We start from the raw sequence: 60,948 nt of genomic DNA, 5'->3' as shown, positions 1-60,948 counted from the left end.
GCTTTTATTTCATTTTAAATTATAACTTAGACATTTGTCATACTCGAAACTAAATCGGATGTTTCGGTGCTTCTTTTGGACCCTCTTTAGCGTATGAATATAATGGAATAATTATAACATCGTAAAAGTGTCAGGTGTATATAAATTATAAAAGAAAATCGTCATACAATATATGAAACGAATACATTGTCGATAATATTGTCGCTTAAAATTACATTGGAAATGAAAATTTAATGCCCAGTTATAATTTAAAATAAAGTATGCGCCTTGAAATCGGCGCTGGCTTTAAATTGCTATTTCCATTTTAGCAACATTAAAAATCATATAAAATATATAAATATCGTATACACGTATCATATATAATTATTGTCATTATCACATTCCCGTTTATATTAATAATAGATTACATATTGTATAATACATCACGGCAGACGATACATCGACAGATGGTCACAAATTAAGTAAGCTACATATCACACACATTAGCTGCCCGATTGTTATCTCAATTTCTGTCGTTGTGCAATCGATGTACAATAGTCGAGCAGTAACATTGCGCCTCCATCATTCGCCAACGTTGTATTGTTAAGCGTGACCAATTACTTCAATTTTCTAGAATTCTATTATTAAGCGCAACAATAATATTATCGTTCCGATATTAGCATATTGAAATTTCGAAACAAGCGTAATGCTTTACATCGCACGTGCACCATTTTTAATTCTCCGTCAGTCACATAAAGAATATATACAAAGTGCCGAGATGTTAATCAAAATGAAATGAATTCAGTTTATTTCTTGATTGTCAAGGCACAAATCAAGAAATAAATTGAATAACAATAAGTTTAATAAGAGAATTTCTCCATACACCTTCGTTTTTCACACATGTTATCTTTAGAGATTTCTATTTGAGCGTCTATATTATGCTTATTATATGCACTTTGTATTTTTTTTTTATATTTTTTCATCAGTTTTTCTCTTTCGAATTATTGCACTTATCTTACTGCTTTTATATTTTCTTATACATGGTGTTCCAGAGTTAAATGTCAAAAGTTCGGGAGCGTGCGAGGGATCAATAAACTAAGAAAAAAGTTCTTTAGAGATTTTCTCGTTTTAAAGAAAATCGCCAAAAAAAAAAAAAAAGATTTTCACCAAAAAAACTTGAAATAACTGAAATTCTTAAGTTATCGAAAATAAATTATTAAGTTTATCGAAAAGTGCCATGAAATAAAAGAGCATTGAATTGTAGAGCATGGAATTAAGAAAAAAGAGTGAATTGCGATTCTTCTGAAATAAAATTAGATGTAAATACGATTGTAAATAAATATGCGACAACGCGAGATTATTGTATCCTGTTTATTTTACATTTACATTTCTGCTGTGTCATTAAGGAAGTGACAACATGAATAAGTAGGTAAGTAAATAAATAAGTAAATCGAAATGAAAAAAATCCTCCTTATTTTTTCACTCATTTATTATTTATTTAAGTAATAAATATTTAAATAAACAGGATACAATAATCTCACGTTGTCGCGTATTTATTTACAATCCTCTAATCTTACCTTAGGATTTGAATTCATTCTTAATTCCATGTGCTCTATAATATTTCTCATAGTACTTTTCGATAAACAATTTTAGTGTTGCTTTAAGTTTTTTTGGTGAAAAATATTTTTTTCTTTTTTTTACGATTTTCTTCAAAACGAAATAAAAATAAGCAAATCTTTAAAGGCCTTTTTTTTTAATTTTTTATTCCTCACACACTCTCGAAGTTTTGACATTTAATTTCGGGACACCATGTACATATATATTTATTAGATTTTTCTTAGAATGAGAAAAATATTGTATACACAAATCATACAATGGATATAATAATCATTCTATCATTAATGAAATTTAATGAAAAACATCTCTTTTACATTGATGATAAAAACAGGATGTTATTATAATCTCTTAATAACCAATTTGAAAAATGAGATCACAAATTGTATAACAAATTTGTCGCAGATTACAATCGTTGGAAAAAAAAAAAAAAAAAAAAACGTAGAGAACAATTTTGCGAGACGGATGTTGAGAATACCGAAAAAACGACAGTAGAGACGAAAGAGTACCGTAAATTATTCACCACATATCGCCGGATATATTCAAGAGACTTCCGTTTGTATCGGTCAAACAAACTATCAAGCATCAAGATGAAAAAGTGCTTCTGTGAAACGTACAGTCTACGAAACGTCACATCCTAAAGTCAGCGTATACATACGAAGGATTTATATATATTTGATCTGTGCCAAATTACAAGTTGAATTCAAATATCTGCCAATCTTATCCTTCTTCGTCCTAGACGAAGAGCTACGACGATTTGACATGTAATAAATTATCATTTAATGAGGGATAAAAAAATCCATGAACATTGAAAATTTTCGAGAAAGTCATTATTATGAATTATTATAACGTTATATTATATTGTAAAAGTATACATCTACAAATCTAAATTGTGTCCGATATGAAATCACGTGTGGATGTCATATAAAAATATATATTTCATATGCGGAATTAAAATGATTATTTCTCTCGTTCTTCCTTTTTTTTTTTTTTTTTTTTTTTGGGAAAAATATAGAACAATTCATATTATTATCATTATATATATATATATATATATATATATATATATATATATATATATATATATATATACAGAGTACAAAAAAAAATGTGAAATAAATTCAGACTGATTTTCAGACGCTAATACGTCGATTAAAAGTGTCAATTTTTGTCAGGATCGTTATTAATTCGCTTATTTTTTGTGAACGGAGAATCGTATCTTGAAATTATTACTCGACACGTTGATTCCGCGATGTTGTCACGAAATGAAGAAATTGTTATTCCCACCCTGCTGTCGACGCGACTGTACGGAGAGTCAATTGCACGCACGCCGCAAAATAAAAGCAGAGGACTCTTATTTAACATGGTCGACCGAGCCGGCGGCACCTCAGTCCTCCACCGACCGTAACAAAGCATTCGTATTTTTCTTCGCTGATTTCTCGACGAATCGGCGAGTCCGCCGCGGGATTTCACGGTGTTATACGCCGACGGGGTGAATGATCATGGTGTTTTCGTTCGCTACTCTTGGCCTTCTTCTCCTACCAGGTACCCCTCTTCGCTTGTATATTAAACGGTTTCTTTTATAAAAAAAAAAAACCTAATACACCTTCGAGAATACTACTTCTTCAAACTGTCATTCTCAATCGTGTCAATTATTTATTAATTTGTATATAAAAAGGATACTTGTTTGTTTCGTCGAATATTTTTTAAAATTTAAAAATAAATCAATATAATATTTTTAATTTGTATCATTTAATGATTAAATAGAATAAGCAGTGTCTCAAAGCTGTTGATCTAAGAATTATTAATTTAAATGACATTAAACACCAACATATTTTCTTCTTATTGCAGAAGAATTATTATATTTTTATGCGTCCAATTAAATTTTATGATAAATGAATCATTCCATATTTCTTAAAAAATATATATATACAATATATATATCATCTAGCGCACACATTGATGATATTCTACAAAAATTTATCATATATAAATTTTGTGATAAAAAGATATCTCGATTATATCGTAGCGTATCAACAGATTCTTTTTGTAATAATATTAATTTTGCTTTTATATAAGTCTTATCTTAAAGTAAAAAAAGATATAACATAAATAAACAAATTATCATCGTCATTATGCTACCAATGTATTTTTGTTTAGCATTTAAAGCGGATTTCGAGTGCGATAGGGTAGTAATTAATTTATATGATATAAAGAAAACAAAATTGATTAAATGGATTATCCGCTGTATTCGATAAAATCGATATACACTCTAGACGGTTGAGTGAAAACTGCAACTATTTGTGTGTGCAGTGAATACTAGGTATGTATTAAATATTTTCAATCATTGCATTAATATGCATTCAACCGTATTAATTTGCATCGAAATCGTCGCTGCAGATGATCGCAGAATACCCTACGAGAATCATGATTAAGATGCTAGATGCTGGTGATGATTCTCGATCTACTGTCAATCTTTGGATCGCTAAATTTTATATGACATAAGACAATAATTGCGAGAAATTATTCGACTATCAAGTTCTAGATGCTTTAGCACGATTAAATAACAAAGTTCAAATCGCGATGCTCATATTTGATCTAAGATCTTTTCGTAAGAATATTAATTTCGCTTTTATATAAGTCTTATCTCAAAGAAAAAAAAAGATATAACATAAATAAAGAAATAAATAAATAAATATAATAATAATCTTGATCTTATCTTAAAAAATAAAATATAATGATAATTATATGATAACGATAATCGTATGAAAGTAATCATATGATAAAGTGTGATAAATCCTTTTCACGGAAAGGAGGTACCTATGTCAAACTAAATCGTTAGATACTTAATCATTAAATACTTCCAGTATGAAGATCTTATGCAATTATAACATAACTATACATGTAATATATCCTAGAAAATAATATTGACGCTATTATATTTTTGCTACTTTAAAAGCAGGATAGACGCAAAGAAGTTTTAAAACGATGCACTTTTTTTTCGTCATCCATAATACACATCGTAAAGTCGTGACCTCCGGCTAATACCTCCGGCTAATTTGACGTCTTATATTTTCTTTTAATAAACTGGCTGATAAAAGTGATGATAAATGTCGATAAAAGTCGATAATTGTAGATATTATCGTTTTATATCGCATCGGCTTTGTGTATATATACATATGTGCGTGTTATTTCTGTCTACCGTGTTAAAATATGTATCATCTGCCAAATGATTAATGGGAAAAGTATATAAGAAAAGCATCTAGAACTTGAAATCGAATAATTTCTGGCGATTATTTTCTTATGTCTCGAAAAAAGCGAGCACGAAACCTGAAATCATACCGTGATAGTCGTTGAAGACTGTTTGAATTGTAAAAATGTAAATTTCTGACGATATACGAATGTTTTCTGATGAGATAAAACTTGATGGATTGACAAGCGGAGCGTAGAACAAAATTAGTGAAAGAATTCGTTTTATCGACAAATAAAGTCTTTCGCGTGTTACGAAAGTTTGATATACGATTACGCGATTAATTATTTAACGTTACGTGAAAACATCGTTTCGACATTTAATTTTAAAGAGAGATTCTGATAAATAAATGATTATCGAACAATGCAATGCGCATTCTCAAATGCAATGTCACAAACGTAATTGACAATTCACATGACATCGATCTACGTCATTTTATCATACAAGATTAATGAAAATATAATGTATCTACGCGAATATTCATTTTCTTCAAAATTAAATATGTTCGTCTATTGTTAGAACGCAGTTGTTCGCCTTTTTTTTTCACACAGACTAACTAATGATTAAATATGTGTCGTAGTAAACGTGATACTAATCTCATTATTTCTTTTTTTTTTTACATCATTTTTTTATTTTGACACGCAAATGACATTTTTAAGATAGATTCTTCGATCGGTTTGTCCTGGTACGCAGCGATTGTTAGACGTCTCTGAATAATAATGAGATAATAATAAATAATAAAGTCAAAATTTCACTTTATCGTTATATATCGCGAACTTTGATGCTCCTTGCACGCGTCTCACGTAATCGTACAACAATAAAAATTTTGCATAATAGAAGGACGTCGAGGATGGCTCGTCATCTCCACGAGATAATCATTTTAAATCATCCAAGGATTTCCAGCCAAGATGTCATGTTGACGGTTTCTTCGCGTAAGCGTCTCAACTAAAACGAAAGTAATATTCTCGAGTAAATCGTACAATATACTTTACATACTATAGTCACATGTGTCGGGCAGATGCGAAGAACCTTAAACAAGGCACAGAGCAAGGCGAAACGGCTTGTCCATCGAATAAGTACTGGCGGGAAGGTATCGCGCATACATTTGTCTGCGGATAATTGAGAAACATTATGGTACATAATAAATGCGCGGAAACGACCAATTGTCTTCCGCTACCGAAGAACTTCAAATACATTTTCAGCTTCCGCAAAAATCTTTCTGCACATTTGATGGCTTGTCCGTTAGAAAGTGCACCGACATGTGAACAAGAGATGTCGATGTCTTAAACTTGTTATAAATATTATATTAGTACCATTGTATTAATTTCCTTGAGCCTCAGTAAAAATTCGGTAAAGAAATATATATATTTTTTTATTAATCATTGATCAGTTTTAAGAAAATCTTTTTTGTTTTTTAATGCCAATTTTTTAGGTAAAATTACTAAAAAATTATATAAATTATATATTATAAATCAAGATAAAATATATAAAATTCTCGACTCGAAAGATAAATCCGTATGTTTATTTATTTTTTTTTTTATCCATACATCATCTCTTCTCACATTAAATCGAATCTCCGCTATATTAATATTGCTCATCATTATTTTTGCGAGCAAGAGATGTGGATTTATCTTAAACTCGTTATAAATATTGTATCAGTTCCTTGAGCTTCAGTAAAAATTCTGTAAGGAAATATATATATTTTTTTTATTAATATCAGTTTTAAGAAAATCTTTTTTGTTCATTAATGCCAATTTTAGGTAAAGCATTAAAAAATTATATAAATTAATTTATATAAATTAGATATATAAATCAAGATAAAATATATAAAATTCTCGACTCGAAAGATAAATCCGTATGTTTATTTATTTTTTTTTTTATCCATACATCATCTCTTCTCACATTAAATCGAATCTCCGCTATATTAATATTGCTCATCATTATTTTTGCGAGCAAGAGATGTGGATTTATCTTAAACTCGTTATAAATATTGTATCAGTTCCTTGAGCTTCAGTAAAAATTCAATAAGGAAATATTTTTTTTTTTTTATTATTCATATCAGTTTTAAGAAAATCTTTTTTGTTCATTAATGCCAATTTTAGGTAAAGCACTAAAAAATTATATAAATTAGATATATAAATCAAGATAAAATATATAAAATTCTCGACTCGAAATATAAATTCGTATGTTTATTTATCTTTTTTATCCGCATACCATATCTTCGCATTAAATCGCATCGAATCTCTACACTGAAAAAGAATTGTTAACTTGACAAAATCCGTTCAACTAATTACCATTTTTTAAATTGAAATATTTATATATTTAAATCAAATACGACATATTAAATCTAACATAACGTATATTTGACTTAAATATTTCAATTAAAAAAATGGTAATTAGTTGAACGGACTTAGTCAAGTAAACAGTTCTTTTTCTCAGTGCATTTTATTAATGTCGTTCATCATTATTTATTACTCTATACCGTCCTTCTCCTTTTCGTAAAATTTCTAACATGAATAATTATTTTTACTAATTAAAAATATTTCTTTTCAGGATTCTGCCTAGGCGAGGATTTCGGTTATGAAGGAAGTCATGGTGAGATTAAATAGAAATTCGTTATTCGAGAAGTGGCATGTTATACTCTGAAACGAGACCAATCTTATTCTCGCTTAGGTCCATCGCACTGGGGCGAGGAGTATCACGCGTGCATCGGGAAACATCAGTCGCCCATTAATATAGAGGAGCACAATGTCAAGAACGTCAGTTTACCGCCGTTGGAGTTGACGGGCATCGACGATCCGTGCCTAACGTTCGTGACGAACAATGGTCACACGGGTAAGGATTTCACGGCTCGTTTCTGACTGTGCACGCTTAAAAACATTTCCCACTTGTTTACCTGTGTCTACGTGTATAGCTATATATATTAGGTTTTCTGTTACATCGCGTTCACAATCAGAAACAAAAAGAAAAACGCGTTTCCTCGCGGTATAATTAAAAACGAAACGAGAAAAGGCAATTTTGCACTATATGATTATAATTATTATCTGCCATAAAAGCAGTAAATCGCGTGAATGTTGAATAAAGGAGACTGGAATAAAAAATTCGCGAGTGATACACTGGACGTTTAAATCTCGACGATTAAATATGCCATAAAGAGCTCAATCGCGTTAATACGTAATCGGTCTCTCTAGACTCTAGATGTAGAAAAATATTTTAATACGCGGTATCCATGTTATATAAAAAAAAAAAAAAAAGATAATCTAGAAGCTGGATCTCAATAATTGCCATTGCATGCTACAATATTTACCCTTCCCTTCTTCTTCAGTTATGTTGAAAATCAACGAATCCAAAACGGCCATGTTATCTGGAGGACCTTTGGGAAATAATGTCTATGTGTTTGAGCAATTACACTTCCATTGGGGAGAAAATGATTACGAGGGATCCGAAGATTTAATTAATAATCGCTCGTTTCCGATGGAAATGCATGCGGTTTTTTACAAGGAAAATTATAAGTCGATGGACGAAGCTTTTAAGCATCCCGATGGTCTAGCTATTTTAGCATATCTATACGAGGTAAGAGAGAAAGAGAGAGAAAAAGAGAAAGAGAGAGAGAGAGAACGTGTTATTAAAATTGAAAAAATTTTATCATATTTTTTTTTATTCATTTTTTCGCGTAATTGATATCTTATATGTGCAATTAATTTTATCTTTTTATATAATTGCAGTTTTTTTGATAGATAATTTGATGTGTTAAATTAATGCTTTATTTCAATAAAATTACGCCCAGGTAAGCCCTAATCTGAATCCAATGTACGAACCTATCATAGAAGTATTATCTGACATAGAAACGGTAGGCAACAAAACAGTATTGCGAGAGCTCTTGCAGTTGCAAAAGTTGTTTGTATCAGATATTACTACCATGCAAAACTATTTCACGTATAACGGTTCGTTGACAACTCCACCTTGTCTCGAGGTAGCTATATGGATTGACTTTAAGGATCGTCAACGGTTGTCGCATGAACAGGTATGCCAATTGTATTTTGCGTTGTATTAATCGTTATAATATTATTTATGAAGTTTGATGATTTGATGAGCGAAAAGGGATTTCGACATATTTAAGATATGTACACATAGATTTAGCAATCCAAAGAATTATGTTACTCGCTCAATTTCAGTTAGCTGCTTTCCGTAATATACGGACCATAGAAGGCAAGAAATTGACTCACAACTTCCGGCCGGTGCAGCCTTTGGAAGATCGAATAGTTCTTCAAAATATTCCAAGAAAACGGAACACACCAAAGAACATTCCTCGCACTTATCATCGTTTCGATGAACATTCTGGACAGTATAATCTCAAAGTGCCATTTTCCATCATCGCGCTAGGAGTTTTTTTTGCGCTCATTTTGTTTGCCATATGAAAACCTCGATGTGGAATATTCTAGTCAGTGGCATCTTTCACAATTGATATTTTAATTTTTATTAACGGTATGCTGGAAATTGATTGAAGGAAAGAAGTTAGAAATTAATTTAATATTGTAATGTTATTTGAAGGTTGAGATACTTAATTGAGTGAATATTTAAAAATAAGTTTTCATAATTTTATCACAATCACTATTTTATTAAATATTAATTTTCTCACAATGAAACACACACACACATACACACACACACACACATATGTTACGTGTAAATCAAGATAATATGTATCAATCACTAAAATTGTGTTTCATACATACGGACCAAATTAATTTTTTTTGCCCAGATGATGATGTAACAGAAATGTTAAAAAGTAAAATATTGCATTTAAGTTGATAAAATTTCACCTTGCGTCGTTCTCTATGCGAGTTCAAAGAAGTGTTTAATTTAATTTGTGACTTTCGTCTGATTTGTGTAATATAATATAGTATAACATACATATTATATAAGAGATAATGAAGAATTACAAATAAACATTATTATTGATAACAGTTACATTCTATATAAAAAAAGTGCATAATTTATTACAAAATCTATATATTACTGATAACAAAGCTTCTATTCTTTATTAGTTTCATTGACATAAATTGCTAGATTTTGTTGGCCTTGTTTGAGACGCGCCCTCACTTCTTCCGCTATCGCCTTCTGTGTTCTCCTCTCTAATATTTCTAATTTTTTAGCTATATCTCGTTTTAAATCCCAATCAGGTTTTCTTGGTGCTAAATTACTGATGTCCTAAACAAATAAAAAAAAAAAAAATCGTGTTTCTACGCACAAAAAATCACAGACAATCATAGTAATATGACATAGCCATAAAGGATTGGGCAAGAAAATATATATATAAAATATTCAAACAAATCACCCATTCATCTGTGGATTCTTTAAATAATTTGGAAACAATTTTTGCTTAACAAAAGCAATAGAGACTAAGTTTTGTCATCAGTTTTGTATAGATAAGAGATGAGAAAAAAGATAGATATAAGAATAAATCTCCGCACATAACTTACTAGTTCTTCGATGACGACTTTACTGCTCGCAGCATCCAATTGTTCACGAACCTCAGATTCTACATCTCCAGGTTTCGCATCCTCTAACATATTATTCTTCAAATTTTCATCTTGTGGCTTGTAACTGCGAAATTTTGGCCTACGATATGAGATTTTAAACAATTTTATATACAATCATTGGGATTAAGAGATTAAAGTCGTTCATTGAAAGAGATTTACTTTGGTAATATTTCGTTCGTATTTTTCCTATTTCCTTCACTTTCTTCATTCTTCCTTTTGAGTGCCTGAAGCCGTTCTTTTCTTTTCAGAGCCTCCTCTTCCAAGGAACCAATTTTCTCTTCTGACATTTTTAAAACCGCTTCGATCAAACTCCGATTAATTTAATCAGCGATTAACTTGTCAATGTAATGCTTAATATTACACATTACACAGTATTTGGTTAATATGTGTGAATGTAATTACTAATTTTTCGATACATGGAAAGAAAGGATTAAGTAAGGAACGAATTATAAAGTTAAAAACTTTGCTGTTGATTTTGTCAATCCAATTAATCGTCGATTAATAGAAGTTTTATCAAAGAGATTCCTAGCCTCGAAATTACAGTCAAAGGCTCTCAGCCCGTATGTGGAGTTTTGTCGAGACTCCAATCGTCTTTATTTTTATTATGAAGGCCAGAAAAGGTTAGGTTAACACAAATATAAAATCAGAAAGAAGCCTTAAGGCCGTATTGCATTACGGGTTGCGGGCTCGATTGCGATTGGGGTTACGGTTGACGATTATGAATTGACCAATCGGAGCAAAGCAGCTTGCCGGTTGATTGGTCAATCTGTAACTATCAATTGGATCTAGGTGACGCTATTGTACCAGCTTGAGAAAGTGTCTTATGAAAAACGGCGACTGAGCCCTCTCAGGTTACTCTCTGATCCTACGTTTCTGTCATGTATCTACATGTTTGTATTTGTTAAAAAAAAAATGTTAAGATTAATTTACATCATTCTTTTAACATTTTTCGTCAGCAGCTTGTGTGAAGAACAATTCTGTTCGGCGGACGATACTGACTTTTGTAAAAAAAACGAGATTGATCACCAGAAATCATCATATATAAAAGGTATATATTGTGTATTTATAATTTTTACAATATATCAACAAAGTTGGACAAAAATTAACTGCAATAATTCCGAAATATTTAAGACGATATAATAATATAAGATAAAATCCAGTTTGCTCTATTCCTGTTAGCAACGAATGAGGGATATCAGAAATATCTAATGGCGATTCAAAATGCAGAACGAGACTATAAAGAATGCAATAATACAAAGAACTCGTGCTTTAGAGATGTCATCGTACGGGACTTGAGTCCTTTTAAAAAGGGCATAAGTGAAGAAATGATAGCTGCTGCAAAAATCAGGTGTTTATAATATCTTGATTTATATTGATGAAATAAAGTATCGATCTCTTCTGTTTTTTATTTATACTAAACTCTATTGTAATCACAGGGGTACATTTTATCAAATAATTGGAGGAAAATTGTATAGAGAAAAGGATTGTATGTTTCCAACCAGATGTGCTGGAATAGAACATTTTCTATTAAAAGTAATTGATAATTTATCAGATATGGATTTAATAATAAATACCAGAGATTATCCCCAATCCAGTGAATATTTTGGTAATGCAATGCCTATTTTTTCGTTTAGTAAGGTGAGAGGTTTTGTTATTTATTATCTATTTTGACTCTTGTTACAAGCAAACATATTTATGCACTTATGTCTAATGTTATGAAAGTTGAGCAGCTTGCAAAATGTATTTATAGACATCGCAATATTATGATATTATGTATCCAGCATGGGCATTTTGGGAAGGTGGTCCGGCTATCTCGTTGTATCCTCGTGGTCTTGGCAGATGGGATCAACATCGTAAACTCTTGAATAAGGCAAGCTCAGAGATTCCATGGGAAAAAAAAGAAAATAAAGGATTTTTTCGTGGTTCTAGAACAAGTTCGGAACGTGACAACTTGGTTTTATTAAGCCGTAATAAATCTCATTTGGTGGATGCTCAATATACTAAAAATCAGGCATGGAAATCTAATGAGGTATAATAATATATTGTTATATATATTTATCAAATCATGTATATTAGCAGAATATTATATCATTATATAAACTTAACATTATTTTAGGATACTTTGCATGCAGCACCAGTGTCAGAAGTGTCTTTGGAGTCACATTGTACATATAAATACTTGTTTAATTTTCGAGGTGTGGCAGCTTCATTTAGACATAAACATCTGTTTTTATGCCATTCGTTAATTTTTCATGTGGGTAACGAATGGACTGAATTTTACTATTATGCCATGAAACCTTGGATTCATTATATACCTGTTTCTAAAAATGCAGATCAAGAAGAATTAGAGTAAGATATTTACTAATGCGCTAAATATTCAATAATGTGCCTATAGTCCTATCCTCACCTTTATTAAATTATCATGACTAATATATCTTATTTTGTTTCGTTATGTTTTCAGAAATTTGATTGAATTTGCAAGGAATAATGATAATTTAGCAAAAAAGATTGCATATCGTGGTAGAGATTTTATATGGAATAATTTACGAATGTCGGACATTATATATTTTTGGAAACAGCTTCTTAAAAATTATGGTAAGCTTCTAACATACAAGCCAGTATTAAAAAAAAATCTCATACAAATAAAAAAGAAATAATAGATACGCTTAGAATTATTTTGTATAACCAATAGTTTTTTTTAATAAGTCAGCGCATTATAAACAAAGAGTATAAATTCTTTAATGCTGAATACAATATCTAATTAAAAACATGTATACAATATTTAAAATAAACGTACATATTTACTAATGCTCTATTTGTATGATAATGAAAAATATAATACAATAGAGATTTTATTCAGGGTACAACACAATGAGGTGGCAAGTTTCAATGTGAATCATTAACACCCTGAAGTAGAATAATAATATAAAGAAAAACCTTGTACATGCATATAATTAAATTCATGTAGATATCGTGTAGTTGATGCCATATAAATAATAATTTAATTAATTTAAAACAAATGCAAATTGTTTTTTTCATCTCTCTTTTACAGAGATTCTTTTATTCAACAAATAAAAGGATAAAGTACAAGGTTTTTCTTGCTTCTTTACTTTATTAATATAATATACTTAAAGGCTAAGAGTAATTCTTAACAATTAAGTACTGGTCAAAATACTTACAATATTATTACTAAGACACTTTCAAATGTAAGAAAATATATAATACAAGTATATTAACATCTGTTTTAAACATCTGTTAACACTGGTTACAGTATTTGACACGTATCTCCTTCTCTTGGACTATCTTTTTTTCTCTATTAGGGAAGAGAGAGAGAGATAACATTATATGTTTCGCAAACACAAGTGCACTTTCATTTTGCAAGATCGAGAATTTAACGCTTTATACATAAGAACTTTATATATATAAATTCTCACACACACAGCACCATTAATGTCAGAGAAATCCATCTAACACAACTTGCATTAGTTATTTATAATACCAACTCTATAATACATACATACATACATATAAAACCATAAGATAAACAAGCTATTATTGGGAGAAACCATGATGGAAGCATTATATGAAAACAGGTGTATTCTTCAAACCTACACAATATTGTCTAATTGACATTGGTGATATATAAGTAAGCAGATGCTTGGTTTGAGACAACATTTCAAAAAAAGCTGCATTTGGACAGATCTGACATTTACATATCCTCTCTCTAATGTATAAATTACAAAAATATTTCTAAGGCACATAAGATAACAATTACCCTAGCATAATTGTAACATAATGTAGTTGACACGAGTACTATAGATATTCATATACGTATAAATGTGGATAGAGCACGCAAATGATTAGATATTGGATAAAATAGATTAGATGTTGAAAAAATAATATGTATACAAAATATAAATGAGATGTGTGTCTAATATACACAGCTCTATACAAAAAATATATTTTAGGATATAAATAAAAATAGAAAAATCTATAATACTCATGCAACATCTTTTAATCAACAAACATTTTCGATAGTATTGTCAGTCAGGACTCTGATCATTACTTTTCATTATTAATTGTCATGCTCTCGCAAAATATCGTATATATCCTTTATATATTTCACGTGATCTAATGGAACTGTCGAATCCCAAGAAACCCGTAAACATTCAAAGTCTTTGCAAATGGTGGATATACGAATAAATAGGCAGTGTAGAATGTCCTGTGCTATATATTACTGCGTATTAAAACATTATTCGAAGATGGAATATATATTCGCGCGTATACATATTTTGCACTGGCAATTTATAAGACGTGTGCGCAAATTAAAATACGCGCCATGCGCAGCCGCGCGAATCATTTTCAATCAATGCGCTTGCGCAGCCACGCGCGCGTGCAGTTCAACGGTTTAGCTGGCGATGACACTGCTCGTAATTTTCTACCTATCTACTTAATATCTTAATTATCGAGAGCGCAAGTTTCTAAATATCGTCGCATTAATAACGATTCCGACCGCGTCGTTAGCACGGCAGATACATTTTTTCGGAGCAGCACTCGTGTATCTTCGCTAAAAGAAAAAGAACTAGAGACCCTATAACGATTATTATAGGGTCTTTACCTTTTATGTAGCTATTACGAACCTCGCGATGATAACTGTCGCGATGCCAAACAGAAGTTGCGACATCCTCGTTGATGGAGTCAACGAATTTTCAGATGCCCCGGAGTCCGCACTACCGTGATTCGGCGACGTGACGAGTTCGTCGGTTCCTCCTGTCGAGTTCAAATTGGAATCGTAGTATGTAGTTTCGCGCGCAGTGACGTCGTGAACTGTCATTGGACGGCGCGCCGCATCGATCGTGCGCATGCGCGTATTTGAGAGCGCGAAACTGCGCGGATCAAACGCGCGGTGCGTATAGTGACGGTCGTTTTGCTCTCGTTGCCGCTGCCAGTTGCCATTGTTGTTTGGAACTATATATTTGATCTTTCTGCGGGTAAATAATCGAGATTTCGTGCCGCTTCGATCGCTCACTTTTTCCCGAATTCGGAATGTACATTGTTGTCGTCTGGAAAAGGCGATTGCTCCCGGTTAATGCGGGTAGTTGATCGTTTTCACTTAAGAGGTAAACCTCCTCAAATTTTATAAACTATCATGTTGTTATTTACTTACATCAATGCTAGTTAGTATAATTCCACCGTGTGAATTATTCTTATTTTGTACTGTCACTTGCACGCGTGGATACGAACTTATATACCGGACAATAATTGGATATATAAAAAGCAGATAAGAAAAATTCGACATCCAACATAACTGTTAGATATTTTAAATTTCAAATTTCTTACTATTGCAATATTGTAAAGATGGTCGAGTATATAAAAGTACAATTACAAAATATTTTAAAGGTATAAAATATGTCAGAGGTACGTCGATTGAGATCATTGTTCAAAGAAAGTCATTTCATTGGAAGACTTTCGATACATCAAATACGTGAGTATCAATATATGTATTGTTCAGTATATTATATATATACATTATATATCCCAGATAACAAGCACGTGTCATTTAAACGTCAAATAACGTCATTTCATGTCAAACAATTATTTTGACGACAAATGACGTGTGTATTAGTTATCTGGGATACATGCATTGATTTATATATATATATATATATACATACATATTTTAATTAATTATTTCTTATATTATTTTTTTATATTATATTTATCATGTATTTGGTCAAACAAAAATATGTATATTTAAATAAATCGAAATAAGAACGTGAACATAAATAATCAGGATTCTATATGCAAAACAAAGATATGTATCAAAGTTTTAAAAGAAAAATATTTTTTATAGCTTTTCTCAGAAATTTTTAAATAATAATAGATAATATAATAGGAAATAATTGAAATAAGAAACACATTGCCAAAAGAAAGCATACAGAGTCGATAAGAAAATTTAAATTATTAAAATTATATCGTGCATTTTCCCTCTACACACCCGTTTAATGAATTGCAGGTTAAAGAGAAAAGGGAGAGATTGTGCAACTCATGATGCATGCCGTGTTTCCAGAGCGTTAAATCTCAACAAACACGTTGGACATTCGAAAAAAATAGCGAAAAGGTATGTATTAAAAAAAGTAAATTTGTATAACGCCTGTATGTACAAAAAGAATTTGTGTAGGTAAAATATGAAAGAAAAAAAATAAAATCATTTTTTTTTTTTTTAAGAATGGATAAAAATTAGGATTGGAGGATAGGAACTTTCTGTAAGTGTCAATATATTGTTAGATTAGGAGGGACAAGTCGAAAACCTTTATGTTTTTATGCAATATTAAGTTCCAAACAACGCAACTGCCAGTGGCAATGATTACTCATGCACCACGTATTATTTCATATTTGTGTGCAAGTGTGTGCACCGTGTATTCTTGTGTATATGCATTTCAAAATAAGTTGCTGCTAAGGCGGTGTAACTTTGATTAACTATTCGCTACATGTGTCGATCAAGTTGTGAACGATGATGCAAAATAAAGGGAAAGGTTCGTGCAACACAAATGATATTTTTATAATATACAGGGTGTCCCCAATTTAAATGGCAAAACTTCAGGAGCGTGTAGGGAACCGAAAAGCTAAGGCGGAAAGAAGAAGTTTGCTTGTTTTTGCTCCATTTTGAAGAAAATCACAAAAAAAGAAACAGAATAAGTTTTCGTTTTTTTTACTTATTTATTTACATTTTATTTATCATCTATTTAATGCAGATATTGTTCAAAATGTTGCCCTCTTGCAGCAATGCAAGCGTTACATCTAGCACTAATGATGCCAATCAACTCAAGAGAGCAACTGACAATGAGAGATTGAATTTTTGCGATTTTCTCTAAAATGGAGCAGGAACGAGCAAACCTCTAAAAGACTTCTTGTCTTAGTTTTTCGGTCCCCTACACGCTCTTAAAGTGTTGCCATTTAAATTGGGGACACCCTGTCTAATACTACATCTCCCCTAATATAAAATAAAATCACGTATAGAAGAGACGGAGACAGAATACAAAAAAAAAAAGAGAAGAAAAAAGCATAGTGCGCCACAACCCCGCAATTATAATGTGCTAATAAAAGTCTTTCGTGTAAATGAGACGAAAATAAAAAAAAAAAAGGAGAAAACGTGAAGAAAAAATCTTACTTATACAATATTTACTCTTGTCTTGTCAAACTGGATGTGGCGACGATGACACAAGCTGAGTTTTCACGCGATCATCATTTATTTTTCGATCTTGATATTTTCAAAAATAAAACTCTGTTCTCGTCCGTCGCCTGGCTAATAAATACTCTGGGCTTTGGTGTAATCATAACGTTACGAGATTATCAACAATGTATGAAAATATTAGATTTGTGTCGGGAAAAAATTATTATATATGAGCAATAAAACATGATTTTAATAGATTCAAAACAATGAATCTTTAATCTGTGAAACCATAATAATATGACGATGAATTGGATAAATAGCGATTAAACGATTAACATAGTATATAAGTGATAAAAATGATTAGGATGTTAATAAGTTAATGTTTTATACACAATAAATACAGCGTATGAATAATAAGCAATAAATAATCTCCATGAAACTAATTAATATTATTTGTACTTTTCAGTTAGTTTTTTATCTCTAATATATTCTATTAATTATGTAAATAGCTATATATTAAAATCCTTAAAATAATGCTATGAATGGTTCTATATTGTAGATCAATCGTGTGTAAGCATTTCACTGTATTTTTCAATGTTTTAAATAATTTCGTAATTTCCAATGTATCGAAATATATGTGTGTGTGTGTGTGTGTGTGTGTATTCCCTCTTGAATTATGATACGTTTGTTAATATTCGCGAAATATTTTTCACACTACGCAGCAATATTATCTGTTGCGTCACATCAGATTTATGACTTGATAAAACACACAAGATGTAAAAGAATCACCATGAAATTATGAATCGTGATATTCGTAATATATATAATATTGCAGGATACACATGTTACGAAACATCTTTTAATTCCATTCTACCGGTTTGTTCTAACATTTTGTGTTTTATATATATACATATCTGAATTAACTATTGTGTTCAACTCACAGTAACTGAAGATTTAAATCTGATATTTTTTTTTAGAAAAGTATTGCGTGCACGTGTCTCTTTTCGCTATTTAGCCCTAGTATCATAGTAGCCAGGTAGCACGAGAAAATCTATTTAATATCGCGTTTCCTGCCTGCCTCTGTATTAGGGGAATTATTGTACTTTCAGTTTCGTTCACATTGATTATTTTCAACAGAGTAAAACGAGCGGAACAAACTACTAGATATCCACTATCGCGAGATTCTCTGAGGCATTAATTTACAGGAAGTGCAATTCATGCAGATTCGCGGAAACTTATTCATCTCGTTATTCTTGGAATATTCTTATTACGTATTGATTATTTTTTAACGACAATTTATAATTATGATACAGTAATAATTACGCGCATCGATGAAGGATAAAATTTGTAATATAGAGTATAAGAAAGAAGATATAAAAACATTTATATTTTCTGAATTAAATTAGAAGAGATTCTCAACAAACGATATAATTTATTTTCAGATGAACGTTGTAACGGATAATGGATATCTTCAAATTTCTTTTGAGGCTAGGCAGGATTTGAAAAATTTTGTACCTGCGTCTAAGATGATGTCGCCAACGCTGTCAAGATTATCATAATCGTTGTGCGTGTCACTGTCAGCCACGTCCAGATTGCCAAATGCAAACGGCCAGTGATCATTACCTAGCGTCCCTCTGTTAGCGGACTTGCATCCAAACCACCAATACGCCGTCGCTCTTGGGAAGGCGGGATTAGCATCGTCCACCTGATAAGTCGAAAATAATTATTTTTATCTTCATTCCGTACAAACAATATGTTGTATAATTTTGAGCGTATTGGGTGGAAGATATAGGACAAAAAGAGAAAGAGAAAGACAAAGAGAGAAAGATAGAGCATTTTATTATTACAGCGGTATTGTTATGTTACTGTGCTCTAAATCGCATCAAATTTAATGCGATTTCTTTTAATACACTAGATACAAATATATTGACATAGAGCAGTTGGATCTAATAGAAATTTGATTTAAAATTTTTGATTTTTATATGTACTTACCCTGAACGTCCGATCGTTGAATCGATAGTAGGCGTTATCTTGGAAGAAATACGTGTAACCTTTGTAAGTTACTGCCGCGTTGATATGATTCGGGATGCCTTGCCAATTTTGGATAAGTTTAGGATAATTACTCCTCACTGGTGGCTTTGACGCCGGATCAAAGCGCCAAAATTTCGCACCCTTGTAGAAATAAATCTTGCCGTTTCCGGTCCACACGGTAGCCGCGTCGATGTGATCAGGAATACCGGTGAAACCGTCGCTAATTTCTTTTGGATAATCACCATCCATAGTCGTATTAATATACCTCCAGTATTGCGTACCCTGAAATGACAAACAGTTGTCGGTGAATAAGTTAGAGCGAACAAAATTTTTAGTTCACACATACACACACACACACACACACACACACATAAAACGTGTAAGTAAACGATATAAGTGTATATTTATTTTAGCTTCTCGATAAGCAGTTACCTTGAAGAAATAAGTCTTGCCATTCCTGTACGTAAATGCAGCGTCTATGTTTGACGGAAGCTCTTTCCACGCGCTATCAATGCGTCTAGGATAACCACTAGCTACACCGTTGTCCGTTAATTTCCAATAGTGTTTTCCTGCAATTTCCATAATATTAAATATTCCTATTTGTTTGGTAAGATTGAAACGTCAGCAATTTAAAAATTGTAGCTTGTGTGCGTACCCTTGAACACAATCGTCTCGCCATCCTTGGTATTGAACATTGCGTCGATTTTCGGATCCTTGCACAATTCAGGATCTTCTTCGGCAGGCGGTGAAGGCCCGTGAGTGCCTCGTGGTCCGTGCTTGGTTTTCTCCCCATATAGAGCCTAAAATTACCGTATTTTTTTTCATACATCGGATAGCTAATCTTAAATCGCTATTCGAGATATCCATCCTCTCATTTATGAGGGAAATGTCTTTGTAAATACCTGAATAGCATCGGTATCGTCTTGATCTAGAACAAAGTGAGGATCGTAACCGCGATAGAAGGGTGCCATCAGAGCGCTCTTGACGTCGCTATGGCTTAAACCGAGCGAGTGCCCAAATTCGTGAGCCGCGACCTGGAAGAGATTAGTGCCGCGATAGCTTCTGATGGTCCATCGTTCAGAATCGTCAAAGTGAGCATCGCCACCGTATACGGGAAAATATGCGTGAGCCAAGGTACCACCAGGTCCATCGAAAGGATCCCCGTCCCCGTGCTCGCCTACCTCGAATCTGATCTCGATGTGAACCTAAATAAGTAGTTCCCAGATCATTATCTCGATTGTGAGTAGGAAATATTGTATATACGAGTTAGATATTTCTATCGGAGTGTCCATCGTATCTTACATTTTCGCGTCCTGTTTTGCGGGTGAACGTTAAATCAGTTTCACCTGACCAAACGCCAAACGCTTTCGCGATCTCTTTATCCACTTCCTGTTTGTTCAGACCAGTCGGATACTTGCTGATCTTGTACGTTAGGTTCTTTGTACGCCATCTGGAACCTGGACGAGAAGAGGTGTTAATTTTATACGTGTAGTACGTACGCGGATGCAAGAGAGCACATTCGCTTTGTTTAATACCATTGCGATTCTATTGTCGCGCGCATAGACCAGGTGTTTCCCTCGGCTATTATAACGCATACGTGCACATTCGTTACGCTGTCGCATCGCCCTTTTACGCCACCGTGTCGCGACATACGCGTGACACGTTCCTATTCTTTCATATATAAATTTGCGGAATCCGTAGCCGCGCTATTATTGTGTCATCATTTATTGTTTATTACATGTAGGAATAAAAAATCGCGGCTCGCGTGTTGTATGCCCATTATGGTTACAAAGCTAGCATTTATGCAACAACTACGCTTATATATATATATATATATATACGGGCCGTCAATTATGATACCGTGCATCTCGTTTGCCAGAATTACGTAACGATTCGTTCGTCGCTATGCGAAAACATGAAATCAAAGACTAGAAGCATCGACATTACCGCTAGGTGTTACAAATTTTGCGACGGACATTCCATACGATGCACGCATGGCCGAACTTAGCAGCAAGTTCACTGAAACATGAAGAGCACGTGCGCGCAGCTTAGGTTCAAAGTCACGGTTAGTCCGAAGCTGCACAATCACTGCTTTGTTATTTTGCCGATATAATGTATGAGTCTCACGCGTAAGAAGCCCCTCTCCTTTCGGGGCTCCTTTATTTTCGATACGACTCGACTAAAGAAATTGGACCGTTCGCCCAAGTCGAGTGTTCTCCAGAGTGGTCTCAGTGTTTCTTATATCTCGAAGATTTATTTTCTTGTAAATATTTAACAAAAATTTGTGCTAGTTGCATATTTTTTATTCGAATAAAAGATATTTACGAGATGTATGATCATATGGCCGATCGTCTTTCGCCATTAGATAGCCAGATAGATACATACGTGGAATGCAATTGTCAATTCGGACAAATTCATACGTGACTTTGGAATGCATCTATTAGAACATCTGACAAACTACTATGGTGATACGGATCCGCATGACCCGTTTAGGGTGACTGACTCTACATCAACGACTCGTAATAGTAGCGAGACAAAGCAGGAAGTCGGAATGCGCAATTCAGTCGAACGTATATTTGTAAAATGGACACAAAATATCGTGCAATGTAATGCGTGAGAAATATAATCTTTATATTTAATATAAGATATAACATGCTGGTTCTATTTCCATAATTTCGTAACAGCCGAATTATTAATAATATAATTAACTTTGAATTATGGACATTTTTTTTTTCATTGACAAAGCTTTTTACAGCGAACGTTCGTCGATTAGATAATCGATTGCAATCGATCAAATGTAAAGTTATGTCATATCCTGCGGTTACGTCCGCGCAATCTGGATTTCATTAAACTTTCTTAAATTTCTCAATTATCGTGACAAATTATTCGATCCCGTGACAAAACGTGACGCAATCATTGTTGTGCCTTAAATTAAACTTTGTACGTGTCAATTCCATTTACCTTGAAGAGCGTATCTCTTCGACCTTCCATCGGCAGCTGGTCCAACTTTGTCTTTAACGCCGCATCTTGGTGTAGCCATAAGTTTAGCAGTCTCTTCATTCAATTCGCCTGAAACAAAAAGCGCGCGAAAAATTGGATATAAGCATCATTAATTATTTTCAGTCGCATGTAATGTTGATAAAATAATTTTTGTATAAATAATGTCTTAATAAAGACACGCGTTTTATATCCCATTATTTTCTATCATCTTCGAGTAATTGCGCGATAAAAGTGATTGAAGGACCAGATTCGCGCGTATATTGATCTTTCGTGTGTTAGTTTTCATCTCTTATGCGTAGATAGGCATGCATGTGTGTGTGTGTGTGTGTGTGTGTGTGTGTGTGTGTGTGTGTGTGTGTGTGTGTGTGTGTGTGTGTGTGTGTGTGTGTGTGTGTGTGTGTGTGTGTGTGTGTGTGTGTGTGTGTGTGTGTGTGTGTGTGGATGTATCGTCGCGCACCCCGTGCACGTACTAAATTCTCATGCATAATATGCATAGTAATACGAAAGCTAAGTCTCGTGCATACGCTACCACTAGTTTCGCAGCGCGGTCACGCGACTTGATATTTACGGATTCATCATTGCAAAGATTCGTAGCGTGATACGCGATAGAGATTAGATTTTTTTCCGCGGGCTACGATCTTACAAGAAATCAATACTATCTCATCTCACGAAGTAGCCTCGAAATTTTTCTTTACATCTCGTCGTTTCTTATATATTTCATAATTTTTTATTAATTCCCTTTTATTTTCTTCTCTTCCCATCCCCTCCCTCATCTGCCACGAGAAAGATCTTATTACAATGAATACATACGATGGTGACGGTCACCGAAAGTAATATCGAAATGAAAGTCAAAATCATTATCGCAAAGACGTGTTTTTTTTTTTCCCCTCTTCCTCCTCTTTTTACGAATTATATCTTTTCGTATAACCGTGGATGCGTCAACAATACGTACGATTATGGCCTACAATTCTACAGTTAGATCACTCTTCCGTTCACCTTCGGTTTTTATTGGACTCCGTTGCTTGTTCTAGCCTGCCATGGACTCTTGTATACTATCATTAATGATCGGTGAAACTTGCGCGAAACTCTCGAGTCATTTTTCCCACCTTTTTATATATATATATATATTTTTTTTTTTTTCATACATCTTGTAATTTTTTTTAAGCTATTAGCAACCTACATCTGATGAAGCGTGATAAAATGCATTTCTCAATAAACTTGAAATCGAGAAACTTTATTATGACAATATTCAATTGGAGTTGTGCGAAATGCAGTTTTTTTGTTTTCGTTTTCAGATATCTCGCGTACTTTTCTAATCGATATTTCATAATAAGTTCTTCTACAATGATTTTTCGCGACAGAAAGGGAGAGAGAGAGAGAGAGAGAGGGAGAGACAGGGCTGGTAAATGTAATGAGTCACTGCTGAAACGCCAGGTTGAGTTCGGTCACATTTCATTGAATTCTGAATCATCATCTTTTACACTGACTGGTAGGGAACCACCTACTGTTATCATTCCTCAAGCAACTTGACGTATTGCACGCATGATTATGATTTCTAGAATTTCACGCGTTTTGCTATTCTTGCTTCTTTTTCTTTTTGAGTCATATGGATACTGGTATACTGGCGACATTGAGTGAACGCATCCTTTGTAATTTTCTGCGTGAGTCATCAATGAGGATGCATTCATCAACCCGGTAATAAATTCTGAATTACATCTCCCCTTTATATATGTATAATGTTTAAAGATTTAATTTCAGGGCAAATAATATTTAACATACCCGTTATGTTAAGACCGGCGAAAGCTTGAAATTCTTCTATCGCTGCTGTCAGCTTCTCTTCGCTCAAGAAGGCACCATTCTCCGGATTTGTCGGCGGCAAGTATCCGTACTGCGCCAGATAATTCTGCAACAATAAGAAAAATATTTTTTATAAACACATCTCTGGATGAGCGCGATTAATGTTATTTATGCCCAAACATGAGAATATTGCATTCTTATATATATATATATTTTGGCGGATATCTTTTATTTGTATCCAGTCGATATTATTCACATCGTGAAATCACAGGCAGAAAAGTTCGCAATGAATCGGCCTTTAAACTCTGTGTCACAATGTAACCTTGACGTTTTACGAGCTTCGAAAGTGAAGCAACCAAAGATATCTGTGTTTTATCCACGTGTAAATTTGCTCAAGTCCTCGGCAGTTTGTCAATCTCGCTTTTTTTCATCGATTGTATAATTATAATTACACGATTGCAGAGAATAATTTTCGCCGATACACGCATCGCTTCTCACAGTTTTACATACGTGTAAAATTCACTCATCACACCTGTAATATATTTCTACTTTATTATCCTAAAATATATATACATATATATATATACATACACCGAGATCCGATATTACACAAGATGTACTCTTTTCCCGCGCAAAAGAGCAGTGTGTCGTAAGAATGATATACGCACGAACCGCAGAAGATTGCCATTAGAGCCAATTCATACGACATTATACTGCAAGTACAAAGATTAGTTCCTTAAGAATGACTCATCCCTTATATCGAACACGAAAAGCACCGTCTGTCTAACTCGCGCGTTCTAGATTCGCATAAAATGCTAGTCTTGACAATCAGCTGTTTCTTATCATCGCATGAAAAGTTAGCCAATCGATCTGCTATCGCGTGTATTCTTTCGTAGCTAACTCTGTATTGATCTTCTTTTCGCAAAGGGTAGCCTATATATACGTATAATAATAATAGAATTCAAGATATTTAATATAAAAAGAATACACTTAATAATATCGGAGCAGATTTTCATTAAATTTTCGTTAAAACAAGGGAGATGTTATTAAGGATTTTATTAAAACCCTTGAAACCTATTTGAATGGTCCCGAAAGCCCGACGAAATTACCCGGCGCAAATCACTATTGTATAAAAGAGCCTGGCGTAAGTCACGCGAGAATTATCAAAGTATACCGTGTGTCTAGACTGTAGATTTGGCAAACAGGAGAAGACTGATTTAACCATTTTATCGTTATTTAATCGCACGTTCTGATTAATATTCCGTTGATTGAATCGTTCAACTAATGCCAATATATGTAAATTTTCTGATAAAGAAAGATGAGAGATTTGATCCTGTTATTTTTACATTTTGTTACATTCGTGTCACACATATATCTCGTTTTGTGTGAGAATTAAATTTACTTCATTGCAAAACGAAAGAGAATCTTTTAAGATGAATTTAATTTAATTTTAATACAAAATAATTAATTTCATACAAAATAAATAATTTGATACGAAATTACGATGTATACGTGTATGTTACGATGTATATGGGCATGCGACAATTATATAGAGATACTAACAATAAGATCGAACTTTGTTATTCGCGTGAAATAAATATAAGGGAAAATGAGCGTAATTGCAAAGTTATGGAGTGAGTCATTATATTGTGTGTACAAGAGAGCATATAAATATTTTTGCTATAGTAATTCACTCACATTTCTGTCTGTAAGCAGCAAAATTTCCGAGTGCAACCTTTGAATCACTGATACTTACCCTTTAGGATAGAGATTCTTACAAACAGTCACTTTTTTCCCAATTAATTCCGCAATATTTTTATTATGTTATAAATATAATATAAATGAAAAGGGACATTTTTTTTCCTTTTCTTTTTTTTTTTAATCTTGTTACTAAATCTTGACATATTTAACCGAGGATAATTTTGTTTCAATAACGAGTCACGTCTCGTTGATAAAGATACTTTTGTATGGATGGGAGGTAACTCTTTATTATGATCAATATTTACTCTTAATTTCTGACAACCATACTTTACTCCGGCCGGATGAATGGAGTGACTCAATGATCTCACGATTGACAAATTTTATAATCTACTCCAGACGAGTAAGCTTCCGCGAAGGCTGAGATTTGTATGAATGAACGTGAGTAGAGTGTGCACGCATACACACACACACACACACATTCTTTTACGCATGGTCATGCGTGAATGGACTGCTTCCTTTCTCGCTATTGCTCTCTTTCTCTCTGTCTCTCGCTCTCTATGCTAATGTATATGTACACGTGTGTGTGTGTGTGTCGTTGCATACATGTAAAATATACGATATACTACGACGCGATTGAATCACCCAAGTGGTTTTCCGTGAATCCGATCGTGACTTGGCTCGTGTGTTAATTGACGCCGATTGAGGTGTCGCTGAAATTCAAGGTCTTCCTGATGAACGCTGATCATCGATCGACAGGTGATCGAGAGCGATTGTCTTCGATTAATTACGGATTGGGAAAGTACATCAGGATGATTAGCATCAGTATTTGCAGTCGCACACTTCAGTGCGCGTATAAGCATCGTGAAATGCATCGCTGCATCATTTTTCTAAATATTTAAATTAATATTCGAATTAAATTTTGAATACATAGTAGCGACTAGCTGACTCTAAAAATAACGGAAAAATAATACATAATTATTTAGATCTCGAATACAGATGGCACGCATGCACTATGGTTAACCGGACGTTCTTTGTGTTGCGAATATACATATAATCGCGTGGAAAGATGCACAATATATATTTATAGAAGCCTCAATTGCAATTATTTTACACGAAAATCGTGTCAGAATATTTTGCAAAGTGTGTATAACGGTAAATCGTTATAATAGGTGTTATTACGAAAAGCGAGTTGCATTTAAATACCCAATCATATATTATAATATTTCTCAATCATATTTTATTTTAAGCTTTATCTCTCTTATTTTTGCTATCAACAATTATACGAGTTTTTTTTTTTCGCGTAAAAAAATATCCCCGGAGATTAATTATAGAACAGGAATTATGTACGCGATTAGATCATTCCCTTAAGTTATATATCGTAGCAGTTTTCTAAGATTAAATATATCCATCGTTTAATTACGTCACTGAATAAATGTATGAATTTTTTTTTTTTTCTAAAATATTACGAATTTATATCCAGCATGATAGGCAAATTTCATACGAATTTCTGATGGAAATGCTACACAAGCTTGTAATTTGTGTATGTCGCTGTCGCTGTAATTGTACAGCAAGAATCGCGTTAAGCACGAAACGTTTTATGTCCGGGTTACCTTGAATACGTTGTTCAAGATATGACGTAGATGTCCACGTAGATAATATTCTTTTGAAAGTACAGTCTACATCAAGTTTACTTTATCAGCTGTATCATATGCAGACTTAGAAATCGCGTCGATAATTTTATTGAAAGCAATCGTGTATGCATGTAATTGAATATATGCATGAAAAAAATAAATAAATGAAAAGAAATGTTCGGGGAATTTTTATTTATAATTTATATTAATATTCTCAGAGAGCAAAGCGAGAATATTGTCATACGATGTCACATAAGTTTATAAGCGAAACATAGTATTCCCATGACCTGAATCTTGGATCGTTGAGATTTTGCGGTACTTGCAGGCGAGTATAGTGATGACTATCTTCTGCCTCAGTTTATTTAATCTTCACGCGGTATCTTTCCAACAGCATTGTAGAATCAAATCACTTACATAAAAGAGGAGGTTGTTTTACGAGATTGTTATTATGGATTCCTTGTAACATAAATCGTTTGTGCTTGAGATGTTAAAATTAATGTTGGTTATCAAAGTAAAGTGTTCAATAACTTCATTATTTCTTTGTTCATATATATATATATATATATATATATATATATATATATATATATATATATATATATATATATATTATCAAAGTAGTATCTAGGTCGACATGCACGATTAGTAGGATGCCATAAAGGCCAAGTGTTCTATGCTAATGAAGGAAATTCGAGTAACTTCCATCTGGTACTTGATTGATCAAATATCAACTAGAATCATGTTCGCGATAATAGCCATGTCGGAAAATTTAATTCAAAAGCTACGTTTTTGAGCTGCGTACGCTTTCGCGTTTATGTACACTCGACAATCTTTTATCTGATCGCTTTATCAATGATAACGTCTAGTTTCCGTCCGTACAAGTCCGTCTTTTCTCATTCAACCAAAACATTAAACTTGTAATACAAAAATTGCACGCAATTCAAACGAATTCTAACGAATTCTTACGACTCAATAATCTCGTAATTATTGTTTTTTTTTATATTGTAATTATATTTATTTATTATTACATATATTTATCTCTACAAATCGCAGGCATGTTTTTTTTCTTTTTTTTTTACGTAAATATATTGTATATATGTATACAATATGAAAAGATCTCTAAAACTACTTGTGTTTTGGCAATATAGATAATCGTCTGTAATGAATTGTACAGCATGAGTCTTTGGCAGACAATAAGATAATCAATTTATAGGGTTAACTTAGCGTAGGCATAGTTTTGTCTTGCAATGCGAGGAAAAATAAAATGAAATGTCTTTTATCGCAGTTGTAAAGTAATTATTGCAGTTTTAACGCGCCAATAGGACACGTGGAAATGACAACTTTGAAAAAGAAAAAAAAATCCATTTTTGGTTCACGTTGACTTTCTGCTAAGTCTCCCATCTTTCGTAAATTCTCTTTGCTATTGTGCTTTTGCAAGTGTCTCGCTCGGGTACACAAAAATTTCATATATAATTAAATATAATTATAATATATATATATATTCATATTTGATTGTAAATGAATTCTTTTCTCGGGCATCGATATAGTTTCATGCAGCAGCTCTTCTTATAATTTCTAGTCTTAAATATCTGTATAAATGATTAACAATAATTGGTTACGATGGGGTAAATTAATAAAAGCCAATAGGGACTTATTGTCACTTGTACTTGTAATTCGCTTTGATCTTTGAATTGTAGATTTCGCAGGACGATTTTTACGTAAACGAATGTATGAATTTTGAGAAAATATATGATTGTAGAAAAGAAGTAATTTCCTTTGACATGCCAAGTGCCGTTGCGATTGTAAAATTTTACAAGCTGTCGGTCGTAAAATAAAAGGAAGGAGTGCATAAGCGTCAAGAGAGCAGCACATCGGCCTTGGGGAGGTCTTTGTCGACGCAAACGTCATTAATATTCTACGCCTTCGCATCTTCTTCTAGACGTTGTTTGAATATAAAGGATAATTCCGACCATCTCCACACGCACACACTTCTGCTTTATACAATATACGATAATACGTTCTCATGTGTGTAATTTCTCTTCTTTCGCGGTAATCTTTATGCTTATAACGAGAGACGGCGTAAATATCAAATTCTGAACAACAAAGTTGAATAATGGTTTAAATGAGAGACAGATATACCTATAAAATAATTGACCATGTTATTTTCGTGAAATTAAAAAAAAAAAAAAGAAGAAAAAGCCTCATTTTTAAAGCGAATGTCTCAAACGCTAAATAGTAAGAAATACAAATAGTATTCATCGAAGTTTTTCTTATCCTAATCACTTATCATAATTATATGTATTGCAATTTGCAATGTCAAACATGTTGCGTCGATGATAACAAGATTGACTAGTTCGATTCGTGCAATCTCTGTCAGAATATAATATAGCTTTATATTATATAATAATACCATGACTGTTCTTTTCCATTATTCATACGAATTGACGATATTGATCGATCAGACTTACCTGATCGAGGATTGAATCGAATAACGTCAATGTCCAAAATTTACGTTTGCGGAATATTTAAATGGGATAAAAAGTATTTCCACTATGATTAAATTGCGAGACTGGCGAATGATAAAAGCTAGTGATCCATTAAACAAAAAAAGAAAAAAATCTTAAAAAGTCGCTGATTCAACAAGCGCGCGCGGAAGTAAGATAATTCGGTTCGTAAATAAGGCGATCAAGTCTATGCATCGCATGAGTCATTGAAGTGCAAACGAATAGGGAACCTTTTTCTGTTTTTTGTCGATAAGACGTATGTACGTCAAAGAGTTTCATGTTTCAATGCCAATCGATGCTAATGCGTATAAAAACTAATGAGCTTGTTGATTTTAGAATAGCGTTTCATTTGAAAAAAAAACTCGGAGCAACGCGAGACACCGCGAGGTGCGCTCATATCAATAGAATGTTTGGTACGGTACAGTTTGTAGCCGGAAGAATCTTTTAGAGTAACCACTGACTAGTGTATATTATATAATGGACGTTACGACGCGCACGTGTAGATACCACGTGTCGGAAAATGCATAAATCGCAGGGACATGTTCGCGGAAATAGAAATAGCAGCTTCATCAACAAATCCGACAGTCACTTGGACACGTAATAACTATTGTGCGTGCACAATAATTTGACTTATGAGCGATATAACGCGCGATCTTGTGTGCGTAATTTGCATAAAAGTAACAAACGCGAATGAAAATATTAATTCCGTCAAACAGGATAATTTTTTATTTAAGTATATGATTGAGATAATTCCTTCTACTGATTTAATTGTAAGAGGGACGTTTCAGGTATCGTTATTATCTATGACAATAATGAATGCCATTGGTGGGGTGACGTGGTGGCGTGTCTTATCAACAGGTATTTGTCTTCACGAGTTTGTCATGCGTATATCATAACTTTTTGTCTTTTTTTTTTTTTGTCCACGCCTGGCCGATACGCAACAGATCATTCGTGCTGGAGAACAAATAAGTGTACTTGCGGAATTGAGCAAGAGCCACGTCCTAGCTTTGTTCTGTACATTGAAAGCTATCGAACAGCCACGTATATCTGACTTTAAAGAAGACGTAACTTTCGTACATTCATCTATAAGGATTCCTGCAAATAGGATGCGTTAACGCACGTAGTAGGCGTGGCAAGAGACGACGCGGTAGCCAATCAATTTTTCGCTCTAATGGAAAAGTTGTAAATTGATTGGCTGCCTCTTGGCACGCGTAACGCGTTGACGCATTCTGTGTGCAGGATGCCTTAAGTTTCGATCCGAACGATCAAAAGTATTATCACTTACTATATGGTGGATTTCGTACGCATAGAATGCTTTTGGTTAATGTGTGTGACAATCTTTTCGCTATTTACACGTACGTTTATCGAATAGCCGAAGATTTTTGGTAATTCCAGCGACTCTAGAACCGCAAATACGAATCAATTTTCTTACTAGATTCTGTCTTTACGATCTGCACGCGATTGGAAGGAAAAAAATGCCAAGCAGAACTTGCTACTGGCTTAAATATAAAAAAAAAAAAAAAAAAAAGAACGAACGATTGCTGGATCGAGTGACGATGAGAATATCTATGATTGTATCGTTAATATTCCGATGACGACCGGTCCGTGTCCGGACTGTGGATCCGCGATGACGAAGGCCAACATACGAGATCTCTGCGGTACGATGTATTTCCGTGTTGAGCCACATACATTATGTACAATTTCCTAGTATAATCTATGAGAGAATGAGAGAAAGATACCGCTTACAGTTCGATGACTTGGCATCTTGCCGAGGCGAAAGATAACTGGAGCATCAACAGATTATCAACAAGATAATTAATTTCGCCAATTTCGTATTATATCACCTTATTCTCTTGAAGTATTTCAAGCGACGAAACACCTTTGTTCCGTGTGTTTAATCTTATTTATCGCATAATGATTTTTACAGACACTTGTGTGTCTAGCGAGATATATTTTTCTCTTACTTAAATATGCATATCCGCCAAAGCAATAATTACTGTCTGACGTTGCAAACAACTTTTTTTTTTACAATCACCGTATAAACAAGCACAAGCACGTACGTTGACTTGTAGCGTATGTAGCCTGAATTAAACATTGTTATTCCTATAAAAATTGACGAGTTTCAACTTTCTCTCTCTTTCTTTTTCTCTCAATAACAATCAATGAAGATTGATCTAGAGATTAAATAGAATGCTCGTTAAATCAAATTTCAAATAACGATAATTCTTTAAAATCGATCATCCGTCGACGAAACAAGTGGGCGGCGTCATTCCTATATATTCAAGAACATCAGATAACATCAAAATTAATTTTCAATCGTACGCGTGTATCTAAACCGATAAATTATCAAGCCAAATATGTGGTTAAAGTGTTGCAACACAGAGTTCATAAGAAGAGTGCGTTTAAATCTTGTGCAATTATATAAACACGAGAAACACAGAAATCTCTGTCTTTCTCTCTTCCTCTCTCGTATAATTTAATCGTGATAAATCTTCAGATTACAATTTCTTAATTCGTCATAATATAAAAGCGACATTGCATACACATTCAAATAGCCCGATATATCTTACGTATGATCAAATATCAATGTTCTCAGAGATAAACGTTTTACTCGGAATGTTATCCGCTTTATAATCAAAGGAACAACGCGTATCCAACGCGAAAATATACGTGCAATGTGCGATCTTGCATTACTCATCTGTGACGCATCCCGCGAGGATTGCATAGCTCCAGACCGTTTCTTTCTTTCTTCCGAATGTCAGCATGCAACAAAAACTCTCCCCGCAAGTCCCTCGCGACGCATAGACTACATAACTTGTTGCGTGGTCTATATACTAGGCCGAATCAAAAGGAGGGGATTCCCTGTTCGAAGTGCAGAGTGAAGTCTGGCATTATTGTGAAGAGAATTGACAAGAAAGAGGCTTGGACTTCTCTAGAGAGCCCTTTCTTCGAATTGCTTCCTTGACGATGTTACCAGAATGTACAGAACGCTGTTTAAGAATGATTGGATCATCGAGAACCGGATTTTTCTCAAGAGAGAATCTTCAAACTCGTGCCAAAAGATGGGACAGTGTATAAAACTCGAAGACTATATCGAAAATTAGTCATTAGCTTTTATTTGAACACGATAAGTCCAATTTGTGTGTAAGTGATAAATAAACTTTACTTTTTGATCCATCCTTCTCTAAAGGACTTCTCTAAAGAGCCCTTTCTTCGAATTGCTTCCTTGACGATGTTACCAGAATGTACAGAACGCTGTTTAAGAATGATTGGATCATCGAGAACCGGACTTTTCTCAAGAGGGAATCTTCAAACTCGTGCCAAAAGATGGGACAGTGTATAAAACTCGAAGACTATATCGAAAATTAGTCATTAGCTTTTATTTGAACACGATAAGTCCAATTTGTGTGTAAGTGATAAATAAACTTTACTTTTTGATCCATCCTTCTCTAAAGGACTTCTCTAAAGAGCCCTTTCTTCGAATTGCTTCCTTGACGATGTTACCAGAATGTACAGAACGCTGTTTAAGAATGATTGGATCATCGAGAACCGGACTTTTCTCAAGAGGGAATCTTCAAACTCGTGCCAAAAGATGGGACAGTGTATAAAACTCGAAGACTATATCGAAAATTAGTCATTAGCTTTTATTTGAACACGATAAGTCCAATTTGTGTGTAAGTGATAAATAAACTTTACTTTTTGATCCATCCTTCTCTAAAGGACTTCTCTAAAGAGCCCTTTCTTCGAATTGCTTCCTTGACGATGTTACCAGAATGTACAGAACGCTGTTTAAGAATGATTGGATCATCGAGAACCGGACTTTTCTCAAGAGGGAATCTTCAAACTCGTGCCAAAAGATGGGACAGTGTATAAAACTCGAAGACTATATCGAAAATTAGTCATTAGCTTTTATTTGAACACGATAAGTCCAATTTGTGTGTAAGTGATAAATAAACTTTATTTTTTGATCCATCCTAGGATCATATCTCGAACCGGAATGGAATCAATTTAATTGCCAAAATCACGTTCATCTAGATCACTTTGCAGATTAGAAAATAAAATCTTTATACTTACCGCAGCAGTGGTATCGCTGATGACGGCATCGATCGGCGCCGCTCCCGTACTCGTGTACAAAGCGAGGAACGCTATCGCCGTTAGGTAGCTGTCGATGCTTGGCAGCTGAGAAACAATCTTCCTCCATCTCGTCATATTTTCAACAACGTTGCTTTCGATCCAACGTCAAACTGCGTCCCGTTACGATAATGTATCACCGCGATTGTTTTCTCTCGTGCGTGTCACAGTGTTGATGCTCGTCCTTCCCTCCTTTACATCCCCCTTTCTCCGGAAACACTAAATACACACGTGCTTCCCGGAAACACCCTTATTGTACCTCGAGAATCGCAAAGCGCGATGTCAGATTGGACTCATTCCGAATCAACCGATTTCAACTCTCATCCCCTTGCTGAAGACTAAACTCTTACGTACGCGGACTTTAAGGAGTTGTCGATTTTACCAATTCTATTCGCGAAACAAAAATATCCGTTTTCAGTGTGGTTCTGACAGCCTACCGGCAATTGTACCTGGCTGGCAGAGTGGTTTGAAACGTGGTTGCCACAACACTATCGATCTCGTAGCGTTTCCCTCGCTGGTGGTTCGCCACCGGTGGCTCTTCCGTTCTATTGCTCCGACTCTTCGGCTTGTACGCGTGTATATATATATATATATAAATGTCGCATGAACCTCGCTCGATTTTCATCGACTTTTCAGAGACGTTTCTTCGATGATCTGCTGATGAATTCGATGAAACGATCGTGGAAAAAAAAAAGAAAAAGGAAGAGGAAAAAAAAAGAGAAAAGGAGATTGACAATAATAAGTAAAGATGGATCACTGTGTACGCGATAGATATCCCCTGTCAAAGGAGAGAAGAACCGACAAGAAGCGCGCGGATATGCGGAGCTGGTACCGAAGCCCACCGCCACTCTGATTCATAATCTGTCTGCCACTGACTTTTATTGAGATCTCCCACCATAGCCGCGCGACGACCGCGGCTGTCAATCGTACACCACGGCGCTCCTACACGTGCATACACATGTGTAACGATGCTGCGTCCGTGCGTAATAGTTAGTCCAATCAGAATTGTAAGAAATCGTCATGATAGACTACAAGTTTTATTCCTAATTTCTCTAAGAGATTCGTCGAAGAATTATTCTTTATTAAGGAAATATTCTAGGAAAATCTGTAGGATCTCTTGTCAAAATAACAGAATTAAATTTGTATTTGTAGACGGCGGCGCCAAACAAATACCTTATTACATAATAATCTTTCCATTAATGTTTAGTATAGTTTTGTATTGTTTCAAGATGACATCAAGTATCACACGCGCTGACAGATCCGGTCAGAAAAAATTTCACGGAAAATTTCATTGAAATACAATTAAATAAAATACAAAAGATAACTTATTGTTAATATATTAGGCTCTAAACCTAATTCTAGATTAGAATTCTATTATTTAATTTATCATTTCATTTGTCATAGGAAATATTTGACATTCTTTAATTAAGATGAGCTTATGAAGAAACTTCTTTGTTCATGTTTATCACGTATATCTCTCGGTTTGATGATTTGTTCTTAATTTTTAGATAAATGATTGAACGACAAATGTCAAGTTTCGATCTGACGATTCGATAAGACGTTATATGCGCTCTATTATTTCTTAGACGAAGGAAACTTTTGAGAGGTTGCGTGGATGACTCATTCGGGTTTTAAGCTGCTCTTTCCGTTCCCGAGAATTCTTTTAGCGATACCGACGACCGCAGACTGGATCCCAAATCAGGATCGGTGCATGAATTTCGTATGTAGATAGATGTCTGCGCAAATTTTGAGTAACTATTTAGATATTTATTTATTTAATTATTTATTTATTAAATTTGGTTTGCTATGTTAGATATTCACAATGATATAATAAAATGAGAGTTTTTCCTCATGCAAATTAATGTGATAAAATTTTGCATGGATAGAGAAATACTCGTATGTTAATGGGATCAATTGGAGGAAACACAGCGCCATCAATATTCGTCATAATTTTATTATCATAATTTTTGGAAATGCTCTATTTTTCCTTAATCAAGCCGCGATTTATTGAGACGCGCAAGAAAATGCAATAAATGTAATAAAATTTTTTTTCATTTTTAATGCACTGGAAAAGTGACATGTATATTAACTGAATACTCCTGCTCTTCAACTGTAATTTCATTCATATAAGAGTATTTTTCCACTCGTGCGAGACTTTATTATATTAATTTGCATGTGAAGAAATTCATTTTATATCTCATTGTGAATATCTAATATATAAAAGCAGCGAATCTCTCGTAGACGAAACTTGAATGCAAACGACCGGGTACATTGAACGAATGAGTAAGCATCGGACTTTTTGGCGCGCGCGATTGCCATTCGTCATTCTTTTTTTCTCCGAATCTTCTTCTTTCTGATTTAATCCATTTGATTTTTATATTTATGCTAATCATGATTTTTTGATTCTCTCTTTGTTTCTCTCTTACGGTTCTATCAGTAATTATCATCTCGAGCTGAGACTTTTCTTAATCTTAAATTCTGAAATACGATTGTTACGAGACCATTTTTTTTTTTTATACAAAATTACAATTCTATTTCAATTTTTTTTTCCATGCCTATGTTAGGAAAGGATCTTGCCCCGCGAAATTTTATTTTTATCTTGACAAGGGATATTTTTTACTATTGTATCAGGAATCTTGAATTTACACTTGCATTAATTCATTCATTCGGTTTTAAAGCCACTTTATATAAGCGGACACGGCTCGTAATCTTATTTGATGTTTCGCGTAAAATAAAAATTTTACGTACGTAAAGTGTTTGGACTTTTTATATGGAGAAGAGATTTTGAAATCGATTTATCTTCTTGGAAAATGCAATTGCATAGAAGTGTATTTCGATAAGCTACTATCAATTATCATATATTACTGTACGTGACGATAAAGGTATAAATTATTTATTTTGCCTGCTTTCACGAATTGATTCTACTAAATGTGTTCGCGCGTAGAGTTTATTATATATATATAAATAAAAAAAAATTATTATTTTATATAAAAAGTTTTATATACATTTTTTTTATTCTTTATTGATTTTTCTAATATTCTCTCTCTTGATATCGCACATCAGAATTCTATTGACACACGTAAATATGTATTAATATAAATTATATCAGAATTTTATATATATATATACGCATTCTTTTCACATTCAAAATAGTCATTCATCTGTCATCAAAATAAAATATTCTTCCTAATCACTTTTAATAATACAAATCTGCTGTAAGAAAAGTTAAAGGCAGTTTGTCCCTAAGCCAGTCCTCAGGACAATGCCTCAATAGGGAAAGATAGATCGACAAAGACATCAGTTCGAGACGATCCGCATTGGGACACAATGCCACACCCAAAAATTATATTCCGTTGATTTTCGTAAATTTTTTTCTTTCGTTAAGATGCGCATACTGCGCTATAATCCTAATCGTTTATCAATCCAGCCGACTCATCCGACCCTTTCAGTTCTTCTTAGCTTTGCTTCATCTGGTCAAGGTCATAGCATAGCGTCGCATAGATTGACCCAACCCATTTTTAATAATAAAAAATAATGAAATAATTGCACGTTGAATGTATATTCTCAAGAAATAGAATTATAGCTATTCAAAGGTCTTTATTACAATGAATTTTTTAGCCAATTTCAACATTGAAAGCTATTTCTCTGAAATCTGTATTATGTTAATATAATTTGTAGACTAAATGTGTAGAAAAATAATCTGTGATGGGAAAGAGAAAAACTATATAATACAATTTTTCTATTATTTATTTAAAAAAATTTTTACCTATTAGATTTTCGTATTTTCACAAGTCTAATAATCTTTTTATTTTTGCAAATCAAGAAGTAATAAATTCTTTTCAATTCTTGGAATCTTTAAACATGTTTTTCATTTTGAAGAATAAAGAATTATTAGGTCTCTTAATTCTCGAAAATCTCATAACTTTTGGATTTTTGAAAAAAGGCGAAGCTATTCTCTAGATTTTTCTTCAATTGTCAGTATTTAATAACTTTTAGAATTATATGAAAAATTATTCAGAAGATTGTACGGATGAAAGCCGGAAATATTATTTTACACCTGTCTGTATAAAAGTAAATATCTACATTTTTTTTTCAAGAAATATAAAAAGAAACATTAGATGGATTATGTACAAGGCGGCAATTAACCATTAAACTACTAATGAAAGCTATTCATTGCTGAATGATTCATCAGCACGCGGTTCTTCGTAGAGAAACAAACCACTCGGAAATATCATCCACCATAAAATCATCTCAAGAGATCGTTTCTTTCATAAAGATTCATATTAGTAATTCAACTGTAAGATTATTATAAATGTGTGCTTATGCAACAAAAAATTCTAGAGAAATAAACATGAGATGCGTATAAAACACGATGTTATATAATACAAAGAGTTTTATTATTAATAGAAAATTTTATAGAAATCGGCAACAGTATTATTTGACGTATTTGCGACAGCTCCCGAAAGCATGCTTCGTAGATTCGTAAACAGTTATACAAATTGGAGTAAAAAATCTTATTGAGACAGAAATTTTCGTGAGAGATCAATATTTCAAGAATTTTTCGTTATCGTTCGATTGCCATGCGTGTATCGCGCGCGATCGCTTCTTACATTGTTAACAAGCAGATTCTCGCTATCGAACTGCTGCGAAAATCAATTATTCCAATGGGAAAATCGTTGGTGTAATTATGCGCAAGGTTGACGCATCGTATTTTATTTCCCTTTCCCGTTTGATTCACATGCGACACGATGGACCGCACGAAAGGTCATCGCATTATCGAACGCTCGATGAATCTGCGACACTGATCTCGGTGCTGATGTTTTCGCACCATCTTTCTATTAGACGAAAGATAATTCTTTTTATTATACCGTTGGCAATGTTTAACGATATATATGTCATATGCCGAAACATCGATGAAAGCGTGAAAATTTCGTAGACTCTTCTAGTTATTTCTTCTGAGTATCAGGGCAAAACTTGAGCAGAATTCTTTTAACGGTTTGAAAATTAATATTTAAGTTTAAAGTTACTATTGATTTTTATGGAAAATCGCGTCTTCTGACGCTTATTGACAAATTTGATTAAGAAAAAAATATTACCAACGAAATAAAAATTTTCACATGTATTAAGAAAAGTCCAATAAATATTTGTACAAAACTTGATTTAGATCTCCATTTACTCGTTTAAAAATTATTTACTAAAAATAGTAGAAAAATATTATCTTTTCTTCTCTCTCTCTCTCTCTCTTTCTGCAAATTACTCATTTTTCTTTTGTTTCTTGCGGTTAATTTAGGGGGTATTCGCGAACAAAAGTTTTCATCATAAATTTGAAAAAATATTAATTATTATTTTCTTTTTTTATAACGAAGATGTTAAAAACCATATTATTTTGTGATTTATTTGATGATGTTAATTCTTTTTATATAATCCGGATTTATTTAACGGTACAAACGTAAGAACAAAGATTTCTTTTTAATTTTGAGAGTTTTTTGTTACTATTGTACCAAAACATCCTTTTGAATATCCGCAATTTTTTTTTTTTTTTTTTTTTTTTATCCGCGTTATCTCAGATCGTAAAGTGAATCATTCAAAAGACTTGACGAATCAAGCGTGTGGATTTTTCTGAAGATGGAAACTTACGTTAATCAGTAGCATGCTCTCAATATTCGCGGAATGCAAGATTCCAACCAGTTTAAAACTAAGAAATCAGCCATGTCTGACTCAAATTCTTATTGGGAGGGAGAGAGACAATAATAATCGCGAATTATCATGGATAATATTAATTAAACAAAAGTATAAATATTACATTGCTCCTCTCGTTCGAATCAACGAACATACGTTGTTTACATAAATGAGATAAATGTAGAGTTTCAAGCGTGAATAATCGCATTTCCGTACGTGCAATTCCTTCCACCGGTGTTGTCACGTAAGCACGTGCCTGCGGTTACTTGCCTCGCAAATTTATACAGTTGAATGACGGAAGTGGAAATAACATTGTCCATTGTAGAGCTAGGAAATTAATGTCTAATACGATATTCAATGTAACGATCCGTCGTGAATTGCGTAGACGAAGGTAAGCGATTTGCTACGAGAAAATTCTTTAAAAAAATTCTTCCGATCTTACAATAATCCATATCATTGATATTTAGCACGTAACAGATCACAAAATCGGACTTTTCTTCCATTTTCAATTTCCGAATTGTAAAATGTCACCGCGAGACGTCGTTTCTTCCGTCACGTTTAACGACGTAAAGAAGTTGTATTAGAAAGAAAGAGAAAAATATGACAGAATACGATTTCACGACTTTGTCGCAATTATCGTCGTTACGTTCTTCTAGTTTTACAATTCCACGCTCTGTTTCACGAATATTGTCGCAATTGCCAACACACTTTACGCTTAATTTGTGGATTTGTTTTACGAAGTTTTGTTTCACATAAAATATCAATTCTTTTTATTACGTCGGATATTTTTATTGGAAATTTATAATTCAGATATCGTGCGCAAATATTTTGTTTTCGTCTATCGATAAAAATATTCTCGGCGAAACACGTCCTGTTTATATAAGGGGAATCGCATACGAATTATTCCGTAGTCTACGCAATGTCTGAACGCAACTTTAATTTTGTAAGAAAAGAAGAAAATGTGTGTAGAATGACGCTCCGGTGAGAAGTTTCCAACGATCTAGAGACGTTCTTTCCTTCGCGTTTCCACGTATATATATTATATATAAACGTCAGCGTTGATTGCGCGAGAGCTCCGATGAAATATGTATTACGCGTCCCGGTTGAAATTGAAAAGATATAAATTTTGCTGCGAAATGAATAACAGTCACGCACAGTTATTTATTTAATTAACTTTGTAGAATTGATCGTTCGCGAGTAAAAATAAAAGTCAATCCTTTCACGCCTCTTTGCTAACAAAGAAATTGTACTCGCAAATCGAACAACGATCCATTTGCATCCACGCGTGTTCAGATACGTTCGTGCATCCATTGAAGGAGACCGCATCCGAATGCATATATGCTGAGAGAATTGAATACTTTATCATTATCGTTTATTTTATGATGACGTATTATTTTTTCTTTGTTACCGCGCATTTCTCCATCGATTGTTAAGGATGTTTTTGCCTGTAGTAATATGCCAAAATTAAAAAAAAAAGGAAAAAAAAAACATTTCTTACGTTTATACTGTTTGAAAAAAACAAATAAATAAATTCGGATTATAAAAAGAATTAAAATATTACAAAATAATATGGTTTTTAACGTCTTTGTAAAAGAAAATAATTGTAATTAATATCTTTCCTAATTTATGACAACAACTTTTGATCGTGAATAAACCCCCTGAAATCAACTGCAAGAAAAAAACAAAGCTTCCTTTATGAGAAAGCAAAAAAAAAACGAGTAATTTGCAGAAAGAGAGAGAGAGAGAGAGAGAGAGAGAGAGAGAGAGAGAGAATATTTTTCCACAATTTTTTAGTAAATAACTTTTAAACGACTAAGTGAAAATTTAAATCAAGTTTTGTACAAATATTTATTAGACTTTTCTTAATATATGTGAAAATTTTTATTTCGTTGGCAATATTTTTTCCTTGTCAAATTTGTCAACAACAAGTGCTACAATATGCGATTATCCATAAGAATCAATACTAACTTCAAGCTTAAATAATTTCCAAAACATTAAGAAAATTGTGCTCGAGTTTTGCTCAGAAGAGATAGTAAAGCAGTCTGGAAAATTTTCATGCTTCTCTGTCAATGTTTTGACATATGACACATACATGCTTAAATCGAAATCCGGAAATATTAATTTTATCGAAAAAAACTTGGAGGGGGCGAAAAAAATTAACGATTAAAACACAATGACTGTTTCATAGTCTTAAAAAGTCCAAGAGACATTATTGTTGTACGCATCTGCATTTACAGGGGATAAAGCGTGCGCGTTCTTTTGTTCACCTTTATACGGTTCGCTGTGTACATTATCGGCGTTACGAAAAGAAGCTGGCGCTATGTATTTATACATTATATAGCATGTATATTATGTATACTTCATCTCCGCGACGACAAGAGCAGACGGCGAGATCGGTGCTGACCATGGATGGGTTCATTGATCCCATCGTCTTCGAAGTATATACGCTCTTTCATCGCATCGCAGTTTTGAGATGCGAAATATACGCTCGTTTGTGTTGGAAAAAAAAAAATGAGCAAGAAAGAAGAGAGACAGAAAGAGAGAAGAGCTGGGAATCGAGGAGCAGAGAGAAGGCAACTCTTGAAATCTCTCTTACACCCGAGGGAGAACATGGCCATGATGTGAAAGCAAAAGAGGAGCATGCGTTACATCCGAGCATATTTCGTGCACCGCTGAATGTCAATGCTCGAGACGTTTCTCAAAAGTAAAATAAACCAACTTCTCTCTCCGCGAAAAGATTGAATTATTTTAACATCATTATATATCAACAAGTTAAAAACCCATTAGCTGAACGATACATACATGGATTTAAAAATTTTATATAACGATTATTTTCATTCTAATTATTATTTTTCCATTCCATCGTACGTCGTTGAACAAAAATTTTCGACAACAATTTTTGAATCGATTATAACGTGAGAGAATTAGATAAAAATATTACACACGCTATATAATATATAGGTAATTGAATATATTGATGCTTGCGATGTTACACTCGCGGAATATCATGATGCATCAACGACAGTCAGTGAATATCGTTACAAGCGTCTATCTATCCTTTCTTTGAGGCAAATAACGCCAGTCAGGGCCACCAAAGAGGTATATTAATTGCAGACATCTCTCATCGATAAGTCGCTCTTGGGCTATGAGAAAAACGCACGAGTGCATTAGCTCGCTTCTGTTTGCGATAGACTACGAGACGAGGGACCTACCCTCCTCTTGTGCGCGTTTCCGAGGACAAAAAGGACCTTGAGAAAATTCTTCAACCAGAGTCACCGACATTCCCACAGGAGTCATCCCATTATATTTAAATTAGATGAATATAATATGCATTTCTCTCTTCGGTCTCTGCGTAGGAGTACGTCCGTGATACAATATATACACGCGCGCACGCACGCAGAGAACGAATGTTTTCTTATTTCTATGCCAATATATGAGCTTCATTTTACATACGTACCGTCGAAATGTATGTGACATGTACAAATATTTTTTTTTTTTTTTTTTCTTTTTAATGCAATATTTAATGCCACAAGAAGGGATTCGGGTTACGCTTGAAGAATACAGGATCTCTGCTAAAGTTCTTTATTATTATCACACGTATCGAAACGTACAGCAAAGCGTAAAATGCAGAAAAAAATATAACAATAATAATAATAATAATAATATTAATAATAATTGAATAAACAGATTTACGCATCGAGCCTTTACTAAAGTTAATCGTGTTAAACGCGTACGTCTTTCATTATATCTTAATCGCGCAATTAATTACATTCGATCAGTTAATTAGTTGAATCGGCAACAATACAATAATTCACAAATTTATGTTCATCCCTTATCGCGAATATCACTTTGTTCTAAAAAGTAAAAGGATAATTTTTAGTTTTATATCATTCATCAGACAATACAATGCAATGCAATGCAATGACTATCCCTCTATTTGTCATTATTCTTAAATTAATCTTAAATAATAAATGTAAATAAAAAATTAATTATTAGATTTCTATTAAAATTAATAAAACATGTTTAATTCTGCTAAACATTTTAATCAAATAATTATATGTACCTCGATTTTTGACAAAAATGAATCAGGCAAATCGTTATCGGATTCGAGCAGCAAGATTCAATCGATCAACACACACACACACACACACACACACATACATACATACTTTTTTTAGAACATTAAATTATATTTTTATTATATTCATAAAAATTAAAATGTACACACCTTATTGTTCAAGTCATACTTGTCTTAGCTGTATCTCGCCCTATGTATATTATTTAACAAGATATAGATACTCTCTTGAGACGCGAAACGAGCTTATGAAATGAACATACGATTTTTTTTTTTTTTTTTTCCTTTCATAAATGACAAAATTCTGGAGAAAGGGGTGATACAGTGTTTAGCTTATCTCGATAGATATCATAATATTATTGACTGCTTATAAAATAATATTATTACACGGTAATCATCCCATGAGTTTACGACACAGTTCTAGTGTGTTCCTCGTTAATAATAATTAGCTCTTAGATAATCTACGAGATCGAAAAGTACATTTTTGCTTTTGCGGCAAAGAATGGTAATCGTTTAAGTAAGAATGCATGCCGCAGCTATAAAAAGGATGAATAGCTTTCGTTTCAATTAGAAGAAAAATTACATGGAATATATATTCGCTAGTTACATTTTCTTCCTTTTTTGCCTTTATCTTCCTCGCTTAGCGTGTTAAAGCGGGTAATGTCTCTAATGAGTACGCGTATCATCTGTGTATGAATACATGCGTGATGTGTAACGCACGAAAATTGTGCGGGTGATATATTTCTGATACCCGTGGACGCGCGTTGCCCTAACCGAATCGCAAACCTAACTTCTAATCATAAGATTACGAAGAAACGTCTCGGGACACGCTAATAATATTACGCATTTTAATTTTGAGCGAAAGAAAATGGGATTTGTATGTGAAATATCTACGAGATCCATCTCCTTCAGATCAATTCAGATTAATGCAAAAAAAAATCCTATTTCAAACATTTCTATGCTTATCAGTTGCTTATTAATTTCGTAAGAGGAATTTTGAATTTCATTAAAATGCATGTATTCAACAGGCAGTAGAGTCTCGTTAATTTTTGGAAGGATAGAAGAGGAGAATTCTTGGAAAATAAAAATTAACGAATATCCTTCCCATACTAATTATGGGATATAAATACAATATTGTAGTGTTTGTGAAAATACATGTGCCGAAATTAACGCGGGGCCAAATTTCAATAGATCCCACTTTACACTTGTACTTTATCCAACTCTTTTAATGTTAGAATTTTATAAATAATATTTCAATTTTTGAAGCATGTAAGTAAGATGGATCGCGATTAGAATATTCCATGCTAACATTCAGAGAAGTAAATATTAAACATTATGCCAGAATATACGTACTATATACCAACACGAGTGCATAGAGGTACTTGCTAGCTCGATCGCGCTACCTATATTTTTTAAATATTGAAATTTCGATCGGGCTGAATCAATAATACGATCGACTTGAATTGCTATGCGCCATGCAAAATAAATGTCTTTTATATCACTTATATATATATATAAGTCGCTAATTATATTTTCGTACTAAGAAATTTTTACACCCATTGTATATGGTGTCTTAAAATTATTGGTGCGCTATTTATGATGTATGTATACAAGTTGATTCTTGCGATTACTTACGACTGTAATCTCGAGAAAATAATGTTTTACATTACAACGTAAATACCTTCATGTATCATTCGATAATTCAATTAATCGGTAGAGTTCTTCGAATTGTACAATAAATTAGTTTTCGAGCTATTTAAAAAATTTTTCTAAATCTATTCTAATTCGTAAACAATATGCAACACATAAATCATTTAAACCCATCATTATCTACCGAATGATTGACACTTAGTCAAAGTAATAAATTATAAATAAAAAAAATAATTTATGCGGTAAAGGGGGGAGGGAGCGGAAGCTACAGGAGTCTGTGAGAAGTAAATAATAAGCATATATCGATGAGCATTGAATCTGGATGTTATATGAATCACATTATTACGACATTGACAGTCAATATCCTACGAGTTGTTCTTGCATAGTTTGGAGCTTTATATGACACTCCATCCAAGTGTGTGTGTATAATCGCTGAACGCGAATCGGCTAAATATCTTTTTTTTTCTACGTTTTTTTTTTTAATCGCACAATGCAAAAATAGGCTTTCCTATTTACCGGGTTATCTACAACCAGACGACATAGCATCCTATCGATCTACAAAGAGAATTTCCGAAATTCTTATTATCTAGTTATCAACTGTATCATTCATTATCTCCGGCAGAAGAGGCTCTACACTTATAGCGTAAAATCACCGATCGACTGAAACTATTTATTACACACTTCGAAATATTTACGTCGCCATTTATCTATCGCCATCATTGCGTAATATTTACCAAATAGATAGAAAGAATTCGGTCGATTCGGTGATTATCGTGTTTATGTTGGGTATCCATCTGATCCACGCTATACCGTACAGTACAACATTGATATCTCACTTAGATTGATTAGAAAGAAAGAGGAAGAAACGTGTGTGTAACCCCATACAGGGTGTCCCGAATTTAAATGGCAAAACTTCAAGAGCGTGTAGGGGACCGAAAAACTAAGATAAGAAGTCCTTTGGAGATTTGCTCGTTTTTCCTCCATTTTAGAGAAAATCGCAAAAATTCAATCTCTCATTGTCAGTTACTCTCTCTCTCTCTCTCTTGAGTTGATTGGCACCGAATTTTTCTACTTCAAGGTTCCTTACATACGTAAACCCTTAATGTTACCCTTTACGGTGCCAATCGATTCAAGAGAGCAATTAAGAGACCGAATCATAGATACAGTGCACGAAATATCACTAGAACAATGTCTAACTGCGATTAATGAGGTGAGTGCTAGATGTAACGCTTGCATTGCTACGAGAGGGCAACATTTTGAACGATGTCTGCATTAAATAGATGATAACATAAATAAAATGTAAATAAATAAGTAAAAAAACGAAAACTTGTTTTGTTTCTTATTTTGTGATTTTCTCGAAAATGGAGCAAAAACGAGCAAACCTCTAAAGGACTTTCCGCCTTAGCTTTTCGATTCCCTACACGCTCCTGAAGTTTTGCCATTTAAATTGGGGACACCCCATGTATATATGTCAAATGTTTTATTTGATGTAAGATATTAGGATCAAAATTAACGAGTCGAAATGTAAATCCTCTATAGCTGAGTGTAATGGATCTATTCGATAAGTGATTTAATTTGATTTTCTCGACAGGAAGATATGATTTTTCGCGTATATAGAGGATATTATATAATAAGATACATATATGACAAGTAGCGTGGATCAAACGGATGCGGCGCAAACGTGGCGTCTCTAGCAAGCGACTTTTCTTTTTCTTTCTCTTAGTTTTCTCAGCAATGAAGGAGATAGCCGTGTTTGATATCCCGATTTGTGTGACAATCGTATTTAATTACACCAAGTTGAACGCGCGCGAGTGTCGTGGACCTAACATATACGTATAGTGCCGCCTTGATAAATCTATTCAATGCGATTAGAATAAATGAGAAGAGATATATGAAGCAAATACACACTTCGCTAATTTTCCTTACGTTACTGTGATAATCGATAAACGAATAAGATGTTTCGTCACTTTCTTCGTGACACGTACTCTCTTTGTTATTTTCCCGTTATATGTATATGTGCTTCTCTTCTCTTTTTTTTTCCCCCTCTTATACATTACATTAAAATATAACACCAATCTCGAGACTTACGTTGTATTATACATATACACGTGTGTAGATTTTACATTAATATGATCGCGTCCCCGAACAGTCTTACTGTGAAAACTGGTTTATAGAAGAGTTCCGAATTCAAGATTACACACTCTTGCACTTCTTCGCTTAATTGACAATATTTAAGCGCAGCCGTTTGACAAACGCGGTCGATAAGACACTTCGAGAGAAGTATGAATCATTAGATAGATAGAGATAGAATTAATATTGTAGTCTCTTGCGATGAAATGTATTTAATATACATATTGCGGCAAATGATCTAAAATATAAAATATTTATTTAGTCGTTAAGTAGAAATATATTTTAAGAAAAATTTTTTCGATACAATTTATATAATATAAATTCGTGTCAAATTAATCATTATCTATCTATTATAAAAACAAGATCGTCCTCGCTGTCGTCTTATCGACTCACGATCCTTAAATTTGTCCGATGTGCATAATATTTCCTTTTAAATATATTTTATTCTTTCGTACATAAAAAAAATCACGATAGAAAATTAATTGCTCAAGTTGTAACCTTCGCCATAATTTACATAATTAATCGGCAGCCGCGTTTGAGACGTTTTAGAATTTCATGATACTTCGACAGGGTGTCTGCTCAAATCCTATAAAAAAAATTCTCTAATTTTTTAGATATTTTTAATCAAGATTCCAGATAAAGAGAGAATATTTTAAAGATTTTTTAGTGCAATTTTTTCTAAAATAAAATTTGTCGACGTTTTGTTCAGATATTGAATATATAAACAGAGACAGATATGTATTTATAATATATATTTTAAATATATAATTCAGAGAGAGACATAGAAACCCTGTTTAAAGAGAAGATAATTACAAAAATAAGCGCGTAATTCGGCGCATGTGATATCTTCAAGTACGGGAATAAAAAAAAAAAAAAAAAAAAATCGAGGAAAAATAGCGTAAATAGCAAAACATCGGTTAATTTCACAGCCATAGTTAGGAGACTCGATTTTGATCATGTGGACCCTCCTGCGATTCTTTGGAACTTTGGACCGTGAGCGCGTGTCATTTGCAGTTTCGATCGCGTTTAATAATGTCAAACTCGGAAGTCTTCCAGAGGTAAAATCGCGCGATTGGTCGAAAATATTATATTCTAGAATCATATTTAGGGTACAAAGTATAGCGTGAACAATTATTTTTTAGACAATCGTAACGGTAAAAATGGACATTGTCTTATTGCGGGATGGAATAGGCTGTGTAAGCTCTGTCAATGCTAGATGCTCCACTGCAGCTTTTCGAACATTATATTCCTGATAACATAATGATAATCATTTGATATTAACCCTCTATAAGGCCACGATTAAAAAAAAAATCTTAGTTTCTTGATTATTGTTGAGAGATGTGCTGTTTTTCAATTTCAATTTAATTTAATATATTTTTTCGTATCTTTATTTTCTTTTTCCTTGGGTAATATATGTGTGTGTGTATATTGTGAGATAAAACAACTTTATTTTTTTTGGCTGTATGTTTATAAAAAATTCGTAAAAAATATAATCCAATAGTTTTTGTTATATGTAAAATACACAGTAAAAATCATACATGACTATTGGAGATTTTGAACACAATATATCGCGCTATATTTGAAGTAGAGAAGGGAAACGAGTTTCATTTTGCAAGTGATATACAAGTTCCAGTGCATCCAAAGCAATATAAATGTCGATTGCAAAGTAATAATGCAAAAATCGAAAACGTGTAATTAAAACAAAGAATTTATTAACGTTATTGCATGCCGGGCAAGCATGTAGCATCATTCTGACATGTGGAGTCTTATAATTCGTGTTTCTTCCTCAACAATCTCGATTACCAAAAATGGACAGATGCCTTGCGTGGTCACAAAGTTTCCTTCTCGTGGAGATAATTGTCATTTATATAAAAACGGTGCAATTGTCTGTCATGTTGAGGAAACATTGCGCCCCGCGTGGCGATTATTATTATATTCAATAAATATTACATACAGTAATTTATATTCATTATTGATAATATAAGTATTGTTCTAATTGGACAGAGGAGTTGTTTTCACAATTTGGGCAAATGTTACCGAGTAACCTTAGTCGTTAAGCGCTTATTTTTTATCTTTTTCCTCGTATTCCTTACGACACAATCTATTCCATAAATTAAGAAGAAAATCTAATAGTTCTCATCGATTTTGAATTGTGATTATGTGTAGTAGCTTTTGGAATAAAGCCAAATTTAATTCTCATAATGGGAATAATTGTTATTTGATAATGCGTGAATCATGTTAAAGAGAAATATGAAATGTGTATAGATTGTTTGCTAATGTTTATATTGCCATGTCTATAGACAAAGTGAGATATAACATCGGCAACCCAGACATTCACCAAAAAATTTAATGAATATACAGCTATATGCAATTAATACAACAAAGCAAGCTCATTTATATTTATATATATATATATATATATATATATAGTTTTTCTAATACCTAAACCTAATATTGCGACTCGACGTTGACAACTTGGACGTTGTATCTTTGGACATTTGCAACTTGTCTCTTAAATCAATTAACTACAGTGTTTAAGGATCAGTTTGCAATTTCCAAAAATGCAGTATGTATTTAGAATGTATAAATTAAGATGTGTCATATTCGTGTAATAGGGTAACGGTGAGAAAAGATGTATGTTACAATAAAAAGGAACTTATACATAATCGCGCTAAAAAAATACAATATATGAAACAATTGTATACATATAAAATCTTTAAATAATCTACACAACGTGGTAGTAATCTACACTACGCGGTAAAGTATATGTAAAGTGTCTTTTGATGTTTTTATCCTTTCATTGGGCACTTTTCCAGCAGCGTGTAAATTACCGTAAGGTAATTTTGGAAAGTGTATAATCCAATGATGATGTGTGAAAAAGCCAATATTTAAATCGATTTATTATTATCGTATCCTTCGCGTCAACACGGACCGATTTCATAAATGCAAAATATGTGTACTGTTACATGGAATATATACATGAAATTGTAGTCGTTACATATCTCAGATTGACATACACAGAGTAAAAGAAAAGATGTCGCATTGACTTTTGATTCCTTTAAAATGTACAATTAAATCACACACGATTATGCTTTCTTCCTCTCGCGTAAAACAAATGCTTCCAGTCGTGATAAAAATTGTGGAATGCTCGTAAATGAATAAACGTTGCCGACTTTCGATACATAGCGACAATTATGTATCGGTCACTATCTTCGAAAGTAGATACACCACTCACGCAGCATGATCCGAGTCGAAAACAACCCACGCTTCGTGTGTAGGTTCATAACACATTAATGACCTAATATTTCAAGTATTACTTTGAGGATAATCAATAGCTGCCCTCTAAATGTCTAAAGGATTGAAACATTGCTGCTACACATATCATAGGCATGCAGCAATTAGGATACTTATGTAGTGGTTTTTACCAACACGAAGTGATGTCGAAGCTGTGTACGATTCGTTTATTTGCCGCGTGAAAAAGAACGTAGTGTACCTGCTGTAGAGAGGCCTTCCCCTCGGCTACGACTTCGGTGCAAGGAATGTAAGCCGTCCCCTATAAAAGGAACAATAATTTCCCAATAAACATCGCTTTAACAATGACGTATTAATGTAATAAAATAATCAATGTAAAGTTACCCTTGCTAACGCTCCTGCGCATTAATGCGGATGATGCTGGTGCAGATTCCTGCTTGGTATAGCTTCTAAGCGCTCGTCCCCGTCTGTCTTGAATTAACTTATCCACTTTAACAAATATACCACATTTTGGTCTGCAGGTAAAATATCTATGACCATTAACAGCACCATCATTCTTGCCTAGAACATTATAAAAGACATCTTATACAATCTATAGAGGAAAAATAATAAGTTACTATAAGAAAATTGTGTATTTTTTATTCGCACCAGTTGGAGCGTCAAGTTCAACTCCTATCCAAATTCCGGATGCAAATTCTGTAGGGCCAATATATGCTATGACTCCGGAATAACTGTAAGGACGAACCAAGACTGATTCACCAACGATGACCCAATCTGGTAAAATAGTTTCCATTCGAGTTAAATCATGTCTTGAACCAAAAGCCGAACTTTTGTCGCTAACATCATCTGCTGCAAAAAAAAAATAAATCTTTTTATATATATTGTATATGAATAATAATATAATCAAGTTCTGATAAAAGAAAAGCCGCGCACATATAGTAGTGCAAAATTAAAAAATCAAAATGTAAAAATTCGAGAAATCTCTCAAAACAAAAATTAATAATTTCAATTTTAATTTAAGTAACTTGTCGAAAAATGAAAACGATATAAAAATATAATGCCGCCAAACTAATTGCTTGAATAAATAATACCATCGATTCTCTCCGAAGAACTATTGTCGCCGTTTTCATATGACATATTAGGTTGTAGCGTTTGTTCCAAACGTGCTGCAGCCTTACTCTCGGAAAGTTGTGGACGGACCATAGGAAACGAAGCTCTATGCTGTGAACTGGTAGGCCTTCCAGTACCGCTACAAGTCTTTTTTCTTCGCACGACCTACATGAAATTAAAAAATTAATAAAGTCACACATACACACATACTTCTTCATTAATATTGTATAATACAAGATATAAAATGCTCACCTTGCCGGGTGGCAGTTTGGTATGTACGACTGATGTCCCCTCTGCGGGACTATCATCTCCCGAATTAGATGTTTGACTGATTTCCGTCGCACTTTTCCTCCTATCGTCGAAAATCTGATCATGTGTACTTTTCTTCCGAGTCTCGATGTGAATCACGTTGCTATTGATTTCACTTTCACTCTTTGTAGAAGAAACTGGGCTATCGATGTCAGTATCCACATACGCTTCTGTCTCTTCCAGATTTTTTCTAGTATATTCTGAAAAATAAAAAAGAAAGATTATATATTTACAATACAGAAAACAATATGGATGTTTGAAATCGTCATACCGTTCCTCAACAACTGACCTTCCGTGCAAGCGCTCTGTGAGATATCCATGTTATTCAACGAGGAGTTTACGCCCAAGTATTCCTCGGGTGTTTCTTCAACGAGAGAACTGTCCATTTTCTCGGGTTTCTTGCTATCGATAGGATTACGATACTCGAAATCCGGAGTTTCGTCCACGCTGATGGATTTGATGGAAATGGAATCTTCTGACGTTAAGTTTGTCGTGGAGACAGCCTGAGAACCGTAACCGCTACTACTCATACTTGGCGTATTGATCTTGGTCGATTGTAGCTCAACCAGAGAATCCAATGTGCGTGAAGAAGTTAACGGTTTTGTCGGTTTTGGTGGAGCCTAGGCGCAATTATACAGTTTCAATAGCATTATATACTTGGATATTATCGCAAAATCGCTGACTCTGTTAATATATCAACGGACTGACATAATAATATGCAGGTACTATAATTTATCACACGCATTATTAATCGCTTGCTTCGTTTTTTTAGATAATATTTGATCTATATAGAAATTATACCTGATATGCCTCATATTCAGAGTAATCGGCATCGCTTTTCTCCTCGTCATCGTCATTAATGGGAGTAAACGCTTGGTTTCCAACATTAGACGTTTCCTCATGCAACGTGGTCATACGAGGACCCAGTTTGCTACTGACTATATTTGGAGATGCTACAACCAACATAATTATATCGGTAACATGTGATTGACGATAAAAAATATTTTCTTTCAACACAAAACATATTGTACTGTTAAACATCAGGGCCGATCTGGTCGTGGTATATGTATAATAACTTTTTATCTTAATTATATTATTTTTACAAAATAATTAATTTTGTATTAACAATATACATATGTTGTATTCTTATTTTAACAAATATTGTCGGATACTGATGGGTTTATGAATTACGAAAACGTTATATTAAAAAGTGCCAGGTCGGTTCTGATATACATATATATATATATATATATATATAAAAATATGGAAAATCATCCATGCACTTTCAAAACATAACAGAAAAATATCTTGCATATTCTACGCTTTCTTATATTCTTTGACATCAATAATTTATTTATATTAACCACCTAAATCTACTTTTTTAAATTTCATATATTATTAACTCTTGTTTTGAATCATTGATATCGAACAATTCAAGAAAAAAAAAGAAAAAACGTAGAATATGCAATCTGAAATAAAGAAATAAATCATGAGATGGTCAAAAGGATTCTGTAAACAATAAACGTTCGACATATAAAATATTACATACTGCACTTTTAGTATAGTAATAACGATGATTTAACAGTGATTATGTGATTTCGCAAACCATCTAACTAAAACAAAACACCTAAAATAAAACGAAAACTCACTACTTTCAATCCAATCGCTACTATTTAATGTGCTATACTAATATATAATAATTGAAATAAGAAAATCGACTACACTATAAATATGACCGAGTTCATCCTTTCAAACTTCTATTGCTCTCTCTCTCTCTTTCTTCTACGCTAGAATTATCCTTGAAAATTAATATTATATTTAGGGAATGTGTCTACTCAAATCTTGTAAACAAATTTCTTGAAAATTTCCTGATCTTCCACACATAGATATATTTTTATTCAAAATTTTAGATAAAGAGAATTTTAAAGATCTTTGTGGTGTAACTTTCCAACATAAATTTTTTTTATTATATGTGTGTTTGGAATCAGCTATGAAAAGATGAGTTTGAAAGAATGATCGACAACGACGTGTCACCTACACTTGGCAGAGGTAGACTGTTGAAGACGTGTCAATGAGTTGAGATTCAGGTTCAGATTCAGGAAAGTTGGTCTCGCTGAAAGGAGACAGATATACTGATTATACTTGTTTTTTCCTTATCTCCCAATTAATTAATAATACTACGTTCCTTTTTATAATGGCGAGCTTCATAGATTTTATACATGAGCTTTATGGACATTTTTACAAACTTATATATCACAAATCATGCCTGCAAGACACTGGATAGTGAACCAAGTAGACAGATAACGTACATTGTCTAACGCAGGTATTCTAATACGTAAATTCCATCAAATGTTCATGTCACATCGCAGTCCTATTAATTTAAACATCAATATTTATGACATTTCATACATGTTGCATTTTTCATTTTTCCTTTACATTGTGATATTCCATTTCAATAACAATTTTAATAACTCGCCATTGCATTTGCAAATTCAAGATGCACGTGTTCGAAGTATGTCTATATGTATATGTTTATCTTCATGATGATAGGTGTGTAAATGATAAAAAGATAATATATATATATATAAACATCACACACATAATTCGATGACGCGCATAATGAATTTATGATCAAGTTTTTAGAGATGATTAGTTTAAAGTCGAAGATAATGACACAGTTTTATTTATATATTTAGTTAAATTGTATCAAAAAGATATTGCAATAATTATCTTACTTAGAATTTTTTAAATGTATTTTTATATGCTATTACATAAACTAATTATATATAGACTATATGATTTAACCATATACATGCTGCACTATACTTGAATTGGGATACCATGCATAACTAAGGCTTAATCTTTCAGCTTTTATAAAGATATATCCCTGACTTTAAACTGAATCTCTTTTTATAAAACAGATAAAAGGGAGATATTTATATATTATGTCGAAACTATTGATTTTTACAGATTTCTGACTCCATGTTTTGCTTACATATAAGAGATTTATTCCGTTTCTTTATTCTATTATTATATCTTTTTTTCTTGCTAAATCATATTAAAATAAAATACAAATGAATTGAATAATATATTAATTACATTATGAAGATAATGATTTTATATATTAAACGGCATTATTTTTGCGTTTAGAAACAGAATAATCCTCATGTCCAATGTCTATTAACTACAGAAAATATTTATTTACATGAATATTACAATAAACTTTCTATTCCCTGCCTAGAGTATTGCTCAATAGCAAATTCACAAGTTTGTATATATGCTATATATGAGATAAAGATTAAGACATTGCAGTTTTCTTAATATAATGCAACATTTCAATCTTTGATTATTTTACACGTTTTAAAACAAATTTGTTAAATGCAATCAACTTTATCCGCACAAGTGTACATTTAACAAATTATCAGGGATATCATTATAGAAATCATCTTGATTCATCAAATCGCTTATAAAAGAAAAAGTTTTAAGAATCATATCGAATTACGAATTATGATAATAGATATATGGAAATATGAAAATGATTTCTATGTGATGATTTTGGCACAAAAGGTGCGACAACACGGCACGCATGTGCATATATGTATACACATATACACACATAGTTGCTTGTTAATATCTTACACTTGAACAAAGTGAACAATAACATATAAAATGTACCAATATCAATTAACCATATAAAATGTGAGAAAACCAAACAATTCAATGAACAAACTTTTTGATATATGTACTAGACTGCACACAAGAAATGCATTCGCATGCAAACTAACAATTAGCAGGGGGGGACTGAAACGTATTATTGACGCAATGAAATTGCATTCAATTAAAACAAAAAAACAAAAAAAAAACGTCAAGACAATCTCCTCGGTATGATAACACTAAACTCTTTTTAAGTCAACTAAACAATCGAACAAGTGACACTTACGGAAACATATACTGACCGTCAAAACGCATTCTTATTCTGAACATTACTATTACAAATAATGTCTCTTTGATATATATACTAAGGCGAACTTTGAAACAAAAAGACAAACAGACTCAACCACTCACGAGACATATGTACTAATTGTCATTGCCAATATGGCATTAATTAAATATCAAATCAAGACTCCATTTTACCTGAGTTGAGAATGGAGCCTTGCGTGGGCCGAAATAGTTGTAGAAGTAGTAGACGTAGAGTTAAACAGAGGAACAGATTAGTTGCATACATTAATTAGTCGACATTCATTAATTTTTCTGTAGAATTCATTAATCGAAGTTTGTTGGTGTTTTATTTATTGTAATAAGTGGTGGAGCGCGCTTAAATGTAGCTGCTAAAACACTAGGCAAATTTTGGGAGAATAAATTTTACTATGCTCAACTCTCTTTGTGTTATCAAGTAAATATTCTTAAAATTATTATATTAGTATGTATGTGTATATACACGGTGTTCGGTAATAACCGTATCACCTCTCGTTTGCGGGTAAAGCGGGTTAAATCGAGGAAGAAAGTCCTTTACCATTTTCAAAAATCGCAAAATGGTAAAGGACTTCTCCTCTCGATTTTACCTGCTCTATCTATACACAAGAGATGATACGGTTATTATCGGGCACCTTGTATGTATGTATATATATAAATAAATACATTGTCATGTGAATTATCAAGTTGAACATAGCTTGGTGATATAACAATATGACAGAAGCTAGAATTATAATAAAAAGATTTTAGTGTAGTGATTATATTAATAATGAAATGAGTTATTTACCAAATATTTTCAGATGATGAGCTTAATCAATTATCTTAGATGGTAGCAGTAAGCTCTTTAAAGTGTGTCATTAATGTTCTATACAATATCTGTATTTTGTTTCATATTTTTTTATAATTTTTGTTATTCGCGACAATCTCCTTTTGATTTGTACAAATTTTATAGAATAATCGATACTTTACAATCTACAACCAATGGAAGGAATCTTGCAGACACACGCATAAAGAGCACATACTAATGATGAATGATATGAATTTCAAAAAAATAGAATGCTCTTTTATGATCATAATTAACATCCCGAATGGAGCTTGAGACAATCAAAACTAGGGTGGGGAAAATATAAACCGTCATAGCCAAAGTGAAATATTGAAAACACTGCATAAGCCACATTTCAGAAACAAATTATTGATTTTTCTTTGAATAAATGTCATAAAAGCAAATCAATGCAATGGAAAGTGATTTCAACATAAATCAGACTTTAATCTAAAACTAAAGTCTTCTCTATAAAAAAAAAACACGATGCTATTAAATTTATTTAAGCATAAATTTAAAAATTTTATAATGACTTAAGCAAACTAAATATTGCATTCAATATATACGACAAGTTTGCATATAAATACTTAAAATCTAAAGTAAAATCATATTAAAAACTCTTATTCATTTTTTCTTTTGTCAGAAGTAATCCATCTCTAACAATAAGTTTAACAGCATCTTTGTATTAGCCAAGAGCATTTTTGCAAAAAAATTATTTTTCTTAATATTATACTTAAATATTATAGATTTCCTGAAAATATATATATATTTATATATATATCTATATATATCTATATATATCTATATATATATATATATATATATATATATATATATATATATATCTTTTAATATGAAATGGATTACTACAAATGATTATGAATGATTATATGAATGAATGAACATATGTATGTCCATATGGATAAATGGAATCTGTATATCACGATGTCTATATATAATCTTTCTCTTTCTATGATTTCATAAAAAAATCTTGCTTCACAAGCATAACATATTATAAGCTATAAAAAAATATTTCTCATATTTTTGCACTTAACAATCCCAGCATAAATTTAATTCAAGATGTATATAGAGAAATATGCATACACAAAATTAAGAAATCATAGAATATTTGTCTATATCTCTATTCATTTATATGATTTTGACATTAATGTAAAAGAAATAAAAAATACGCTTACCAATTCCAAATGGCTTTGGTGGTGCAGATATGAAGTTTTCGTCAGCTCTCGTGTGACCTATGGACGCGCGTCGCGGATGCGGGAGACCATTCATTTCCGTATTAAGATCTGTTACGCTTTCCGAGCGAGTAACATTCAATGAGTCCATCGATGTATCAAATCTCATAATCTATAAATAGCCATAAAAATCTTGTTATCGAATAAATATGATACACATATGATTAAATTAAAAGAGCATTAAAGAAAATGCGTAAAAAAAAAAATAGAAAAAAAATTAAAAGTTTCCAAATTGAGACAAAATCTTAAACGAGAGATGATGTTTCAGTAGAAATTAGTTGATATTTTGATAATGGAAGAACGAAAAGCTTTGTGAGAAAATTAATTCGATCAAATTTATATAGAGAAAATCAAATAAAGAAAAAGTATATAGTACATTCAAGACGTTAAAGAGATAATAGTACCTGCGAGAAGTTTGGAACACTTGCAGTTTTGCGCATCAGTGGCTGGCCTTGTGCTTGTAATAATTCTTTTACAGCGACACTTTGTCGTAATCGGTCCAATGTTAATATACTTTCGACGGCTGAGACACCGCGAGTATATTTTTCTATAGAAGTATGATTAACACAAAAAAACTACGATTAATACGAAGAAACTTTAAAATACTCTCGGAATATAATTACAAATTTTATAATTCTCACCTATATATGTTTCTCCGTCACATAAACTGTTATCTTCTCCGCTGGCAGCAATTTGAGCCAAGCTCTCGCGATCTTCTAGCTCCTCGCTCGCTTTTGGTATATTCGAAACTACCTCGTAGGTGACGCCGGTTTGCGTTAAGCAATCAATTCGAACGATTCTCTTGAAAATTCTGTCCGTGATACTTTGTCTCTTGTATATGTTTAAAGCTAATCTTTTACGCAGCACAAGGTCCATAGGTGCTGGATGCGACAAGCGAACGGTAGTCTTCAGAATTAAGAACACCCTTTCATTGACTGAAAACGAAAAGTCATTGCAAATAGATTGTTAATTGTTTAATCGCAATAGATGCGTAAAAAACCAATAAATACCATCGGTCACTCTATTAAGATGTACGTTATCGTGTATACTAGAATCCCAAGCGGCGATGGCACATACGTCTTTCTCTAAATGCCGAATAATCGGTAAATTATAAAATTTGTTTCCATGTTCTTTAGGTAGGATCGAGTTTAACCCTGTTACTGACACTTCCTCTCCCGATTGATGCGTTGAGAGATCATCAGCTGTATAAATGATAATTCGAGACAGATGTGTTAATAAATCAAACGAAATATATTGATATTATTGTGTATATGCACATGCGCATGCGCATGTGTATAATGTATCAATTTTTTTTTTTTTTTTTTTGCGATACCGTTGAGATCGAGGAATAATACGGGTATATGAGGTTCCATCCCTGCAGGAGGAGTCCAATCGGCAGGAGCACCAGGAATACCTGAACCCGCCGCAGGAACCAGAACGGCATTTCGTTCCTCTGTAAGACTAACCCACTGATCGACTAGACTTTGTTCTCGCTCCATGTCTTGTTCTGTTTTGTCTACAGAAATATGCAAAAATAGAAAAAAAAAATGTGTGAGCGGCAGAATGATATAAGTAAAATAAAATATTTCTATATCAGATATAAAATATATATTTTGCATCGAGATAACATTTCAATACCTTGTTTATTAATGAGTTTCTGAATCTGTTGATCAAGGTACTGTCGTCTTCTCATTAAAGCGTCGCTCCACTTTTCTCTCAATATACTCAGATCCTCATCTTGATAGCTATCTAACGGAATTTGCAGTCGATTTCGTACGGACACGCTTCCAACGGCTATATTCAATATCGATTGACAGATAATCGGCAGGGTTCCAGAATTTTGTACCGGTTTCACTCGTACTTGTATTCGACGTTGCTGACCTTGTCGAAGCTGATAAATGCCACCTAAGAAGCAAAAGTAATAATTATTCAACAATAAATAAGTAGAACAATATTCCGCTATGCTACAAGCATAATAATTGTAAACATTCTCACCTGTACACGTATCTTGTTTTACTGCGACTTCGACGGGCGAATATTCTCCCTGTTCGTTGAGTTCCTGTATTTCCACCCACAATTCGATCTTTCTCGTTAATTCCGACCATCGGTCAGCGAGCGATCTAGCTTTCGCCAATTGTTGTTGTTCCACTTCCCATCCAGGTTTACTACGGGAGAAACCCGCGCTGCGATGACCCCATACTTCTATACTCAACGCTCCTTCTACATACATGATAAAGAAGCGTGAATAACTGAAGCAATCGTCTATCCCTGTATGAAAATAATAACGCACACAGACATAGAGAAATACCTGATAAATTCTTACCTGCGGCATGTTCCATAAAT

General features: G+C 33.1%; 5 protein-coding genes and 1 long non-coding RNA gene across 19 annotated transcripts in view; 2 read left to right on the top strand and 4 right to left on the bottom strand.

The window, feature by feature from the left end:
- Window positions 1-2,948: 2,948 nt before the first annotated feature.
- Window positions 2,949-9,650, top strand: LOC138937545 (carbonic anhydrase 2). Its single transcript, XM_070303918.1, has 6 exons — window positions 2,949-3,138; window positions 7,397-7,438; window positions 7,517-7,678; window positions 8,169-8,416; window positions 8,631-8,867; window positions 9,019-9,650. Exons 1-6 carry the CDS (start codon window positions 3,090-3,092, stop codon window positions 9,259-9,261), a joined length of 981 nt encoding a protein of 326 aa, XP_070160019.1. The 5' UTR covers window positions 2,949-3,089; the 3' UTR covers window positions 9,262-9,650.
- LOC138937546 (coiled-coil domain-containing protein 12) lies at window positions 5,797-11,035 on the bottom strand. The gene is made up of 3 exons (XM_070303919.1): window positions 10,546-11,035; window positions 10,327-10,465; window positions 5,797-10,054 (listed from the first exon to the last, which is right to left on the bottom strand). The coding sequence occupies exons 1-3, from the start codon at window positions 10,671-10,673 to the stop codon at window positions 9,878-9,880; spliced, it is 444 nt and encodes a 147-aa protein (XP_070160020.1). The 5' UTR covers window positions 10,674-11,035; the 3' UTR covers window positions 5,797-9,877.
- Window positions 11,036-11,261: 226 nt separating this feature from the next.
- Window positions 11,262-19,494, top strand: LOC138937954 (O-glucosyltransferase rumi homolog). Of its 3 annotated transcripts, XR_011447609.1 has the most exons (10): window positions 11,262-11,434; window positions 11,566-11,734; window positions 11,823-12,024; window positions 12,137-12,415; window positions 12,503-12,735; window positions 12,848-12,981; window positions 15,787-15,871; window positions 16,403-16,507; window positions 16,615-16,922; window positions 19,003-19,494. XR_011447609.1 is itself a non-coding variant. In XM_070304674.1 (9 exons), the coding sequence occupies exons 1-9, from the start codon at window positions 11,275-11,277 to the stop codon at window positions 19,004-19,006; spliced, it is 1,371 nt and encodes a 456-aa protein (XP_070160775.1). In that variant the 5' UTR covers window positions 11,262-11,274; the 3' UTR covers window positions 19,007-19,494. The 3 variants fall into 3 exon arrangements, 2 of the variants coding, with proteins under 2 accessions (XP_070160775.1, XP_070160776.1); XM_070304674.1 differs by lacking the exon at window positions 16,615-16,922; XM_070304675.1 differs by lacking the exons at window positions 15,787-15,871; window positions 16,403-16,507; window positions 16,615-16,922; window positions 19,003-19,494 and having other exon boundaries at window positions 12,848-13,369.
- Window positions 12,198-35,211, bottom strand: LOC138937953 (matrix metalloproteinase-14-like). Of its 5 annotated transcripts, none has more exons than XM_070304669.1 (10): window positions 34,299-35,211; window positions 24,371-24,494; window positions 22,553-22,660; window positions 20,894-21,048; window positions 20,494-20,796; window positions 20,247-20,391; window positions 20,024-20,160; window positions 19,553-19,873; window positions 19,076-19,265; window positions 12,198-15,156 (listed from the first exon to the last, which is right to left on the bottom strand). In XM_070304669.1, the coding sequence occupies exons 1-10, from the start codon at window positions 34,431-34,433 to the stop codon at window positions 15,008-15,010; spliced, it is 1,767 nt and encodes a 588-aa protein (XP_070160770.1). In that variant the 5' UTR covers window positions 34,434-35,211; the 3' UTR covers window positions 12,198-15,007. The 5 variants fall into 5 exon arrangements, with proteins under 5 accessions (XP_070160770.1, XP_070160771.1, XP_070160772.1 ...); XM_070304670.1 differs by having other exon boundaries at window positions 19,184-19,265; XM_070304671.1 differs by having other exon boundaries at window positions 15,064-15,449.
- On the bottom strand, window positions 33,296-34,208 carry LOC138937955 (uncharacterized). The gene is made up of 3 exons (XR_011447610.1): window positions 33,921-34,208; window positions 33,656-33,842; window positions 33,296-33,577 (listed from the first exon to the last, which is right to left on the bottom strand). It is a non-coding gene; the product is annotated as an uncharacterized lncRNA (long non-coding RNA).
- Window positions 35,212-43,600: 8,389 nt separating the features above from the next.
- The window catches only part of LOC138937792 (kinesin-like protein KIF13A), a 35,769-nt gene continuing 18,421 nt past the window's right edge, over window positions 43,601-60,948 (bottom strand). For 4 of the 8 annotated variants that reach the window (XM_070304397.1, XM_070304399.1, XM_070304403.1 and 1 more), the window contains 17 exons: window positions 60,929-60,948; window positions 60,601-60,825; window positions 60,244-60,510; window positions 59,939-60,121; window positions 59,616-59,807; window positions 59,247-59,540; window positions 59,010-59,152; window positions 58,549-58,717; window positions 56,695-56,712; window positions 54,599-54,673; window positions 53,362-53,513; window positions 52,850-53,180; window positions 52,504-52,760; window positions 52,233-52,416; window positions 51,790-51,990; window positions 51,526-51,702; window positions 43,601-51,442 (listed from right to left, as the gene is read on the bottom strand). The exon at window positions 60,929-60,948 is cut by the window's right edge and continues 512 nt beyond it. In XM_070304397.1, the coding sequence (XP_070160498.1) occupies window positions 51,351-51,442; window positions 51,526-51,702; window positions 51,790-51,990; window positions 52,233-52,416; window positions 52,504-52,760; window positions 52,850-53,180; window positions 53,362-53,513; window positions 54,599-54,673; window positions 56,695-56,712; window positions 58,549-58,717; window positions 59,010-59,152; window positions 59,247-59,540; window positions 59,616-59,807; window positions 59,939-60,121; window positions 60,244-60,510; window positions 60,601-60,825; window positions 60,929-60,948 (2,980 nt within the window). In that variant the 3' untranslated portion in view covers window positions 43,601-51,350. The remainder of the gene's footprint in view (window positions 51,443-51,525; window positions 51,703-51,789; window positions 51,991-52,232; window positions 52,417-52,503; window positions 52,761-52,849; window positions 53,181-53,361; window positions 53,514-54,598; window positions 54,674-56,694; window positions 56,713-58,548; window positions 58,718-59,009; window positions 59,153-59,246; window positions 59,541-59,615; window positions 59,808-59,938; window positions 60,122-60,243; window positions 60,511-60,600; window positions 60,826-60,928) is intronic. The other 4 variants (XM_070304398.1, XM_070304404.1, XM_070304400.1 and 1 more) reach the window with 3 other exon arrangements.

Source organism: Polyergus mexicanus, unplaced genomic scaffold, assembly GCF_030449975.1.
Source record: "Polyergus mexicanus isolate NDT 795.1 unplaced genomic scaffold, iyPolMexi1.0 SCAF_11, whole genome shotgun sequence".
NCBI classification, from domain to species: Eukaryota; Metazoa; Arthropoda; class Insecta; order Hymenoptera; family Formicidae; genus Polyergus; species Polyergus mexicanus.
The sequence above is the reverse complement of the archived record's forward strand: the minus strand, read 5'-3'. Positions and strand labels throughout refer to the sequence as shown.

Excerpts from the sequence above, each read along its gene's own strand:
- LOC138937545 (XM_070303918.1), top strand. The coding sequence starts at position 3,090 with ATGATCATGGTGTTTTCGTTCGCTACTCTTGGCCTTCTTCTCCTACCA. Across the intron at positions 7,679-8,168 it reads GACGAACAATGGTCACACGG|TTATGTTGAAAATCAACGAA; the intron begins GTAAGGATTTCA and ends CTTCTTCTTCAG. Across the intron at positions 8,868-9,018 it reads AACGGTTGTCGCATGAACAG|TTAGCTGCTTTCCGTAATAT; the intron begins GTATGCCAATTG and ends GCTCAATTTCAG.
- LOC138937546 (XM_070303919.1), bottom strand. The coding sequence starts at position 10,673 with ATGTCAGAAGAGAAAATTGGTTCCTTGGAAGAGGAGGCTCTGAAAAGA. Across the intron at positions 10,466-10,545 it reads ACGAACGAAATATTACCAAA|GCCAAAATTTCGCAGTTACA; the intron begins GTAAATCTCTTT and ends CTCATATCGTAG. Across the intron at positions 10,055-10,326 it reads AAGTCGTCATCGAAGAACTA|GACATCAGTAATTTAGCACC; the intron begins GTAAGTTATGTG and ends TTATTTGTTTAG.
- LOC138937954 (XM_070304674.1), top strand. The coding sequence starts at position 11,275 with ATGTTTGTATTTGTTAAAAAAAAAATGTTAAGATTAATTTACATCATT. Across the intron at positions 12,025-12,136 it reads CTATTTTTTCGTTTAGTAAG|ACATCGCAATATTATGATAT; the intron begins GTGAGAGGTTTT and ends ATGTATTTATAG. Across the intron at positions 12,982-15,786 it reads ACAGCTTCTTAAAAATTATG|GTATAAAATATGTCAGAGGT; the intron begins GTAAGCTTCTAA and ends AATATTTTAAAG.
- LOC138937953 (XM_070304669.1), bottom strand. The coding sequence starts at position 34,433 with ATGACGAGATGGAGGAAGATTGTTTCTCAGCTGCCAAGCATCGACAGC. Across the intron at positions 22,661-24,370 it reads CGCCGGTCTTAACATAACGG|GCGAATTGAATGAAGAGACT; the intron begins GTATGTTAAATA and ends TTTTTGTTTCAG. Across the intron at positions 20,797-20,893 it reads GCAAAACAGGACGCGAAAAT|GTTCACATCGAGATCAGATT; the intron begins GTAAGATACGAT and ends CTACTTATTTAG.